This window comes from Platichthys flesus, chromosome 8 (genome assembly GCF_949316205.1).
Source record: "Platichthys flesus chromosome 8, fPlaFle2.1, whole genome shotgun sequence".
Classification (NCBI taxonomy): Eukaryota; Metazoa; Chordata; class Actinopteri; order Pleuronectiformes; family Pleuronectidae; genus Platichthys; species Platichthys flesus.
In genome coordinates, this window is record NC_084952.1 from 2317572 (window position 1) to 2389660 (window position 72089).

At 43.7% G+C, this 72089-nt stretch overlaps 1 protein-coding gene across 2 annotated transcripts; it reads left to right on the forward strand.

Annotated features, from left to right (window-relative positions):
* The first annotated feature begins 8978 nt into the window (after nt 1-8978).
* On the forward strand, nt 8979-52870 carry LOC133959365 (complexin-2-like). 2 transcript variants are annotated; one of them, XM_062394514.1, is made up of 4 exons: nt 8979-9198; nt 10063-10182; nt 44761-44939; nt 48976-52870. In XM_062394514.1, the coding sequence occupies exons 2-4, from the start codon at nt 10152-10154 to the stop codon at nt 49168-49170; spliced, it is 405 nt and encodes a 134-aa protein (XP_062250498.1). In that variant the 5' UTR covers nt 8979-9198; nt 10063-10151; the 3' UTR covers nt 49171-52870. The 2 variants fall into 2 exon arrangements, with proteins under 2 accessions (XP_062250498.1, XP_062250499.1); XM_062394515.1 differs by lacking the exon at nt 8979-9198 and adding an exon at nt 9596-9719.
* The last annotated feature ends 19219 nt before the right edge of the window (nt 52871-72089 follow it).

Here is a 72089-nt window from a genome sequence, read left to right on the forward strand (position 1 = left end):
CTTTAACAGAATGAGATATTTTATTCATGGGAAAAACGATTGATTTTATGCCGCTGCATTTTTCACATTTTCATTTCAGTCTTCGCAAGAAAGTCAAAGGTCAAATGAAGGGAGTGAAAATGATCCAGCGTGGAGATCTTGGTTTGGTCTTCAGGATCTTACTCAAGTGAAGAGCTGGTGAAGTTAGAAAAGATCTTCTATTTTAACAGTATTATTCCTTACGCAACTCTAAATGTAAGAAGACATTATTACAAAGTGTAAAGGTAAGAACAGAAGAGTCATGTGGTCAAAGGAAAACGTTTATTTAACAGGTTTTAATGTAGTTTAAAGACATGATACACATAATGTAGCTTTAACGCTGCTACCTGAGCTTTGCAGCTGTTATTCCATGTACCCACAATGAATTACAGACCATAATAACCTTCCAGACAACATACATGGGGGCTCAACACGTCGGTTTCTGCAGGCGTCAGCTCCTGGAGGCCGCTGCCTTTGCTGGATTGGCACCGCTGCAGGCGTGTGTGGCCTCGGGGGGGCTGGCCCACGTGGATTCAACCTGACGGGGATCGAACCGCTGCTGCAACCAGGCACGTCCGTCTGGACCTCGCGGTGAACACAACCAGCTTCATCCTGAAAGCACATCACTGGCTCTCATGCTCTTTCCCTGTTTCTCTCCTCTGGTGTGGTTTATAGTTTTTTTTTTTATCTGTGCAAAGTTAAAGAGGCAAGTTCACATTTACAGCATCATGACGAATTGAGAATCAACACAAAGAAAGACATGTGTTGAACAGACACTAAATTAATACATTTAGCTGACATGATTATTTGATTTATTAGACTAAATTTCTCTGTGTGCTCTGGGTCATAATATATTTGCACAGACGAGGACAAAGTGTCTCATCAGACAATTGTCTTCCCTGGTTGAGCTGAGCAGACGAACCTGAGCTCTCGTTCTGCTGCCGCGACAAAGTTTATCAGGTTGTTTGGATTAACAAGCTCCAGTTTATCTCCTCAGCCTCTAATTGCTCCTCCTGTGGAAGCTCCGGGGACGAATGAGGATTCATGTGCAGCCCACGATAACTGATGACTCGTCAGCTCTCCTGCAAAATGTGCTCACAGGCTCCCTCAAGAGAATCTGATTTGACCAAACTCTCTGTTTCACGAAGAGGCAAGGAGCCAAGTGCACCCCCCTGAACACTTTTAATAAACGACACCCCCGCACCACACCCCATGCTCAACACTCAGGGGTGAGGGACCGGTTGTTTATCAAATGCCTCTTGAGTGTGTGGAGGAGGAGGAGGAGGAGGAGGAGGAGGATGGTTGAGGAAAAGAGGAGCAGGAGGAGGAGGAGGAGTGGGAAGACGAGGAGGAGGAGGAGGAAGAGCAGGAGGAGGAGGGGGAGTGGGAGGAGGAGGAGGAGGAGGAAGAGGAAGAGCAGGAGGAGGAGGAGGAGGAGGAGGAAGAGCAGGACGAGGAGGGGGAGGAGGAGGAGGAAGAGCAGGAGGAGGAGGGGGAGTGGGAGGAGGAGGAGGAGGAGGAGGAGGAGGAGGAGGAAGAGGAAGAGCAGGAGGAGGAGGAGGTGAGTGCTGGCCTGCAGAGACAGATCCAAATAATCTTGCACTTGTTGTCTTGTTTCGAAATGTCAGTGAAGTAAAGGCCTTAAAATAAGATGCTTTTTGCAGAAGAAATACTTTGAGATATTGTCAAAAACCCAAATACCAAAAAGTGAACAAGATATTTCCATTGATACGATGATGAAGCCATAAATAAAACAAAGTATTTGAATCTCTAACTTACTGTAAACTTTATAAAAAGCTGAATCAAAGCAGTGAAACCTGCTGATGAGAAACATATTAAACAAGTTCAGAGATTTAACACACTGCAAAGTTTTGAATATTATTCTTCATGTGTTATTTCTAGTCTCTAGAAAATATCATAAAGCATTGGTTAAACCTTAATTTGGAATAATAATGATGATGCATATTATTCATCCATTCTACCTTTGTGCTACTTCACTGATATTTGAGGACTCAACATGTTTTTGGCGGCTGAATTAACTTCTGCTTTCCTTCCACCATTAAACTAAATGATGTTTGACTGGAACATGATTATAAATCTGTAAAAATGTCATTTACCAGAGTCGGTCCTGAACTATTAGTGTAAAAAGGAACCTGAATCTTCCCTGATCGCCAGCTGCACAGACTCCGGTTCGTATCATGATATTAAATTCATGTCGTCTTGACTCAACTCGTGTTTCTTGCACTGATACGATCATCGTCTCTGAAATAACGATGATTTTTCGGGGATCATCCACCGGCACACGTCAGTCACCGCATGTAAACCGTTGATGTTGTATCTTCTGATTCCAGCCGACTCCTTTGCTCAGTGTCACGATGCATCAGCACATCAGTCGTCCGTTCTCACGAGAGAATTAAACTGACAACCTCTCGACTCTGAACCCGTTCAACATCACGACCCAGATTCATCCCAGCAGCTCATTTCCTTCCACATGAACATCATCGCCCACGATTCATTTCCTCGTCATTAGAGCTGCGCTGCAGAACCGAATATTAGAAATGAGATAATAATGGGAAATATAAATCAGCTGATGCATGTGACTAAGATTAACTTCCACACGTCTGTTTATAGAATGTCTAATAGTGTAATAACCCATGTAGAAGAGGGAGAATAAATAATTTGACTGTCAAATTAATGATAATTTAGCCAACGTGATATAAGAAAAGAGGACGAATGGACGTATGAACCCTGGACAGGACGTAAAGGTGCCGTTAACAGGAGCCACTCAAGATTATAAAACTCACAGGAGCTCTGAGGAGGTGTATATAAGTTCTTAAAGTGTAAAAAACTATACACAAGCAATTTTGACCAGTCAGAGATGGTGAACTCATTATTGGTGAACCGAACTTCCCAGGCTACTTGGCAGCGTACTCTTGATGAGAGCTCTGACGGACAGAAAGTATCTAAAACGCTGAAAGTATGCTCAACCCTCAATAGAAAAGTTTGTTAAACAAGTTAGGAGTAAAGAGTTAAGTTGACAAAATGTGTTATGACCAGACAGCTGGAGCGTCTCCGAAAGGGCAGGACTGGTGTGGAGCTCCCAGTCGGCAGCGGTGGTCTCAAGCTGACTGGAGTCCCGGGAGGATCTCGACGTGGAGGCTGACAGGGTGTCGGAGGATGTGCTGGAGAAAGTTTGACCTGTGGCGGCTCCAGTTTACAGGACTGAAGAGGTCAGAGACCACAGCTGCAGGTTTGTTACTGAGAGAAGCTCTGAAAAGAAAACCAGCAGAAAAGAGATTTCTTGGATTACGTGTCCATCCACCCTGATGTGATACGTCTCTATGGATTCAACTTGGGTGTTTTGCTTTATTAGTTTAAAACATATATCAGTTGTAACAGTTAATGACAAAAGGCTCAGACTGAGATTTAGAGCTGCTCCCATCAGAAAGAACCTGTCTGAGCAGAGCCCCCTGGGAAATTAGGTAAAGCTGACAGGACCTGGCTCCAATCTAAATAAATAGGACCATGAAGGTCAAGGAAATCGTTCACTGCATCTATTGAATCATCAAATAAATTAGATTTGAAGGTTCGCTGTTGTTTCTTCTCTGAGTAGTAATCACATGATTTTGTTGCCAAGCACTTTAACCCCAAATCTATATGTTTGCTCCATTTCAACATTGATTCTGTGCAACATGTTCTTTTGAGATTCACTGGTGAGGAGACGTTAGTGTCGGGGGTTTGCTCCGTCACCAAGTCAGAGCGTCACACTCTGAGGTCGGATGAGAGAAGCAGTTTCAGAGTCATGGCCGTAATCATTGTGAACATGATTCTGCACTGGACCGATCGTCTGATTCCAGGGAAACAACGGAGCTTGTTCCAAAACAGCTGGAAACACATTCGTCTGGATCAGTCTGCAACTTTCCCTTCGCCTGTAGTGAGCTGTCAGACTTAAGAGGTGATGGAGTGCTACACCTCCAGTTCCAGGGCCCCACATCAACCCTGACTTCAATTTCTGGAGTAGGTAGGATTGATTTATTGACTCCTGCACACACAGCATCAATGGGTTAAGCTGCTGCAGCTCCATGTTGCAGCAGAGCAACACAAAAGGATCCAACTCAACCAAATCTGAATGAGGACGAGGAGCAACAGGCTTTTCAGGCTCCTTCTCATACATCACTGTTAAATCAAGAGGAGGCTGGATGCACATCACCACAACGCTTCAATCTCCATCGACTTCATCCTCCACGGTGAAGCTGCTGAGATGAGAAACACCCTTGATATCACAGATCTGGCTTGTGGGACCAACAAGGCCTCTGGGGGGGCAGGTCCAACGTAGACTCTTCATTGAGAGCGGTTTAATGGAGTAAGAATTCCTCTCTACAAAAGGTTCAATTCCTCAGTGATTATTTCTGCTCAACGTGTCAAGTTGTTTTGAATATTGACTCTTTACTGTGACTCTTCTTTGACTCGCAGCTCCACGGAGTTGATGAATTCGATTCAGAGCTGCCGATGTGTGAATAACTATCCATCGTTCAGACACATGTGATCCTCATGTGGTTACATTTAGGGATCAGACTGAGGCGAGTAGCAGAGAGGAAATTTGGCTGAAACGCACAAAACCACACACAGGCAGTAACAAGCATTCATCATCATCCTCCAGTGTCCAGGTCACACAGCCCGTCCTCTGGGGAAATCTGTGGGTTGAGCAAAGATCAGCGTCCACACGGGGGAATAAAGAACACGTCACAGCCGTGCCACCGGCTCCTCGGGCTGATTGACAGACCACCTCGCCACTGACATGCCCAGATCAGCTTCGGAGAGTCTGTGGTGATCCTGCGATGTCTGTGACTCAGAGCCAGAGCTCGTGTTCTGCCTGGAAAACAAAGATGTAACGCTCAACTGTCTGTACATGTGTTTCATGAGAGACGAGGCTGTGAGAGTGAGACGGGAGCATATAGAGCGTTAGAGTGGGTTTGAGTTGCATTAACAAGACGTCAGGGGAGTAAGTGTGAGACGGAGGGGAGAGGGTCAGAGGGTCTGTGCTTCCAGGAGGAGGTGGAGAGTTCCTGTTGTTGCTCCTTTGGCCGAGTGAATTCCCAGGGTTGTTGTGCGAGCATCACTTTGAGGTGAAGGTCGGCGTTAAGGTCGGGAATAAGAATTGGATTTGGAGAATCGGTGGAGCGTCAACTCGCCTGATCAAATACTTCACCTCTGTAGGTCTGTGTGAAGTTTAGACCAGAGACAGAGGTTTTATTAAACCATTAGAAAGATGGAACCAACTGTCTGATGGACATAATATCATCGTATTTTAATATATTTGATCATTTTACATATTTCAAATGTGTTATACAGATTTATCTTCTTTCATTTTCCTCTTCTAACTTCATTACCTCTTCCATTTGGCTTTTTTTAAATTAATTTGTGCATTCAATTTTGTCTGTATTGTTTTAAATGTCCTCAGACAACTTCTTGTACTGGACTCTGTTGAATCTTTTTCTAATGAACACAATGTGTTCTTAAGGAATGCACAGAAAACAAGTGTGTAAACTAAATTTTGTGTTAAAATACTTGTGTTGACCATAAAACAATATGAAGAGCAGAAATCTGAACTGAAAGACAAAGAAGCACTTAAAGATCTGCAGACGTCCTGATTACTTTCTGATCTATGACACCTTTAAGAACCACTGAAGGAAACACTGGTTAAGTAAAGCTCAGAATTGATTTGCTTCATGACTGGCAGATTGTTTGCTAAACTCTAATTTATATATAAATTGGGTAACGACTGATCTCAGCTGACAATTAATGCAGTAAGAAAATAATCAGCTTGTTTTTGTATCTGTGGTCGTTTCAGTGAATCAGACACCTGAGCAGCCTGAGGGACGTCTTCCTGAATCATTTAAGATTTTAAACAATAAACTCTTATTAATTTCTCACAGAAGAGAAGAAAATGGTAATTTTTATAATTATTTTCAAACTGCAGGATAAACAACTGCGTCCTAGTTCATTTATATAATTTCTTCATAATTTGTTAAATTCACAAACATCTGTCCAGTGTGAATCTGCTGAGTCACTGGTGCCTGTGTGTTTATCCCTCTGTGAAATGAATCTCAACACATTCTGCAAATCGACAAAACTCAAATTCCCACTGGACGTTCAATTCTGCCGTGACCGAATGGTTTGGAAAAAAGAAAATCACTTAATGTGAGTTACTATTGGTTTTGAATTCCTGATCAATACTCATCCCAGAGGCTGATGGAGTGGAAGCATGCAGAATGTGGGTGGATGCTAATGACCTCTGCCTCGACCAATGAGCATTACGGGAGGAAACAGCCTGAGGGAGCAATAACTGATCTGTGATCTGTGTAATTCTCTGATAGAATCAAATGAAGAGCAGCAACAGAATCAAACCATCATCCACCAGGTTTTTAGTTAGGTGCCAAATATTATATCTTTGTTCATTTCTATCAAACACATTAAATAGCTCAATGCGATCAAATAAACATGATATGCAAAATTCCGGATGCTCCAACAACGTCAGGGAATAAACATCGTAACTACATTTCCTGGACAGTAGCTAATGTTATTATTATAACTCTATTGTTTGAATGACAAATAACTTGCATATGTTTTCTTCTTTTACGATCTGGTTGCTAGAAGCAGGTGTGATGACGTGAATTCTACATCCACTTCATCTGAATATATAAATCTAATAAATCCATTGATACTAGATCACATGAATATCAAACAAACATGAAATAATCATAATATCAAACGTTTTTCTTTAAACCTCTTAAACCACTAACGTAAGATTGTGCACATGAGTTTTTGTATGAGCAGCGGCGATATGTGCTGGGTTTGAAGCATGATACAGTGAGGCTGAAAAGTCTGAGCTGAAAATACACTGTATATGGATATGGATATATAAATATATATATATATATAGTCAGTGCACTGGAGCAAGTATGTGACAGTGTCATACACAATGGATGAATGTGTCTCTTTCTGCTCCCAGATCTGCAGCTGGACTCACAAATGCAGAAAGACATCTGCAGGAGTTGGAGGTTCCTCACGGAGCTGATGAGGAACCAGGCCGGTTCAAAATCAACAGCAGAGAAGAAGACTTTCTGTTCTGGGCCTTCTCTGATTTCATAGATGCTCCAATAGTTTATCTCTGAAGTGGACCTTGGACAGAAAGAAGAAACATGAATGTTACATTGGTTTGACGAGTGATTCAAGCAATCAGACTCTGAACATAATGTTCCATGATTCAATGGAGGTTCATTGTTTCTCTATCAAGCCGCATGACAAGAGAAAAAACGAATTACTGCTCAATAGAAGGTTGAATGAAGGTTGCTAATAGACAAAGTGATGTGTAGTAAGTGTTGTTCCTCTTGATAATGCTGAGGTTACACATTCAAAGCAGCTGTAGTGATTCAAATCTGTGTCCCTCTCACTGTGCACGAGAAAGTGTGTTCCATATCTGAGACGAGTTTGACAAACACTACGATTAGCTTCAGAGAATGTGGAAGGCCCTTCTCCCAACCACTCAAATCCTCCATTCACTGATACTCATCTACACTTTACCACTCTTTACCACCACTATCGGCATTATGAAAGTAATACATGTTATTTACCTTAAAGTACATCATAAATAAAAGCCTTGACGGGAATAAATAAAGTAAAACCAAATGTTAAACTCAGATTGGGGGACAAAGACATCTATCAATACAACATATGAACCACAATATACGTTCAGAGGTAAAACCAAGGTTACAATCTGAATAAGAAGAATAGACCCCCGACAATATCTGTGAACACAAGAGTGACTGAAAGTAAAACCCAAGATTAACAGATAAAAAAAAACAAAAAACTTTTGGTTGAAGAAAAGTATTTCATCCATTAAATCTACAATTTGTAGGAATGCAATGACAATTCCCTTTAAATCAAATGATAATATAGAAACTGGACTGAGTACTGAGCCTCATAGCTATAGAACACATCGAAGGACAATCAAAGCAATCACATTACAGATCTATAGTAGATTAGCTCACTAAAGAATTACCACTGACCGCACATGCAGACTTGAGGTGAAAAGGAAACAACAGGTCAAAAGATCAAGATGGATTTTTGGAGCTTGATTGAACTTAAGAAGGCTGTTGGGCCTTGGTGTATAGAATGTGATATATATTCTAGTTTTTAATGCAACTGAAATGCTTTGCCTTGCTGTTAGTAATATGATAGCTTGCACAGATCTATAATCTGGGGCCTCATCTTCTTCTAGGTAATGTCGGGGCCCAGTAGCAGCACCTGCTTTGTTTATCCCCGTCAGTGCCTCTCTGATGTTCCACAGAGCAGATAAATAACCTGACCCTGCTGTGAGGATCCCTCTTTCCATTGCCGCCCCTGTCCCTGGCAGACCCTGTGCCCACCACTGATAGTGTGTGAATGTAATCATGTTGCAATGGAACACGAGCGATAACAATCACCAGACGCTATTCAGCTCCCACTCTACGATTCCCCGTAGCAACATGAAGGGAACCCCACTGGAACATTTTGTGATTCTGCACATCCCGCCACCTGCATGCAGACACAGACCAACCAGGGGAGATCAAGCGACATCTTCTTCCCTCCACATCAATCAAGTCCCCGGTACATTGTGCCAGCCGAGTCCCTTCGGAAAGACGGGGTGTGGTGGGGGGGCTGTCAGAGAAAGGACTGCAGGTTGGTCTCTCATCTATCGGTCAGAGGAGACGTTGGTGGGACGTCTGTCTCCTTGTCCCTCCGTGTGATTCAGTCCTTCCTTCCCATCACGGTGTGAACGGCAGCTGCTTCACAACCACCACCCCCCTACCCCCTCTTCTACTCCTCCTCTTTCTCTCTACGTGTGAGTGTGTGTATGTGTGAGCGTGGTTGTGTGTGAGCGTGGTTGTGTGTGCGTGTGTGTGCAGGAAGACGAGGCGGCAGTCAGCAGGAAGCACCAAGGACGTCCTTTTTCTAGCCCCGGGATTCCAGCTGGAGATGCGAGGGAAGAGCAGTTCGATTCTCCCCGTGCTGCCTGAGCCTGCTGCGGGATAACTTCTCTCCGGAGGCTGCTGCCGCTGAAGCTCCGCGCCCCCCATTCCTCGACCGCTGCGTGTCACATAGTGAAGCCGGATTTCGGAGCCTGTCGCCGGGACGGAGGTAAATCGACGCTCGGTGCGGGGGTTCGGGGAGCTGTCCAGTCGCGGCGGTGCTGAAAACCAGTCGACTCGGATCAAACGAGGAAGTGCACGCGTATCTCTGCGTTTCACAACCACGCACACGCACGGTCGGGTCGACGCTGAGCATATATTTACCGCAATTCCTCGCACGTGTAGGTGTAAACGTGCACGCACGAGTGTGCTCCGCTGTTGCTGCTTAATTAACGTTATTGGTGGGATTTCTGACTCCAATGTCTCTAATTGAGAAGTTTGACCACATGACGAGGACACGTCGGTGGTTCGGTCCAGCAGGTGAGACAGTGGACTGTCCTGCCGGGCCGAGCACGTGCACCGTGCACTTTCCCCCAAAGTGGCTCCGGGCACGTAGAGGTTACTGCTGACTGTCGTGACACTCAGTCCCGCCACCGCCTGACACCGCAACACACAAGTGTCCGGGTCCTCTCGCTCGATCGCAGGGACACGTTGAGCCGTCGCTGCCGATTCGCGCTGTATATTCGACAGGTTCGGTGTTTTCCTGTGTTTTCCGTTGGTCTCCGGTTGAGATTGAACCATTGACCTCGGTGTCCTTCAGTCGTGGCATTGAAGAAACGAGCCCGACACACGGACGCAGACTCATTGAGCTGATTTGTGACAGTTTAGCTCCGTGCAAACTAAACGCGTGGAGACGTTTAACAGATTATGCTTTGATTATTCTATTATTTGTATCATTTAGAAAAAATAAGTTTGTACTTAATGGTATATAGAATCACCTGTATCCCAATATGTGGGTTTTCTCCCTGTCCTTGTGTATTTAAAGCTTTTCACCATTTATCCTTTTCATGAGGCAAATGTCTTTTCTTCCCAGATCTGACAACAAAGGACTTCCACTTTTCCTGCAACTATTGAATGTAACATTGCTCGGATAAAGAAGGCAGGGAATTAAAAGCCATCATCATGAATTTCGTTATGAAACAAGCGTTGGGAGGTAAGTTTGACTTTATATTTTTTCTCATATTTTGCGTCACTGAGTCTGATGGTGCCTCTTCCTTGGGGCGGGGGTGTTGTTGTGTTGCTCCTCCTGAACTTCTGTCGCACTGTTTGATATCCAGTGTGTTTCCAATTTCATGTGTTGCTGCACAGATTCACACATCATCATTATTACCATTCGATCCCGGACAGATGCAGTGTTGGAAATCAGGTTGTTGTGTGTTTTTTCCACATCTGCTGCCGGCTCGCTGCACACATGGCGCAGTTGACCCCCGGGGCGCACCGAGTACAGTTTACTGTAACAGGCCGGTAATTTGTAATATAGACTGAACCGTTGTGGCAAAAGGACATTTCATGTTCCAGTGAGACCTGCTGAGCCGGAGGTGTTAAAACAGGTCTCAGTCTTATACCGTTAATCAGATGGTGCTGCCTCTTGACAGTGACTCTCATCTCCACGCTGCTGAGTACACATATTTCCACGTGAAGGGGGAACAAAGACAATCAAGGCACAATCTAATCCTCCATCATTCCATTCCTCTACGCAGGCACGTGAATGATTATTTAATTGCTTCTTCTGCGACAACTCCCTGGACGAGATTATCATAACAGAGTAATGGATTTTGAAGGAATACGGACTTGTTATCATGAATGAATATGCCGATGGTGCAGTGGAAGGTGAAAGGACCTGAGTGGTTTTCAGTGGCAGAGATGCTGGACTGAGATTTGTCTGTGTTTGGAGTTTGTGTTTGCACGGAGCAGAGTGGAATCACGACATCTGCCTTTCTTTGTATCTTTGTGAGATGATCAGACTCTGAAGAACCTGCACTGATGTTTCTTGGTACATCAACTTATTTAAGTTCCATTGGTAATATCTAAGGAAACTGTCATTGCTTATTATTCAAATGTGGCTAAACCCTGATTGGTGCATGTGACAACTACTTTGTTCATCGGAGCCACGCCCACCTCAAATCACTGTCAACAGCAGATTCAAAACCACCAAAGACATAAATCTCTCAGTTGGAATATTGAATAGGATTCTCACATTTGGTCCAAACTGAGAATGCGATCAACAACATGTTTTTTGACCTTTGAAATTTTCATTTTACTCGTCCGAGATTGTTTTTCAAAATGACTTCATAAAAATCCACAAGGCTGCAGCAACTGTTGCGTCATCGGAGCCGTGGGATGATGTAACTGTGACACTAGAGAGCGGCGCTCGGTTCACGTGTCATAATAAAACCTGATGTTCAGATAAAGAGAACGATATGAGCTCATGAGATGGTTCCTGCTTAATGTCATCACTAATAAGAACACAAACCATAACACCATTTCAATAACACTTACATTTCTGCCTGTTTTGTCAAATGGGATAAAATGAGTAAAGTTTTATCAGGTGTAGATTTCAGCACAAAAATAAGAACCTAAGAACTGTCTACCGCTGGGCTCCTGCAAAGCTCCACATCAATAAAGCCAACGAGTCAAATCCGCTGAACTTTGCATAAAAGAAATTTCACACATGAGGAAGAACCCGTCTGTTTTGGCCGAGGTCTTCACCTGAGGCTCAGTTTTTCTTTCCGTCTCGGGGAGCAGTTTTTTTTTTCGGTTCCTCTTTAAGGAGTAATGAGTTTTCAGTGTGCAGTGGATTAGCTGTGGGCCATTATCTCACGTCTCGCTTTCTCTCCACGCTCCGAGGAGAAACTCACACTCCATCTGCTCACACATCCAGGCGGTGATTCCTGATCTGTTTTCTGCAGCGAGCAGCGAGTCGTCCCTCGGCACCGAGGTGGCACTCGTCTCTGTCACCCACGACCTTCACAGTCTTTAAAATGCATGAGACGTTACCGACCCTAGAAGAGAAGAAGCCTCATCCACTCATACCCTTTACTCAGACTATGCAGGCTGCCTGGTCGTCCATTAGCCACCACCAAATGTGTATTTAATAGTAACTTCACATATGTAAACAACCTGGCAGGTGCTGCTAACTAGTGGTCACAACTTGGTCCTCCTCCATCTGACCACGGTGGTGATGAAGGTTGTGGTGACACCAGGATTTCTCTCATTTAAAGAGTGAAGTGAGTCTATCAAGGAAATTCAAGCCGCCAAGAATTTTAAGGGAACCTGAACTTTTCATGCTTTTGATTTGGACCCTCATGGAAACACTGAGAGGACGCCTGCCGTCCCCACACCTCCGATTTGGAAGCTCTGGCCGAAGCTTATCAGTGTAGAGAGGAAAGCAAATGAGGAATTGATTGAATCTGCCGGGTAGTTAGAGCATTTTGTGTGTGTGTGTGTGTGTGTTTGTGTGTTTGTGTGTGTGTGTGTGTGTGTGTGTGTGTGTGTTTGTGTGTAACTGGAAGCAGTGCCCAAGGGAGAGCAGAGGATTTATTGCAGATGACATCATCAAAAGTGCTCGTAAACAGAATTCAGCTCTCTCTCTCGACTCGATGCAGCTACAACACCCTCCTCCTCCTCCTCCTCTGGAATCTCTGCCCTCGGAGGAAGAGGAGGAGGAGAACGAGGGTGTAGGAGGAGATGAAAAGTGACAAATTGATCTTTAAAACTGGGTGTTATATCATCAGCGGCTGACGGCAGAGGTTGTGTAGATGCGATGCACTCTGGACCAGCAGAGGCTGTAATCTCAGTTTAATGGGAGATGTTTCCTCGTCAGCCACGGAGATCCCCTCTTACTCTTCCTCCCTCACCCTACTTCTCATCATTCCTTCCTTCTTCATCCTTTTCATTGACGCCTCTCTTCCTTGAACACTCCCTTCCTCACCTACTTCTTTTCTCAGTCACGTTTCCTCAAGCCTTTCAACACCTTTCTCACTTCCCCCTCTCATCTCCCCGTACAGCTCCCAAGACCCCCTCTCTCCTTTTGTGTCATTCTCTCTCTCCTGTCTTTACTCCTCCATCCTTCACTTTGACTTTTACTTGCTGTCTTTCCTCCCTCCATCCCTCCCTCCCTCCCTCCCTCCCTCCCTCCCTCCCTCTCTCCCTCCCTCCCTCCCTCCCTCCTTTCCTTCCCTCAGCGATTACAGTAAATCTAAAGGGCGAGGCAAGGAAACCTCAATTTGGCAGCCACAGGGGAAACAGGGATGTGTGTGTCTGTGTGTGAGTCTGTGTTTGCTCGTGTGTGGTAATAGCAAGTCAGAGAAGAAGGACTGGGGTGGGGCTGGTCGTAAGGTCGTAAATTGTTGAGCAACACACCAATGCAGCACAGGAACACAAACCGAGGACAAAAACATAAAAAAATTCATACCTACCAACAAACTGATAAACAATCCCACACACGCACACAATCACAGACACACACAGAGGGGGTCCTAATGAGTGGGATGCGACTAACCTCCCTCCCGGTTGAAACCCTCAGCAGGGGAACGCTGAGGGGAGCGTGTCGCAGTACAGATGGAGCAGCAGCAGCACCGAAGCCTTGGACACACATCGACTGCACAAACGTGTAAACACTCTGTAAGAAGACAAACTTCAGTGTGTACACAAAACACAACACTGGATAATAATAGTGGATGCGCCACAGAGCACTCGGGCAGAATGTATATACAGAGACGTACACACCAGGAGTCAGGGATTTGAAGTTTTTACATTTGAGTTTCTCTTTATGACTCATGGCTTCATTTCCTGTCCGGAGAAGCAATTCACGGAGGAATCTTTAGGAGCTGAGTGATGGAAGAACTTTTTTAATCCAAAATACACTTTGAGACAATGTGGAGCAGCTATAAGCCTCCCTCATCCTTACCCACCTCCCCAACCCTCAGTCCTTCTTCTCTCCTCCCTACACTACTCCCTCAGTATTCCTTCCCTCATCCCCTCCTCCCTACCCCTCGTCCCTCATCCTTACCCACCTCCTCAGCCCTCAGTCCTTCTTCTCTCCTCCCTACCCTCATCCCTCAGTATTCCTTCCCTCCTCCCTACCCTCATCCCTCAGTATTCCTTCCCTCCTCCCTACCCTCATCCCTCAGTATTCCTTCCCTCCTCCCTACCCTCATCCTTACCCACCTCCTCAGCCCTCAGTCCTTCTTCTCTCCTCCCTACCCTCATCCCTCAGTATTCCTTCCCTCATCCCCTCCTCCCTACCCCTCGTCCCTCATCCTTACCCACCTCCTCAGCCCTCAGTCCTTCTTCTCTCCTCCCTACCCTCATCCCTTAGTATTCCTTCCCTCATCCCCTCCTTCCTACCCCTCGTCTCTCATCCTTACCCACCTCCCCATCCCTCAGTCCTCTTCTCTCCTCCCTACCCTCATCCCTCAGTATTCCTTCCCTCCTCCCCTCCTCCCTACCCCTCGTCTCTCATCCTTACCCACCTCCCCATCCCTCAGTCCTCCTTCTCTCCTCCCTCCTTCCTACCCCTCGTCCCTCATCCTTACCCACCTCCTCACCCCTCATTATTCACCCCAGTATGGAGTCTCCCTCCGACACCAGTGCATCCTCATGGACCAGCCAATAAGATCTTCACCTCAACCGATTTCCACTTGGCGTCCATTCAATTTCAACAAACAAATGAATCAGATTTTGTTGGAACACTGTGTTTATTCAGGACATGTCTACTGAGCACAAATGCTTCTGTCAACCTGATCTGTTTCTCATTTGAACAACTTTACTTCATCTGTGGTAACGAAGGTCATGGAACCGAACCAAGGATTTACACTTACCATCAGAAACCACTTCTCGAACCTAAGGCCACCAGGGCCCTTTAAGAGATGTCAGTATATTAAAAAAAATAAGGTAAAACAGACTTTTGGATCAAATCTGTCTTGGTTTTGGTATTGATTTGTATTTCATTACACAATACACAGGGATAGAGATCAGAACGTTTTAACAAGATATGTGTCTCTTCAACCAAGTAGAATTAATGATCATGTCATAATGTTGTGTAATCACAGAATCATTGTGACACTAAACACTTTTCAACACTTCCATGCAAATGAGCTAATGTGGTCGTCATGGTTACATGTAAAACGTGCAGTAACTGTAAAGTGTCATCAGCAATATTAATATTGTGTAGCACAGTAATATAATGTGGGTCTTTACTGTTGGAGGTGATTCCACTGTGTTGTGGTCGTGCGGTCACACAGGAGGTTAAACATAATTATCCTTAAGGATTAATTAGAATAGGCTGACGAGCCCAGGAGAGTAGAAGTATATGAAGATGTAGAACTCCTGTGCGCTCACCCCCCCCCTGTATCTGTTTACACCTAGACAGAGTGAAATATGTGTTGTGTTAACGTGTGGGGACATGTTTTGTGTTTTTTAACGTTAACGTGCTTAAACAAACCAACATCTGTAAATCAGCAACCATTACAAGCCCTCTTCCTCTTGTCCTTCCTCTTATTATTCCTTTTCCATCCTCTTCTCCTGCTTCACATCTACCAATCCTGCTCTGTCCACTCTGGGCTAATGAGGGTTATATGTGCTGGGTCTTTATGAGACTCCGTCCTCCGTCTTTAAAAGAGCTGCGGGACAGATTCATAACCACACAGCAGTTAGAGCTGATTGTAAAAGCGTAATCATTTTTCTTTTTATATTAAACTATGGTTCAAACTATGGATACATGGCCATGTGTAGCTTTAATGGATTTTTTTTAATGCAGCTGCAGACTCAATGTGACTGTGATATTATGAGATGTTTTAAAGCCCCTCAGCTCTGCAGGGAGGACGTTTCCCAAATGTTTTCAAAAATGCAAATCGTGTCCACTCTTAGTTTGAACCAGTAACGTGGATCGTACCTTATTCAGGAGCAGACCTCTTACCCACAAGCTAAGATAACGTGACATGTAATTCCTATACAACACTCGCTTCCTGCTGGATTTCATTTGGAAAACCTTTGCGCATGGGTGGGCAGTGAGTCCGTGAGCAATTCAAATGAGTTCCTTCACACTTAACTGGCTTCTGGTTGACGTGGCATGTTAGAATAATGTTTTATGGGGGACATCAACCCATTTTAATGCAATTCAGAGGGGGAGGCTGTGTAATCTGATAAATTGAGGTGCGGTAATGATATCTGCCCTCGATAGACACCTCCACTGCACAGCTCACTGGCTTTTATGGCTCCTGCTGCAGAGCCACCGTTTGGAACAACAGCATTCAAATACAAATCTGCACTGAAATGTTCAGTGTTGAAGCAAAACTTTGGGCTTTTTTTGCTTTAATGTTAATAAGAATTCTAATTTCATATCATTTTCCCCAGCGAAATTTCAACCTGAATAACTCTGTCACTTTTTAAGTCAGCGAACAGCAGACGTCTTAAAGTTCACAGATCTCACCTGATAATAAGCCGCTCGATGGTGAAACACGTAGAAATGTGTTAATATTGTAATAAGATTTATGTGTTACAATTATGAGCAGGAGACATGGATCATTATTATCTAACAAGAACAACTCCTCCGGTGGATTGAGACATCGAAGATATGAAACATCTGCAGCTGAGGAGTTTTATTTTTTGATTTCCTGAACCTGAAGGAAACTTATAACTAATATAAATCACATCTGGATTTTAAAGAGAAAGGGGATGGCACTGAGTGGTTCATTGCAGGTTATGACATAATTTTTTTTATAACAAATAATCAACGTTATAAATAGAAATAATAAAGGATAAAACTTCAGTAAATCTCTGGTTTACCGTCTCTTTTGGAACGTGGCTCTTCTCAGTGTCGTTTCCAGTGAATTCTCAGTGACACTCACTCGATTTGGTGAAACGAATGCAGAGCAGCACTTTGTATCATTTCTCTCAGATGTTATTTATAACACACGCCTGCTTTGCCTTTTCCCTTCAGCCCACTCAGAGCTCACTGCAGGTTTGTGTGTGAATTATGTTTCTATATCACTGTGAAAAGCAGAAAAAGATCAGACTCCCTTTTCTTCCCGAACACCCCCCCCCCCCTCCCTCCTGAAGGGGACGGCTTTAAAAAACAATGTCAGACTGCAGATGATTGATGTATTGATATTTCACTTGTCCCCACGGTGCAGCTTCTCACCCTGAAGGTCCTCATGTCGCTCTCTGTGTTGCGTCTGTGTTACGATCACGCTGAAGTGACAGTGACCGACCGGAGGCTGTTTTCTGAACCGCGACACGCTGACCACTACAGCCGCGTCCAAAAGATCTGGTTCTGCAACTGGTGACGGCGCCTGTGGCTCAAACAGTCTGAGCTGTTGTCAGCAATTAAAACAGGAAAGCCTTCCCTTTAGCCTTATCTGGCTCCGGCTCTATTTGAGGAGCACATGCCCTTTTTGCAGAAGCTGAGTTTTTTCTTCTCAATCTGATCTGATTTGGTTTATTTTTAAATTTCTCCTCATGATATGATATTAGCTGTTAGTTTGTTTATTTGCTGTAAAAAAAACTACCCACACATCATTAATGCAGTTATCCAGGAAGGAAAGACGCTTCTCGATTCCAGCTATGTAGCCGACCAAGTTATATATTTTACCAAGTTAATGAAGTATTTTCTACTTCACAGTACTGGAGGATGTTTTTCAAGCCCAGAGGTGTGAAAAGGCCCAAACTGCAGAATGCTTAACACTCTGTCTACACCTGAGATGCACTTTCACAGCCCACGACGTCGACTTGATGAATCGAGGACACCAGAAGGTCTGAGGAACGAGACAGACCCCTCTCTCCCAGTTCTGTACAGATGTGTGAGGATGCTTAGAAACATCTCAACACTTAATGTCTCAGGTTTGTCTGGGTTCTCTTGGCTGCAGCCGTCCCCCACCACCCACATCCCCTCTGTGCACAGCAGGAGTAGATTTCTCCCTCATGTACTTATGACAATGGATCGACACTCTACAGTCTGTGGGGGTTTCTGCCCTGCAACAGCCTGCCGGGGGGGGGGGGGGGGGGGGCAGCCGGTACAAGAACTGCAGAGGGAAATCCCCATGGGGGCGACGTGGCTGTCAATCACAGCTTTTCATTTCCTCCTCTGTGGGGAAACATTAGCAGGGATATAAGTGGAATGGAAAATAGTCACCTGTGCAGCTGAATGCACAGGAAACACACACACGAGCTGCGTGAGTGACAGTTGTTCATTCGGTTCCTTTAAGGTTTCACCAACATGTCAGATCGGTCCACGCACAGCTGGAAGGTTTTCAGACCCACTCTCTTATAGCTAGAGCTCCAAAGTATGAACTGATAAACATATTGTGACTGAGACATGATCTCTTCTGGGATGTTCCCTCTATCAGTCTGTGTGATCACGGGGACTCGACGTCTAACTAGTAATAGGTTTGAACATCAAGAAAGTAAGAAGCATCACAGAGCATATTTGAACAATTGTTTTCCCAACACTTCTTTTTAGCTCTGTTTTGGTCTCCACCAGCTCCTGAGGGAAACATCCGGTGTTTATCAGCTAAAACAGGAGATTTGTCAGTGAGACTTGGTTCTAGGTTGTTAATGTAAAGTGGGTCAAATTCAAGCAGTGATTGTTTTGAACCTGTTTGTTTGGCCTGTGGTGAAGCTGGAGGCAGCTTTTCTTTCTCACACTGGACAAGTCACCTGCAGGAAGGTAAAGATCTGCTGCTGGACTCAATCTCCAGAAACCTGAAGATTCACCATTTCAAATGATGTACTGAAGCTCGTCTCAGAACACAGGACTGGAGAATCCCTTGTTGTGGTTTGTGTGAACACGCTGTTGTTGTGTCACACTAGATTCACACAACTCATGTCCATTTCGCCTCAAATTCAACACTGCACTTTCTCTGGTCCTATATTTTCAATACATACATTTCCCATACAGACAGAGAGAGAGATTTCTGGAATAAGTAAAAAGACGGTCAATAGAAAAGATGCACGTCTTATTAGTATTTGTTCTAGCTGACTGCATACATCAACAATATTTCCATAAAGCAGCTGTGCAATGCAGATTCCTGTTGTACCGTTCCGTGTCGAAATGCATAAATTGTTTGCTGTCACATGAATCAGTGACTCGTAGCAGCCGTGCAGCGTTGGCCACCAGACAGAAATGGCCGCCTCCCTCAGCCACCTGCTCCTGTCAGCGTGAGCAACAAGTGAAACCCCGACTGCTCCTCTAACACCTGTGGTGAATCACAAAGACTTCAGAGGAAAAAACGAAACTCGCTCCACCCTCCGTTAACCGCTCCATGAAATATTAATGGTGAAGAAACAGGACCCGGCTGCCTCGGTGCTTCTGAGTCTCTCTGCTGTTCGGTAAAACTGAAAGCATCAGATGTTTCATTATGATTCAGCTTTTACTTTACAGGTTTATTTTGCTTTTCATGATGCAAACAGCCTCTGACCCAGTGAGTGATTTCATGTTACCGACTAAATCCATATTTACTAAATAATACAAATGGCTTCACTACACACACACACACACTCTCAGTTACACACACATTAAAACCACAATCTCGCTCAGTCATCCGTGCAGACAAATGAGCCTCTCGGAGCCAAAACACACAAAAAACAACACATCGGTTCTTTAGCTTATCTGCGCTAATTACATCTCCAAATTGATTTTCCTCTCCTCCTCCTGATCTCGGTGAAGAGTCCGGGGAATCAGAAGCTTGTACCTGCGCCGCCGCGGAGCCGAGAGACACCGTGCTGCAGGAGAGATACGCCGATGCTCATTACCGATTCACGCTCTGACCTAGAAAGCGGTTGATAGCGTACGCCGAGGCTGACGCTCGACTCCACACCGCGGTGAGAGGGATGAGTGGGATGGCACACATTAGCGTTTACGGAGCAGCCTCTTGGGTGTGAGCGTGTGTGTTTGTGTGCATGTTGAGTGTAAACGGTGAACTGTACATCCATCGTTATTCTACAGGAGTGTCGCTGCTATTTTTTTACGTCAATATGCAGTTGACTCCGTGCTCTGGCTGCTGGTATCGTTTCATGATCCAGGTTTTTATGGCTTTCAGATGCGATGTAGTGTGTTGGCTGTATAAGTGTAAAGGCATTATGCAGAGCAGTGAGTGTAGTTGACTTGTAATCTTAAACCTGTTTGTATCGGACATGTTGTATCCCACAGGTTTTACGAGGCTGAACACTGACAGCCTGTATGTGATCGATGCCAAGAATCTATAAGAGCATCTGGCATCACTCCAGAGAGAAGGGGAAGTCCCAGCCACTTGTAAATAAAGAAAAGACGTCTATACCCCAACCCGATGAAAATCACTTAAGGGAATTGATTTTTTATTGGAAAATGCAGCTGTTTCTTTTTTACCCACAAATGCAATTGATTGATCAGATGTCTGTATCTGGGAGCTTTGACATGTCAGGACAATGAAGTAAAGCGGGTTGTCATAGTGAAAGTGGTAATAAGTCAAACCTAGGACTATGGTCTGTAAAATCTGATGGATACATATTTTACTTTAGTTTCTGCCCTTGGTTTGTGTACAAGATTTCAAGGAAACATGTTCTTTGCTCTGTTGCACTGGTTTTTATGGAAATGAGGCAAAAACTGGGCAAAAACATCCATCTTCTATTCTATCAACCCAAACCCTGATCATGTCGTGGAGTCGGCCAGCTGAGTGGGGGATCCCAAACGTCCCCTCTCCATAGCTGGGCTCTCCAGCTCGTTTCTGGAGAATCCCAACGTTTCCAGGCCTGATGGGAAATGGAATCCCTCCAGGGAATGAATCCTGACTAGACGCACAATACAACTCAATTGTTCCCTTTCAAAGTAAAGACCCAGTTCCCTCAGGAGGTCTGAGGTCCTCGCCCGATCTCTAGGCTTAAGCCAGTGAGAAAACTCTTTTCAACCAGGTGCATTCACAACCTCATTCACTCGCTCGATACCCAGAACACGTGACTCCAAAATATGGCTCCTTCACAGCCGAATGGCCAAGAAAACATTTCCCGACTCCCTGAAAGCAACACAAAGCCTTTAAAGTGTCATTGAAAACTTTTTGATTTTTAATGGAGAAGGAAATCTGGCTCCAGCGGCCTCCCATTGGCACTGAACAATAGTAAGTAGTGCAGAGGACACGCTAATGGATTCCAGACAGAGCTGCCGAGGTTTCTGTCATGCAGGTTCGACATGAGTCACCACCTCAGACTGATAATGGATGGAGCTGCTGCTTTCTCCTTTGGCATAATGTTGCTGCAGATCACTGGCACTTCACACACTAATGTCAGCACTTCTGTTTGAACATAGACACGGAGCTGTGCACGTGATCTGACCTTCACATGACCTCACAAGCAGCCAGGAATCAGACGCACACCCTGACTGTCATTTTGATCAAAGGTTGCAATAGTTTGTAGATTGAGGCGAAGCTTTGTCCCCCCCAACAGGATCCAGAACTTTGTGCACGGGTCAGCAGCTGTACACACACACACACACACACAGTGGCAGGTCTGTCAGAGCTGAGGGCAGAAGGCTTCCTCGATGTGCTGTGGCCTGCTGAGGACACTGATGCAAGGAGACGCCACCTGCTGCCGTGACACAACCCGAAGGGGCGTGGAGTTATCAGTCGACCGGCGCGGGAGCCGTTCATACCTCGGTTTGTTTCCTCCGTCACAAGTTGGCCTGTGAAGTGGAATTTCTCCAACACGAGGCCCAAGAGACGACTGAGTCACTGTTGCTGCTCATCAACCTTCATGATCCCTGCAGATGCACTGGAGAAGAAATCCTGCTTCTTACTCTGTTTGTGATGAAACACACACTCATACACATATGCTGGTGCACCAAGAAGGACATATGTGTATCTGCAAGTTCAGCCAACAAGAATCAGAAAGTTACTCCCCCCCCCCCCCCCATTTGCCCTGTCAGTACACATGCACACAATAACATGCATAAAGCTGCATAAAGATAAACTCCATGTTCACCTCTACAGTGACTGGGAGGAAAATATTTTCACCGTCATTACACAACATCCCTGTTCCTCTACGGTGATTTAACATCAAACCATCCCGGCCTCGTTCCGGGTCGGGGGGGGGGGGGGGGGGGGGGGCTGAGAAGATAAAATACAGAAGCAGTTTTTCAGGGTCAAGTGAAAATATAAAGACGTAGTTAATCAGCTCAGCCTCAGGAGGCTCCTTTTTTTTAAGAGACTCTTTCAATGAGCAAGATGGATTTTTTATTTAGTTATATAAAACCTTTTTAAGTGGAGCTTCACTGGAGACGTAACATATTCTGATTGGTAAAGTTAAACACCACAGACTGGTTTATAAAGAGCAAATTATCATTATTTTTAAACTTTAACAAAGTTAGCAGGTTGAAGGAGAAATATGTGATTCATTTACGACTTTCGGTTTTCTGTCAATACTCTTTTAAACTAACCTAAAAAAGAAATAACTAAATAGGACAATACCCATAACTCAAAGCTGTGATTGGATTTTTCCAGTTTAAGGGCTTCATCGTCTCTTCTCCTCTTCTTCACCTTCACCTCTGTAGCAAATACAGAACTCAACATACAAGTGTATTTACTAAGATGTTTTAATGTAGGATCAAAGCATTCATGTTCCTCAAAGCACCAGCCGGATAACTGCAGTGTATTTCCTTCTCAATATTGTTAACTTGTCAATATTGTTAACTTGTTTAATAGTTTGTTTGCGCTTCAAAAGATTCCCATGTTTATAAAGTCTATTTATTTCACTCTTAAGCTGATTATTTATTAAAGGAACCTCTGCTGACGTCTCGATATCATCTCCTCCTCCACGTGGCTCTGGTGAAACTCTGCCCAGTGACCACGATGCTATTTCTTTGGCGAATGGCAGAAAGCAACAGCTGACCTCCCCTGCGGCTTCTTGACCAGCTTCCAAAATGGCCGCCCTCTCCAATATGTCACCTTGGCATAAAGTGAGCGTCCACTCCTCTACTGAGGTTATGGCGTCATCGCAGGAGGATTAGAAGTGATTCCCTTAAATCTGCAGGAATAACCGATTTACTTTCACTGGCTGATCTCCTGCAGATCCATTAAACTTCACATTTCATCCTGCTGTGTTCAAATGTGGTTTTAACCAGCTGGAGACAAAACACATTAATGTTTGAGTCGGATCCTGTTTGATATCTCTCCTCCTGTCCTTCACGCTCAGATGAGACCACTGCTGGTTTCCCACTTTCCTCGTTAATTGGTGTTAGAGGAATTCAACCTGGCCTCACAGGAAATTGTAAATCAATTTCTGATTAGTGGGATGGAGTAAAAGCATAGACTGAGTAAAAGTCAGGAGGACTGTGGAGCCCGAGGACTGTCCTCAGGGACCTCTTCAGTCCACAGGGACAAACACAAGTGTTTTACATTGTTTTACAGAATCATAAAACTGTTATTTTCTATATGTTTCTCCAGAAGGTTAACAGCTTTGTCTCCCCTGGTCGTCATATGTTTGGTGTCCTGAAAAATCCTCGAATCCAAACACCGCCAAGGTTTCTGTGGTTTGAGTCCGACTGGGTCAAGCCAAGCTGAAAATATGACCACTCACGACATTGTATGGTTCCGTGGACTAACAGCTTCTCGTATTCATTGCGGTTGAGATGCAAGAGAGAGGGACATGTGGACGAGGGGGGGGGGGGGGGGGGGGGTGGTTCAGGTGGGGGGTCGAGAGAGAACACAACCCCACCCTGACTGATGAGATGGAGACCATCTGTCACAGGGAAACTCCTCCTATACGCTGCTCTGGAGCCACAGGAGCAGGAGATCGAGGTGTGGAAATTATGATTTGATTAATTTCATGGATGAAACAATGCCACATACAGTTGAGGCTGGGTTCAAACTTTGATTTATTTGTATTTAAACATTTCTACTTTTATAATGTATGTGTTTCACAGCAAGCAATTGAAAAGAACCGCATGGAAATCTGAATGCTGTGGTCTCATGGATTTCTTGCTGGGCTGGTTTGGGTTTGGTTGGATCCAGGAGTCGGGTCCATTTCGCCCGAGGCCTCAGAAAGTGCAGCCTCCGTAACTCTGTCCTGAAACCAGGCCAGCTCTCTGCTCTCACAGCTGAGGAACACATTTCCCAAGTTTGAATTCTTTCAGATGGAGATAAAATGCAGTTTAGGCTGGAATCCCTCACGGGGCATTTTCACTTTTTGGTTGTTTTGTAGCTGGAGGCTTTTCATGCACATCCCTTCAGTGCTGAGTCATACCACAGTGCTTCTGTCTCCCTGCTCAGGTGGACACTCCGGGGAATCAATTCACCAAACCTGGTGCTGCTTCTGAGCTTTCAAAGGCTGAATGTGCTGTCCACAGCAGGTCTGAGGTCTGCAGGCTTTAACACATCGCTGCAGTGTGGTGAAGCACACATGCACCGTGTGGACACCCACACAGACACACACAGCCTGCTGGGGGCATTCATCTCAGGAAAGTTAGCTGTTGTCAGTGATACAAAATGTGTTATTTCACTCTGGTGTTAGCACCAAAATCCTCCTTCCCTTCACTTGGGCTGCATCTTTAATAAGCGGAAGTGAGAGTTGTTTTGTTGAAGATTGTATCTCAAGATTCCAGAAATATCTATGTCTGTGGCGCATTGTTAGAGAAACATTCATGACATCATCGTCACAAGCAAGTGCAGTGTTGAATGTCTGTTTTGTAATGTTATACATTCAATATGAATATGATTTGAGCCACAGCTGATATTTCAGTCCGGGGATCTGCAGCAGATCTTTACTCACCACAGCTCAATTACTTTTACAGTTTCAGAGAGAAAGCTGGAACCAGCTTCACCACAGGCCAAACAAACAAACCCATTCCAAACAGTTTAGATGGAGCCCTGCACTGGGTCATTAAAAGCAGAGCCTCAAATCCTATAACAAATCTCAAAACAGACAAATCGGGAGTTGCTCCTCTCAACTGGTTTGAGATTTGATCTTTCAGGAAACCATGGAGACAGGAGAAAGGACTAATGATTCCATCGTTGAGATGCTGAAAAATGGATTCTGAATTGTGTGATGGCAGAAAAGTTTTTCTTTTTGCACAACAAGCAATTTAGAAAAGGAACTAAAATAGATCAGGTATCAGGTCTTTCTCTGCAGGGGCTGGAAACGAGGACGGCTTCTCTCTCCGTGTGGAACATGAGCGGAGCTGCGGGGTCTTGGAGCTGCTGCTCTGCACGTTGTATGAACCTTTTGTGAAGGTGCACAGAGTGAGCCGTGGGTGTTGAGATGCCGAGCTGCCCTGACGAGTGGGAGTGTGAACTTCTGCTGACTGCTAAAAAGCTTTATGGAGCTTCCAGGAGCATTCAACCTGAAGTGCAGCCGTGGGTTTCTGACAAACCAGGTCAAACCTTTCATGGTGAAACAAGGGTTCACGGACTCCCAGTGCATCTCTCTGCTGCGGCTTGTTCCTGCACCACTCTTACCCACATGGAAATATATGAATTGAAAAGAGACGGAGAGAACATAGTGTGAGGATTTGTGTCAAACCAAATCGTATTTTCTCAGTTTAACAGTGCGTATAGAGCTGAAAACAAAAAGGGAAGCTCAGTCTCTGAAAACCAGTTGTTTGGAACCGAGCGAGTATTCAAGAGGCTTGAAAGAGCCACGGAAATAAAACAAAAACTGACGTGGAACTGAAGCCAAGTGGCACAATGGTGCTCTAATTAGTTTGCAGATGTGAATTGGACGGCAAGCGTCTTGATTCCAGGGACGGTTAAATGTGTCACACGCGGATAAGGAGCGCTGCATGAAATTAGTCTATTTAACATGAATCCCACGTTGCTGCTCGGATGAGTCACAGACGACCATCTGCAGCAACATCAAGGTGCAGATCTAACACAACTCCCACGATTTCAAACTCCTCAACCGAAGCAGAAACTCTGACATCAAACAGAGGAAAGACAATATATATCCTCAGATCCAGATTGATAGAAATAAGAGGATGAAATCTGGTTGTTGTTGTTTACATGATGAATATTTAACTTCTTAATTGTTAAATCCTTGCAAAACTGAATATTAAATTAACAATTTGGCTGTTTCTTCGCCAGCTTTGAGCAAAATAACTAGATTACCTCCGATTCCAAGGTTAACATCCTATCTCATTGTCAAACGTGAGAACCCCATGGTAATGTATTTTTTTTATAATTCTGTTGACAGACAGACAGCAAGGAAACCATAACCTCCTTGATAGAGGTAAAAAAAAATGGGTTCCAGTAGAAAGCAATCCTCTGCCAACGTTCCCTTAAACCCAATCAAGTGGGTAAATCCTGAAGTCGTGTTTCTTACACTAAACAAACCAACGGGGGTGAAAACCTCCTGACTAGTGGTGAGTGGAGCAGATGCTGGTGAAACCCAGTTGACCTTCACGTGTCGCTCTCCATCGGAAATCAAGAGGTCACATTGATTTCAAGTGAACAAATTGAAAGGAAAATGAGTATTGATCGCCCTGACTGGCATGAGCACAGCTGGTGGTGCACGTGGGTCCGTGGGTTGAGCTTCTCCTGTGGAACATGGAACGTATCCTGGTGCAGATGGTGCAGGGCCGATGGGTTTTACAGCTTTTCAAGGGATCGGTAATGTATTCGTTAGTTGTCACAGGGTCGGGACTCGGGTCAAGGATGACGACCTTCTGTCAGACGTTTAATCCAACCTGCGAAGCCCTGACGTCAGCCAGGCTCACGACAGGAATACATTTCATCTCATTAAAAAAAAGGAGGTGGAGACCAATGTTTTCCTGTCCTCCCACTACCTCACACGCATTAACAGTTTGTGTGACATCGCTGAGGTCGCGTCACCTCCCGAGTTCCCCAGAGGTAAACGGTGATGGGATCGATAGCAGCCGGAGGGTCACGCTGGAGAGGGGCTCCACTCTCTCTCTCCTGCCACAGTGATTATGACAGTGAACTAGCAGCTTCGTTATGGTGGCGGCGCACGGTTTAGACATCAACGCCAGTTTTTGTCTCCCAACACAAAAGAGAGGAGATATCTGCTCAATCCATATCTACTGTACAGAGCGTCCACAAAGGGCCGCGTCCCGGTGGCCAGGCAGAGCAGCACAGCTCACTGCGCAGATTGAAAAGTATTGATGGAGGCGATGGAGAAAGCCGCGGCAGCTCGACGCTGGAGGACGCTTGAGTGCTCCAACACATTCAGGGGGAAAATGACTCTCACACACATTATACACTCTGAACAATGACACTTCTGACTACAATGGCTCTGTTTTATTCATAGTCTTCCAAAACCTATTAGCCTGAGAGTGTCACAGGGGCTGTTCACTGAGGACTGTTTGTCACTGGAGATCAGGGTTTGGACCAAAGTTCACACGATAATCTTCTGATCAAAAGAGACATTAAATTGTTAAGTGGGGGGGGACACAGAAGGAGAAAATCAAATACAATACAGAAGAAATTCTTAACATCATATTCTTTCTTATGACAGATTAGCAACAATTCCTTGCAACTTTAGCAAATAGGTCAGTTCATTCATCGACCAGCTAATGGGGATATTACAACAGTCTTGAGTTAAATGACCTTGTTCCTTCTTATATTAAAGATGGCTGCCTCGACAGTAAACTTTATATTGCAGATATATAATGTATGAATATGAATACACCGACAGTCGATATATCCGGAGGCTGCGTTCAACAGTTCAATCATTGAAGACCTGTGTTAAACATGAGGTGAACTTTAGGTTAAATTGAGATAAAGCTGTTGAGATATATTTAAGGCTGAAGGCTGCTGGATGTTTCCTCAGCTCGAGCAGGAATCCTAGATGAGTGTGAGCAGAGAGTGAGGAGACATGACGAGGAGATTACAAACGACACAGAAGCTCATTTACAATGCAGTGGTGGTGGTGGTAATGGTATGCTAATGGTAAAGCTGCTAATGACTAAAGATTCTGCTGGAGTGAAAAAAGCATCAAGTCATGTGACAGGAGAAGTGTTGATTAATGAGTTTCCTTTTCATCGTTCTTCGCCCTCGAGGGGAAGTGAAGCTTCGATGTGGCATCGAGTCGTTTTCTGTCTTTATATCAAATTTGTCTTAAAAACAAATCTTTGAGTTCTTATATTTGAATCTGTTTCTAACAAAGATTTCAAAGGGATTCTCTGAAAACGTCCAGCAAAGAGAAACCCTGCTGTACAATGTCCTGTCGTCAGAAAGCTGCTGAATCTTCCCGAGCGTGAGGATTCTTTAATGTGATGGTGTTAACATGGAGATCAGTCGCTCAGAGCAGAGTCATTGTTCCCTGCTGAGCAGAGCCAGTAGAAGAAGTTCCTCCACTTCTGTGTCCCTCACAACATATGAACTTAAACAGTCTCTAGTTAAATTTCATCCCTTTAACCTCAGAGGGTGTTACAGCTCCGGTCCAATCAGCTGCAGCAAAGAACAACTGTAAACTACTGTATAAACTATAAGATGCTTTTACAACTAGTGGTTTCCCGCCTCTTGACCGTGTCACACCGCGCACGAGCAGCCGTGCTCTCATATTTTGACAATCTGGTGTCCGGGCCAAAGTTCCTTTCCAGGCTATTATCATCCGCCAGCTGAGCGGTCTAAGCTGCTCTGACACCCGCTCGCTCCCCGTCTGATTCCTCCCAGGTCCAGTTATCCTCCCAAATCCTGACACACACAACTTCTCCTCTCGGGGTTTAAGCATCGTCCGCCACTGACCGGCATTCCCCGATCCAGCCCCGAGGAATAAAAGGTTAATTTTCCGAGTGAGCTGCTCCTGTCACATGCTTTAATGTTGTGATTCATACGGTGTGTGTTGGAATGCACACAGCGTCTGGGCGGCGGATGCTTCTTGCTCACGATGACTCTCTGAGCCTGTCAGGACGGATGCTGTGGATCAGCTCAGACCCAGAAAGCATCTGGAGAAGTACAGAGGTTTTCCAGGCAGCGACAAGTGAGATTATCAGTCGTGTTTTTCGGACAACACAAGATCTGTTCTGGGATTTAAATGGTAAATCTGGCTCTTTTAAATGAGGGTTGAATGTTAAACTTTGATAGTAAACACGGTCAACAGAGACTCTTTTTTTCCAATTGCTCACTTTTTGCCCAGTTGGTGGAATAAGCTGTAAAAATAATACTTTTGGCAATATTCTAGTAGACCGTTGCTTATTTAGACGTTTAACATGCATGACGTCCAATACGCTCTCTCTTTCTTTCTTTTTGCAATTTTCTGTTCTCCACCAGCTCCAATGGATCATCTGTGTCTCTATCATGGTTTGTATAGGTTTTGCAAACTGGCAGCTGGGTTCAGAGCACAAACAGGCAAACTTATCGGTTTTATCATTATTCTGTTTTTGTTGCCCGACCTTCAACAAGGTCCCTGACAAGTAAAAAACACACCTGACAAAACAACTCGACTGGAAATATGTTTCCATGACACAGTTTTCCTACCGAGGTCTCGATATTAAGGTAAACGCATGTCACAATGTGGTGAAGTAACAACACAACAACATGTTCCTCCATTGTGCACTCCATGCCTGGCTGGAGGCTTCATTTCTATTGGACTCACAACTGTTTGGCACGGCAAACAAAACCCATCCTTTGCACAACACAAGCCATTGAATTCAATGGGTTTCCAAGTGCAGTGGTGTTAAAAGAGCCGGTTGATAACCCTCCCTGGATTCGTCATCATCACACTCTCACTCAAAGTCCATTGTCAGTAGTGTCAATTAGCTGTTGGCATCAAGGTGAGGGATTCCTGTGAGTGTTTCATCTGGAGTCTGATCCAGAACCAGCACAAAGGCCCAGGAAGGTGTTTCATATGGTCTCCGGTGCTGCTGCAGTCAAACCCGTTGGCAGCCGGCGAGCAGCTAAGTGCTGACACGTCGTGGAAACACAGGCAGCGAACCAGAGGAGATTAAAAGAAAGTTTCCTACAAAGCAAATACAAGCAGTTTTTAATACAGACCAAACACACACAGAGGAGCTTAGTAGAAACAAATTAAACTGTGGTCAACAACGCTGACTCACACCATTTTGTTTTTTATGGAAAAGTTGCATTTATTATCAAAGGGTTTTTAGAAACGTGTTTTTATTCTGCAAGTTTCCTGGAAGAGGATTATTTGAGATTTATCTGAGGTACAAATGGATTGAGAAGAATCGGACAGTTTGTGTTCAATGGAAGGGTCGGTGAGTTAATTGTACTAACGACATTCAGCACGGAGACAACTTGGATTCTTCTCTTTGTCTTCCTGTTTATCATGCCAAAGGATTTACTCCTGCTTGCAGAACGTGGTGGCAGATTCACAGGAGCAAGACAAAGGTGTTTGGAATTAAGAGACGGCGATATAAACTTGTCATATTAATTGTTCGTCTATAAACAAACCAGCTTCCTGCTCCTGTGATAATCCTCCATACGAGTCAAACTGTCAGTTCAAATAAAAACACGTCTCAGAGCTGATTTCTCCTTCTGTGACTTTACTTCCCCTCATTACCTTTTTTGTGTTTGTTCATTTTTACTTTCTAAAGCACCCGAGCAGCAAGTTGTAGAACTGCAAACACAACCATACTGTTATAAATGTGAATGCCCTCCGTCTGCCCCCCCCCACTGGGAAGATGCAGGATTCCGTAAACACGCGTCAATAATCTCCAGCTTTACGTGATAATTTGATCAAGGCTGATGGTGAAGACAAAGCAAAGTAGTATTAATGATTCTCCCTGAGAGGAATAGAGCGTCCATCTTTGTTCTGTGTGTAATTAAACCCCACGGCGTCCTCGCTGACCTCACCTCCACAGTCTCCCGTGCTGGAGCAGAAATCCATTTCCATTGGAGGAGACTGTTGTTTTCAAGGGTCAGAGACAGAGAAACAAACTCTCTGACACTGAATCAATCGTAATGAAGCTGGAGCACATTTTATTTTCCCGCTCCCTTCATCCACACGGAGCTGAAGGACGCTGTTAACGACACAGATGCTCGGCAACACAACTGGCGTCACACATAATGGACCTGAAGTGCCGTCTCTTTAAAAAGTCACGTCCGCCCACTGCACAAATAGAACAACTAGATATATGCGTCGGACCAAATCGTCTCTGAGCTGGAAACACATGGACCGGTCATTAAACACAGGTTGTGTAATGAAGTTCCCTAAATAAAGACCCTATAATGTCATGAAGACAGGTTTAGTTTCTCATTAAGGCCTCAGGCACTGTCTGACTGAACTGGACACAAATACACACAAAGAAAAACACATTTAGTCGTCTGGAAGGTAAAAGTACTCAGGAGACACAAAAGGGAAATTAGAAACTGAACAGACGACCTGACCGAGACAAACACAACAACTATGAGGAGGCAGGAGAAGTGAACACAGGTGAAACACATCAGGACACGTGCACACAATCACAAGGGCAGGAAACTGCAAGAGACACAACAGGAACACACTTTCAAAATAAAACAGGAAATGGAAAAACTCAAAAATCTAAAACCCCAAACAGATAATAAATCAAAAGTCGAAACTCAAAGTCTCTTGTAAATCTTGTAAAAAGTAAATTGTGTTATTACTTGAAAACCCTTTAACGTACTAGAAAAACTCTGAAACACATCAGAGGAAAATGAAATAAAAGCCTCATGTTCTCTTTAAGAGTTGTTCTGAGGACATTGAGAGTGGACAGAGTTCACTGTGACCTTCACAAGGAAATAAATCGACCTCATTAGACATTTATACCATTTACAATATTAATGTCACTAACGTACCTCCGTGATAAGACTGAGCAGACGATGTGGGATCACAAAGAACTCTGATGTTTTTAAATCTTATGGAACCGACCCATTAGCACCATGTAGAGTGAGCTGCCTCGGCTCCACTTTGCAGGAGGAACATTGATATTCTGAGCTGCTTCTCTTCCTCTGGGCAAGGTCACTGACACGCATGAGTCAGCATCACAAACCCGTCACACTCTACTTCCTCCTTGTCCTTGGCGACAATCAGTTTTCAGCCCCTCTTTTTTTTCAATTCTCTTCCTTTCTTTCCGCCTGTCCCTCTGATTCTCACCTTCCTCCACCCTCCCTCCCGTCTCACTCCCTCTTCCATCACACGAGGGATTATATTTCTTGAAATTCAGAAGTAACCGGCGGCCTGGGCAGATCTGCCTCGCCGCCACGGAGAACTCTCAGAGAAGCCAACGCTGACCTCAATTCTCAGCTCGCTTCTCCAGTTTCTTTTGCTCTTTTCTTCGTCCGAGAGGAACTTCAGAGCGCTGAGAGAGAAGCGGGGGTCTGGTCGCCTGGTGAACATCAGAGGACGTCGAGAACCACTCCAGCTCCCACCCACACCACCGAAACTGAGCCAGAGCGGGTGCTGTGGAAAATAAATCTGTCAGGGGGAAAGGCACGATGGGATTTTTTTCTGCTGTAGTCAGTCACACTTCTCACAGCGAAGTGGCTGGATGTGCCGGAGCGGCGCTTGTTAAACCGGAGGTCGAGGGCAGTTTCAGGGCACATTTGAATAAAGTAAAGTTAATACATTGGCATAGCTTCAGTTTCTAAAACGATATGTGAGGCTTCCTCCGAGGATCCGTCGTGCAGCACAGCCTGAAGAGTGTAATAAAAAAACTGTGTTGTGTGGAATGTTCAAATTTAAATAATTGGACAGTTCATGTAAAATTCGTTGTATAACTTGCACCAGCGACAGACGAAATAACAACTATTTTCGAATTGCTCCTTTAACTGCTGGCAGCTGTGAGCAGCTCCTGAACCTTGACTGTGTTTGGACGGACATCACGGCTGCAGCCCCCTGACACGTGTGAGACGCCGGCGCTGGCACAGCCGCCACACGGCGCTCTGGCAAACAAGTGAAGGTCATCTGACGTAGAAATTGAACTTTAGTTCCAGTGCAACATCTGGCAGCATCAGATGAGAGACCCTCTCTTCCTGTGTGATAAAGTGGGTTTGTGCTGTTTGTGCTCATATTGTGGTTCTGAATATTCTCCATACTGACATCTTTATCGTGGTAGAACCTAAAGCTGGTGCACGGGATGATGGGTAAAATCTCCTTATTTGCAATAATCTGAAATTTAATTCAAATCAGGATTTTCAGGATGTTTTTTACACAATCAGACAAGATGTATAACAACAGATGAAAAGCTGAGGATAACGTAACGAGAAGACTAAATATAAAGATGGACGACACAACAGTTACCTGGGGTGAAGCAGAAACACGTGGATCCCCCTGGTGGCTGGTGGCAGTACAGGTCTTAAACCCCGCCTACTCCATGCTAGTAGAAAGTACACGGATGGTTTCTGTCATTCAAGACAGCTCTGTTCAGACGTATCAATGTTCAAGTTCATGTTTCCAGTTAGATTAGTAGTTATTTGATGCCAGGGTTCGTTCTGGGATGTCGTGATTGACAGCTCACACTGCTTCACGATTGGTAGAGAACATCCATCGGTTGGATCTCAATATAGTTTATAATGTAGCCATACATACCTTTACTCAACCCTCTCAAACAAAGCTCTCATATCACTGCCAGCATGTGGTTAGCGTGATTAGCCTGAGGATGAATGGTTCAGTCCTTTATGAAGGAAACTGAAATGTCTTATTATAAAGTATCACATCGTTTAAATGGAGGGTTTCACAGAGCTGAAGAAAGAGGCTGTAATTATCCATCAGGCTCTGATTCACAGAATCAGCCGAGCTGCGTTCGAGGACCAGTCGCCATTGTGCTTCCAGACGAGGGGACGGAGAATAAGTCACAAGTGGAACTTCACATCAGGGTTTATTGTCCCTTCAATGACGAGTCTTCAAAAGATGTTGAAGCTGTATCTTCATTCCCCCGCTCTCTGAGTCAGACTTGTGCCCTGAGGACAGTTTGGCTCTGAGGAGGAAATCTTTTTAACTTTCTTTTTAGTGTTCGCAACTGGACTCGCTGCATGTTTGAAAGATGAGGGACACCTGGTCCCCCTTTGAGAAACAGGAGAAAGAAACAGTGAGTTCAAGGAGACTGGGACAGAAAGTATCCTATTTAGATTTAAACATTTGTTGAATACATGTTTTGAACTTCACAGAACGATATTCCATGTTTCAGACCTTCTTCATTTTCCTGTCAGCTCCACTGATCAGTCTTTATTCATGGTGTTAGCATTGGCGGCATCATGATGCAACATGGAAGTGTAAACCGTTTTCAGAATCAAGCAGCTGATAATATAACACTTGTGGTCTGATGGAAACCCGGTGGCAGGTGTTGCTGCTCTATCTGGAAACTGAAACCTAATCCCAACCATGCCGAGCTCCACATGTACGCACTGTCTCTGCATGACCACACATGCTGTGAGGGGGATTGCCATGGTTTTTACATTTGCATATTTCACACGCCCGAGAAAAAGAAGCTGCAAAGCCACACAAATCCAAGCCACACAAATCCAAGCCACGGGCGACGGCGTGGAGGTCGGCACGATCTCATGTCTGAGTGATGGTGTTAGTTATCACCCAAATCAGATTTCCCCCACATGATAGATGAGGATACTGGGAGAGTGGCAGCAGAGGATGAGGCGAGGGTGATTATGCGAAGCGGGGCGCCGCGGCTCCGTCGAGCTAATTCACAGACGCAGGCTCTGAAAGCCATCAGGAGTCGGGAGGATTGAATCATAGGTCCCGATATTAGCATAGAGGCAGGACACAAAATGGGAGCTAAAAGCATAACTGTGGGGGTAAGAGGGAAGCGGAGCGTTGGGTCTCGGGGATCAATGTGTGTGCATAATGCTGAGAATACCCACCCGAGGAGGATCTCAGCCAGCTTAGCTCTACAGGGTTTTCATGTTGCTGCTTATTTCAGGAGGTGACGGTGGAATGGCAGCGCTCCCTGAGATGATGAGAGGCCCTCAAAGGTCAAACTGCAGTTTGGAGCTCGATTTAGATTCCCCGCTTTGCTTGGCTCCTACATTTCAATTCAGATTTTACATTATATATTTTAAAAATCGCATGCAGTCAGTTGTTGGTTCAATGTTTTTTCCTTTAAATCCACGTGTCAGAGAACCGGCTTTTTCTGCAGTGTTCCAATTCCTGGTTAATGAAGTGAACAACTCGGCTGATTTAAAAAGTTGAAGGACTTCAAAGTAAAAAACAGAGAAATGCTTCAGCCTTTAAGCTCAGACACCAAATCCCAAGCAAATACTTCTGGCTATGGGATAATTTGTGTTGTTTTAAAAACCCTTACTGGTTCTCCTCCGGACCAGAGGGGGAGGAGGGGGAGACTGGGTTTGAGGGAAAGCCGTAGAATCCAGGCCAGTTTGATGAGCTGCTTGCTCAGTGTCAGGATTTGTCTAGTTTCCTTCTCAACGCAAATTGTTACTTGAGTTCAAATATCTCAACTCGTGAGGACTGATGTGAATCACTCATCTATCGCATCGTGTCAAATTTCCATCTATCGGCTTCTCTGCTTTGACTTTTTACTGAATCTCCTTTCACTAAATATTCACTTTGCTTCTGGGTGATGTACATTCTTCTCCTGCCTCGTTCGGCGGCTCAGAAATATGGAATCGCTGAAGGCTCAAATTCTCTGCTCGCTTCATGACTTCATGTATTTTAAATGAACATCAAGAGATATTTTTCTCCGGTTTCAGCCTTTACATGCAGCACTGGATGTCATCATCATCATCATCATATCATCATCATCATCGGCGCTCGGCTCATTGATGGTTTTAGATGACAGATCTGGAAATGTTTGCAGAACAAAAGGCCTCGTCAGAAGCTGCTCTTGTTTCTTAACGTGAAAGTCTCTCAGCTTCACAGATGATTGAGAATTTTACTGTACAACTGGAGCGTGGGCCGCATTAGCATCTTTATACATGTGGGAAAAACCATCTCTGGAAAAGCAAATGATGGATTCACCTAAACATACTGTAGCTGCTGGTTGCCAGATTAAACTAAATCCTCTTCCTTTCATGCGAGTGGAGGAACTCAGCTTTTTAACTTCAGGGATCTCAGCTGAAAGAAACTTTGAACAGCTCTTTCTGAGGAGACTAAAACACAGTATCGTGTTTGAGGAACAAAAACTTGCACATAGTTCACATCTGTCTGTAGAACACGTGCAGAAGAGTTCATCCTAGTTTTCAACAACAGTTAAAAACTGCACATCCCTGTTAATGAGGAAGAATAAAAGTTTACTTTCTAATATTCTTAATCTTTATTTTTATAACCATCCGTCTGCGGAGGGATAACAGTGAGTTGAAGCTGTTAATTAGTCAAACTGTTAATTGAACTGAACTTGTTAAAAGTCACAGCCCAGGTTTGTTAGAAGTGTATAAATACGACATGAAAATAAGGTGAAGATTTGAAGGTAAAGGTGCGACACAGTAAATCACCAAGCACCAATAGAGATAACAAATGGTTCTTTTCTAATCATTCTTTAAATTGCTTTGCAGTGAAACATCACATTTTAAAAATATAACATTTAGAATCACGATCACTGCGTCATTGCTATTAAATCTTTAAACTTCCGACTACTTTTAAAAACAACATTTGAAGCAATCCAAAACATTCTGTAGATTTGCTGTCTCACTTGATTTGTCCATTCATCTGTTTTTAATCTCTGGCATTTTGATCGCCCCGGGCAAATACCAGCAGCAATTACCCATCTCCACAAAGAGATGAGCTCACCTGTCACATGTAACTGGGACTGAAACGATCTCAGGTCTTTTACCTGCAGATCAAATCAAACAGCAGGGGATCACACAAGGCCACTGTAGGTTGGCCTTGAATATGAAGTGTGAGAAAGAGCAGATATAACCTCAGAGACTGGATCTGATAACAACAGATCACCAAAATAAAGTTTTGATGTTCTACCACTTTTCTCTGATAACTTAGATCAACGGGAACATAGGAACACTGCCAGGTAATGTTCTTTATCGAAGAACTCTTTATTTTAATTTAATTCAATGTTAAGTTCTGTCATATGACAACATTTCACCAAAACCACGATCAGCAGCTGAAGCGTTTAATTGATACTGTGACCTCAGCCGTTAAGCTTCCTGTTGGGCTGATGGCTAATTCTCACCAACAGCAACCAACCAGGCCTGAAGGCTATTTACCTGTATTGATTACCCCCCCCGGCCTGGATCAATTTCTATTACTTGAACAACAAGTAAAGCTCATGCATTAGAACCACGTTTGAATTGTCTGAATCGATCAGTTATTGGTTATTACACAAACATATTGGATTAGTTTGAGTAAGTTAAATTCACTTAGGGGTGTCGGCTGCAGCTGCTTCGAATTCTAGTTGTTCACAATATTTTTAGCATTTGATCATGTGATAGTTTCCTTTTGATCAAATGTGTGAGGAAAACTGTGATTATGACTATTATTTATAGTAATAATACACACATACTAATCTGAAACCAATCACAGACATGATACACTTATCAAGGTATATATTTTACTCCCCCCCCCCCCCCCCCGAAAAGGGCCTCTGCCTAATTCATAATGTGAGCCTACAACTTTCCAAATATTTAAGTGTCTCAACAGTTCAACCAAACTTTTTTAACTAGAGCACAAATTAGGTCAAAATATGTAAAAATATATCATCTACTAGGTCAGATCCTCAAATGAGAACTGTGTAAAACAGATGTAGGTTAGTTAATGTGTCATCAACTCTGATCAATGATAAAACACAAAGTGGGTTTAATTGATACAAAGGATTTTAATGACGTTGATATATTTGTGATTTAATATATTTTAATTGTTTATTTAACTCAATGGTTCACAAAATTTCTAAATTCCTTAATTTCCTTAATATAATATAGTAAAGTTAGGTTTACAGAATGATTTACTAGGAGTTTGAGCAATAAGGTAGAAGAAGGACAGATAGCTGAACACAACATTAAGGAAAATATCCTTTAGATCCTTTGAAAGGCAGTTTTTGTCTGATTTGCAACTCAGGAAGTGAAACGTCCGTTACAAACTGGGAGGTTCCATGTGGATTCCCAGTGACTCAAGCAGCGGACTCTTCTGGTTCTGGTGTTTTACCTCCTCCTGTGACTCTGTGGTCGGTCGGTGGAGGGCGAGTCTGATGCTGTGTCACCTCCATGACTCATTACTGCAGCCACTCCGCAGTAATTGCTTATGAAGTTCTGCAATTACTCTCCATGATCTCCGGCACGCGACCCAACTTGTCCCCCCCCCCCCCACCGAGCTGCCGAGCGATGTCATAGCTCGATCTGACACAGGAAGTGCTCATCTAAAGAATCAGAAGCTGCTGTCAGACCTGAAGTCCTCATGAACACAGAGAGGAAGCTCATCATCACAGTGAAACTAAAGAGTTGTTTGTCTGTTTTTGTTTTTTTAGTTGAACCTTTGATAGATGTGATTCATGGCTCCAGATCATTTTTCTTGTATCTTTAAATTACATCAAATACACTCCTCATGTCCAGTGGTCTGATGTGGAGTTCTGTGATCCTGCTCTGTTGTACTTCTTTGATTTATTGTTTTTCATTTCCGTGATTCATGGTGGTATCCATCTCGCTTAATTTGCTTTTGACGGCACATTTAACAAAAAAAACAAAAACAAATCCTCCAGTGGCCTAATGTTTGGGTGACCTACCTTCTGCTTGAGTGTGTGTGTGTGTGTGTGTGTGTGTGTGTGTGTGTGTTAGTGTGTGTGTGTGTGTGTGTGTGTGTGTGTGTGGATGGATGGTGTGTCTCGTCCTCATTGAAAACCTCAGGGATGATAAATGTGGCCCGTTCCTGTTCGCTCATCACGAAGGCCGGACCCCGGGAGGCGGCCCTCAGATGATAATGGGAGTGACTGGGTGATAAAGCACAGGAGTGAAGCCCCTGGTTCCGGTGTAGCCACAGATTCACTGAGGTGGGGATCAGGGATGGGAACACAACAAGTGTCTTTCCTTCTTTTCCCCCAAGTCCTTCCACCACTTCCAATATTATTTCTATTTCCAGTATTTCTCTTCATTTTACATTAATTATTTTTTAATAACTGATTGAAACAGCACAAAAGAGGCTGTGATTCAATGGAGACACTAAGGGCACACTTGTGTCTCGCTGAAGGACATTTAGAGGAGATTGAATTTCACCATCCAGCCATGAAAGAATCATTCAACCCACCCAGATTCGCTTTTTACACTTAGAAAAATATAAAGCAACATTCATCCATCTCTTTCTGTGTTAGAGCTCTCCAAGGACAACTGTCTCCAAAAGAACAAGAGTGGACTCCGAATGAGGCCGATGAGGCGCGTCACCGGCAGCTCAGAGAGAGAAGTGACTCAGTGGCGCTTTGACAAAAAGAGTTTTCATCCTCCAGAGGTCTGACACCGGTGTGACGTTGTGTAGGAGTTGAAAAGCAGCCACAGATCTTTAAAAGTTCCACGATGCAACCACGACGTCTACGTGACCTTTACGAAGATGGGAAGATGTGGATGTGAACGAGTTTAAGACCTGATTGTTTCCTTACTACCTCAGAAACACGGTGCTTCCACCTGACAAATTCAAAAAGCAACAATCTGAGTTGATGACGTTTGTTCTGGAGAAAACATGATGACTTGTGTTGTGTGCATCGTCCCCTGCAGGTGTTTAATCGTGTGCTAGTTGTTGAAAAGAGCTCTCAACAAAAAACAAACAATTCATGCATGACAATGAAAGAAAACCCTTATATATTATGTTATTGTTAAGTTGTTACAAGGTAAAATTTGAGCAAAGAGTTGTCATCCATTGGAGTCGTGGTTCTTTCTAAACTTGAATAAACCTGTATCCAATATTCATGTTATGGTTAATTTTTACCAATCGGACGTTTGACGCTGGGTTGATTATGACACTGATTATTTCCTCTGGGTTTCCTGAGAACACCGTCCTTCACAGCCCGGGGCAGGAGGCTGATGATGATGGTCCGCATGGCTGGTGTGGACCGGGGGGGATTGAAGCAGAGACCCGTCGGTCTGCAGCCGGGGGGACTGCTGACAGATGGAAGAGCAGGAACACACAGTCCTTGAGCCGGCCCTGCTGTTTCCTCTCTCTTACGCTTCCACTCGTTCTTTCCCTGCAGTCTCCAACACCCTTGTTCTTTTATTCCATCTTCTCTTCTAAATCGTTCTTTCTTATGTCCCCTTGAGTGTCCTTTACTTTCAGGCCGTCCTTCCAAACGTGTTCTCTTCTACCCTCTAGTACTTGTTGTTCATTTTGATTCTCACTCTCAGCTCTTTAATCTGTCCACAACACATTTACTCTGTCGCTCTTATTAAATCTCTAATTTGCTGTGTAGTAGTGGAACCTTATCCCTCCGACCTTGCTCCTGTTTCTATCTTGTTGTCTTCCCTTTCTCCGTCTCTCTCTCTCTCTCTCTCTCTCCATCCTTCTTTCTGTGCCTCGGGCTCCACATGGTGAACCTTCACAGCACGAAACTAGCAAGCTAATCGTAAATCGTGCACACAGACACACAAACAAACAGAATCACACAATGTTAACGTTAAAATGCGCCTGGAGGACACACACTCTATCTTACTCTAACAGCCTGCTGTAACAAGTGCAGACACAAACACACACACACACAAACAATATGTGCACATTCATATTGTGCTGGAATTAAGGGCTGGACAATTTGTTCCCAATCTACACAAACACACACACACACACACACACACACACACACACACACACACACACACAGTAAGACGGATACTTTTTAAAAACTCTGTCCTCATGACTTCAAACAGCCGAAACTAATACCAGCCTTTATATAACTCTGCAAAGTCCAATCCAGTGTGTGGCACGACCATCTACAACTTCCAGCCTTTCACTGATCCCTTTTCAATTCCCCCTCCTCCTCCTCCTCTTCCTCCTCTTCCTCACGCTCAACAGACGAAGCCTCCTTCTACTTTAAAATTAGCCCTCAGGCCTCAGTTGACCTAAAAAGTCTCTATAGAGCTGTAATGAGTTTCTGAAGCATGGACAGCCAGCTCTGCACGCTACTGGCACGGATGTCACCATAGGGACCCGAGCAACTGGAAACGTGGGTTGAGGCTCAATGGCAGCATGGAACTGGGAATGTCAATGACAGTGTGTTTGGACTGGATGGACTGGAACTTGGTGATTAAGACGTGGTGCAGACGTGGTCTGAACTTTGCTGATTTGCTTTCCGCACAATCACAACTGGTCACGTGACCGTTGACTCTTATCTTAATTATCATACTAGCATGATCAGTAATGACCAAAATGTGTGTGCTAGTGTGTTTGTTGTGATGATGTGAAGAAATATGGACCAATCATATGTTTCTTTGCTTATCTCCTGTCACATCTTTTGACACAAGTCTTCATCTGGCTTAATTTGCAAGTGGTGTCAAATACTTATGTGTGTAATGAAAGTATTGTTTAATTATACAACCTGTATTTGTTGATCACATATTACAGTTTTTAATCGAAACAATCTTGAGACCTTAATATTAACACATGATAAAAAACATTACAAATCATATGAATGTTTCATGAGAGGAATTTCAGAGCTCCAGTTAAAATCATATTAGCATTTTACTGCCAATAAAAGCAAACAACCTTGTTCTGTGCAAAAAAATAAAAACTGGAATTGTGATGAGGAATGACTTATTCATTGTGTTTTCTAATTAGATGCGTCAGACTGTGTTTCAGTGTTTTTCTAAGCGTAGTCGAGTCTCTACACTCCTCCTCTGGAGCTTTGTTGTTTTGCTTGCCGCTCCCAGACGCCACAGCTGGCGGCGTTTGATGACACCGAGGGTTTTGGGGAAACGGCGACGGTCTCACGCCGCTGAGCAGCAACTTTGTCACAATCAAACAAGCTAATTAGCCGTAAGCATGGAGATTAGTCATGTGGAAGCTGAGGAGAGGCTCGGCAGCATGTGGAGGAGACGAAGGGGCTCAAGCTGCAAAGAGGTAGAAATCTACATTTCATAAGATGGACCGGGTCTGAAGACGTAGAAGTTTATAAACCTGAACATTGTGGTTTCTAGACAACAACCAGGGGACTGCAAACGACTTCACTACAACTACAAGTTAAATATAATATCTATAATGTAACCCAATTTTAAAGACTCTGCAGGTTTGAGTTAACATTGCAGTATCTGTGGCAGGGCTAATGAGAAGTTGGCAGTAGATCAAGATAGAACCGGAAAGTGTGAAAGTTTCATCTACTAAAGTCTGAGCTCAAACAAGGTATCAAGTTTTAACTTCAAAACGTTTCTCTCGGGCCGAAGAAGAAAACCTTCCCCCTGCAGTGATGGATAGGCACCGCAGGGGGAATGTGCTCCTCAGCTTCTGTGATGACTTCTACTCATGCAACACTTTGGAAATCTCCTCTCGCCGCTGGCAGCAAAGTTTGGAGGAAAGTTTACAATCCCACAGTTCCCACAGTTCTAATTAAGCCGGCAGCAAAGAACCGAAATAATATCTGAGACATTTTCTTGTAAGAGTTGCGGCAAGAAATAAACTTAACAAAGTTCTGCTCTACAAAAGAGTTATTAATAATAAAAGTAAATGGTTCTCGGCGCTTGTATGGAAAGTGTTTGCTGACTACTGACTACTTCGAATGTCAAGAATGAGCACAGACTTAATTTTTTATAAAAATCTATTCTGAAGATACAGAAAATAACACAAATCATTCAATAAAAATATTACTTTGATTGTTTATGGTCACTGGCTGCATTTCATGTATAGAGGTTTGACTCCTACCTCCACCCCCAATGGCTACTTCCTGCCCATCATGTTTCTTAACAAGCTACACACGTCACACTGACACGACAACACAGAGCCTGTCAACATGTCAACGGGTTCAAGTTAAAACATCAACATGTCTGTTTAGTAATTAGCAGCCACCCTAACCCTCCATGTGACCAGGGACTGGGGCTTGTCCTGGTCCATCAGCACAGCGAGTTCGGGCTGCAGCCAAGAACCCCAAGGTCACCTCTGTCTCTTCGGATTCACAGCGGCGGCAGATGGCTGTGCCTTTGAGTTCTTCCTCCACGCAGCCTGTGAGGTGAAGCCCAGATGAGGACGGGACAGGGGCGCTGATAGAGAGAGGAAGTGTTCTGACCTCTTGGGCAGGGAGAGACGGGCGGGTGTATTTCAAATCCGCCCCGGTGCGGTCCAGCAGGTCGGCTTCTCATTAAAATCAATTTCTTTCCTGCGAGTTGGAAGTGAGCGGAGAGCCACTGGTTCAGAAAGCATCGGGGCCACTGTTACAGCACTGGTTTGATTCCAGTCACTGAGCTGGAAAGAAAAGCTAATGCCTGTGGAGTGAGAACGCTCAGGCAGAGGCCCAGTGCAAACCAGGGAGCAGCTCATCATGCAGGCTGACACTCAATATTAGTCCGTGCAACATCCTGATCTGAACTATGCCCTTCCAGGTTTAATGCTCTAAAGAACTACACCAGCATTGGTTCAGGAGTTAAACCCATACCGATCTTACTTTAGAGAGAAGAGATGATGATAATATTTGTGATGGAAGTTCTCTGGATGCTGGTGAAAGGAGAACTCAGGCAGAAGCTGAGAGTTTAATGTGGACGTGATTCCTCAAGGAGAAGGTGGAACAATATGCAAACATCCACAGAGCAAAGCAAGTGTTCCTAAATCACGTTGTGTCCTTACGTCTTCATTTCATTTAGAAAAGAGCATCTGAATTAAGTATGAAAGTCCATGAGCCTAGACACTGTTTTGTTCTGTGGCTCTTTGTCTATCACCTGACCCTGGGTGTTGCTGGGAGAGAGAAGGGAGTGTGTGTGGACTGAGCTCTATCCTCCTGGTGGTGCTGTACAGATGTTTTGTGTGAGGATGATTCACAGTAATGTCACGTAACTCTCCATATAAAGCAGACTGCAAGCTGCAGGCTGACATTTCCCATTAGCAGAAGGCTTTTCATAAATGCCTCACATTTTCTAATAATCAAAGTAAAACATTAAGGCCTCAACTAGAAGAGCAGAGTGCACATCTCCACCAATGGATTCAAACCAGCTGCACCCAGTTTCTAGATTCATACATATCCCTCCTGTTGTTTATGTTTAGTCTCACTTACAATCAAACTAACCATCTAAGAAGTAAGAGACACTGTGTTTTGAAGTACTGTGTTGAGAGGAGACAATCAAATGTCCCTGGAACAGGAGGTGTCAAAACAAAACGTTCACTGTGCAGCGTCCTGTACATTCTACCTGCGTCTGTGGAAGTTGTTTACAGGTTGAACACGAGTCTGTCTGAGTCTGAGTCCTGACAGACGAAGCACTGTTGACTCTGCTCATACTCCAGCATGCGTTTTACACGAAACTCAAAACTCAGAGCATGTCCAACAGGCGGGAGATGAGAGATCAGTGACAGTGTCTGTTTCCTCCTTTCCACAGCACTGCAAACCTTTTGTCCTCCGGTGTTGACCCGAGGTCCAAGTGGACACTTTGCATGAGGATGTAAATTCCTGCTCGGGTCGGCAGAGGCCACAGCGAGCAACACAACGGCAATCAAGAGAATAGCTAATAATTTATCGCAGTGTGTTTTATCTCCGGCTCTTGTTCCCTCTGTTGTCAGACACTTTTGTCTCTGGTTCAGTCGAGGACACATGAAGCTGCTCTTTCTCTGGCCTGAAAGAGGATTTAAAATACAAAGCAACGTCTGCTGAATTATCCAAATCTTAGATCCACTGCGCTCACCCAATGCTTAGAAACAGCCCAGTGGCTGAGATCTGTCACAAGCGATATTACTGTGAAATGCTGTGAGTTGCTGGTTTGAAGATGTCTGCCTCAACCTTGTTTCACTCATCACTTTTGTTTCTCTGTCACCACAGGAGCCACCAAAGACATGGGCAAGATGCTCGGTGGGGAGGAGAAGGCGGAGGACCCGGACGCCCAGAAGAAGGAGGACGAAAGACAGGAGGCACTGAGGCAACAGGAGGAGGAGAGGAAGGCCAAATATGCAAAAATGGAGTCAGAGAGAGAAAACATCCGACAGGGCATCAGAGACAAGGTGAGAACACCTCCATTAAATACTTGGTACAGTGAATAAAAGTGTTGTTTTCGTTTAGTCACCCTCTGTTTTCATTTTGAGGTTCAGACTTCCGGGTAATGATAATTCATTTCTGTTTGCTGCGTGACATGAATCAACTTTAACTCATGACCTCATCTGTGTAAGAGTTGACTTCAAATGGAATTTGGGTCTGACTGACTCGGCTTGGTCTCATCTCTGATTCACGCTTGATCATTAATTAATCTGCACTAAAATGTTAAGCGATCAAAGCATCCGCAGCCTGAAGGGAGAAGTCGCTCTTGACATTTCTAAAAATCCCATTGAATATGTGGCTGTGCTCTGTGAAGGGCCTCCGGGCGGAGCTGCATGTGAGGCTCCTGTGAAACTCTCCTCACTCGATTCTTTAGTTTAGTTCTGCAGCCGCTCTGACAGAAGAGAGCGGCAGCGAGCGGGAGCGATATGACAGCATATCTTTGGAAAGTGTTTGATTACAGCGAGTGGAGAGGGGCTGACTAAGCGTGACTGTCTTCGCTTCAACTGACGCTAGCTTTTGTTGCCGCGGAGCGAGTCTGACAGTGAAGGGGAGACTGAATAAAGCAGATTGCAGAGAGAACAAGACGGAGCAGCATGGGAGGAGAGCACAGAACAAACAAGCGAGCAGGAGGAGATACTCATCGGCCGAGCACTCCGATGTTTTCCATCGTCTGAGGTCAGGGAGGAACATTTCTCCGGTTGTGAACTCAGACTTCTGATTCTCGAGTCTTGTGCAGAAAAAGCTTCCAATTAATAATCCAGGCAGGTTTGATGTGGTTTAGTGGACAATCATCAGCCGTGTCTCCTGTGCTCAGAAGAAACCGGTTAATAATGAAATGTGACGTCCAGACAGATTCAAACGTAGATGTTGAAGTATAGATATTAATGACTCGGTTATTATCGTCAGCATTTCTAGAATCGCTCTCCAGAGCATGAACCTCAGCCAAGGCCCCAACAGTCAAATTAAAACAAGCCTTATAACTCATTATGTATAACAGATACACATTAATGGTAAAGTTACATGTTTCAAATATCAATTTCAGTCCGGAAACCACAATGAAATTACACTGTTTGATACCAGCCTCTAAATATGTCCTCATATTTTCATCAAGATCATGATGTAATGCAAACAAATTCCTGGATCTGCTCCAAAACCTGTCATTTCTGCCAAATCCTGGTAACAACCATACAAATGTAGAAGAAAACACAACAGAGCTTGTTCTTTGAGACGGACTAAAACTCCTAAATTTGAAATGAGTTCTCTTATGTTTTTTGGATAGCGTCGGATCATTGTGTTCTCCTCAAGGAAATATGCAGACACACACATGGATTTTAAGGAATGAAACATCATGTGATAAGTCTGAGGAGAAGAATAAAGCTTCTTTTAAACTGACGGGGGAAGTTAGAAGAGAAGATGGATCCCAAAAGGTTTCATTGGCTGCAGAATGGATTCTTCAAATCAGGAGCAAACCGTTAGAATAAAACCAACAGGAGCAAATCTTTACCAGTCGCACCTCAAACAGCCTCAGTGACTGTCCTCTGGGTTTTAGAAATATCAAAGCTCGACAAAAAAAGGAGGGTTTTGTCGTTGCTGCTGATATTATAAAGCTATATACAGACTTTAATGAATGTATATTTATATTGTATTAATATAAAGAATGACAAATAAAGGTTAAAACACACATGTTTGGTGCCACTGCCCCTCACACACGTCCTCACAGCAGAATTGGACTCTACTCGTCCTCCTTTAAGATATTTATTGCTCCAGAATCACATTAGCTCGAGCCTGGTAGAGCAAACAAAGAGGTCACAGAGGAGTCCGGCTCATTTTCCACATCTCTGCCTCAAGATCAGCCATCACTCAGCCCGTTGACCTTCCTGTGCTCCGCAGACTTATTGATTTTACTCGAACAAGGACCTCACATGCACAAAATACACTTTAAGGAAAACTGAGGACAAACTGGGCAGAAGCTGCAAGAGCCTGGAGTTCAAATCGGAGTTAATATCGTTCCACTCTTCATTTGTTGAGATTCATAAAAGCTTCAGCTTCAATTACGGCTGCATTAGTGGTGAAGCTGGGACAATTGTCTCAAGAGTCCAGACCCAATGATGAAACCAGTGGCTGTAGTGTGTTTTCTAGTTCTCCGTCCATTCGCCTTTTGTTGTGAAGACGATATCTCAACAAAACCTCAAAGGGATTCCTTCAAGCGTGGAGCAAAGGTTCACTCAGACCCACAGATAAACTGATTAGATGATGGTGCTCAAAGGTCAAAGTGATCTCATCTTCTTGTCTCCGTTATCTCACAAAACCCTTTGTTGCCTCTTAAATGGATTATCTGAAGATCTCTGTTCCTTTCTAATGCATCAGGAAACATTCACATGGATTAACTGAACCGATTCAGGAGGTCAAGGGGGGGGGAAGGTGACGCAGCCTCACAAAACATTTATTTGGCCTCTTGAAGAGGATATTTCTTCAAATTCTAATCCATAGTCACTTGGAATCAAAGATGAACTAATCAGAAAATAGTGGTCAAAGGTCGTAGAAACCTTTTAAAGAAGATGTCTGTAGATTGAAACACAGTTGATTGAGTTAACAATTAAACAAATCCAGATGTTTTATACTGGTTCCATTTCACACCAGCAGAGTGAAATCATCAACAAATGAAGTATTGGCTTTTTTACCCGATCCGGCAGTTCTACATTTATTTATTTAATCTCCTTTCGTTCTCATTTACTGAACGAGTGAGGAGAAAATAAGGGAGAATCACCATCAAGGTGCCAGGGAAACAGACCCCCCCCCCAGCAGTTCTCATTCCCTTTAATGTTTTAAATTGCAATTTCGTGCTCTTTCTCCTCTAAACACGCTCTTGATTTAATAAAAGTCTGCTGGGGCCCAGGGAATTGTAAGGTAATCTTCAGCATTGTCCAGCACGCCTGCCGAGTGCCTCTGCCGGTAATTGGTACATAAAATATCCAGCGAGGTGAAATTCGAGGCAGCAGCAGTTAGAGCCCCGGTGTTCACACTCACAAACAAACTCGTTCTGGAAATCTGTAATTGCTGTTCATGCAGGACCCAAAGTTTTTGCACCGTCTTCAGCCCGAGGATAATCTGTGTGAAAGGAAAAGATCTGATTAACTTTGTAAATCATTTCCACCCGATTTGCATGAAACGATCATATCACGACTTAAAGCTGTCACTCAGGTCCCTGCTTTCACAGGAAGTTTCTTCAGGGGAACACTCAGCTTCCTGTTTGCTTGTGAAGTGAGAGATGCTGTTTTCTAAGCTTCTTGTCAAATTGGGAAATTGGAAGTGGTTGAAAAAGGGCACTGCTCTGAAAGGCCAGAGTCACTTTCAGGGTTTGTTCAGCAGAGACATGTAACTGTGGCTTTAAAGCAATAACGAAGCATAAAAGCAACGAGCTTCAGCACAGACATGAATTAAATGTATGTAATAAAGATAAAACTCTTATTTCCACAGTAAAAGAAAGAGCTGAGGTGATCATGTGCTTATTTGCTTTATTGCAGAGAGATGGACGATTAAATACCACTCACATGTAAATGCACTGATTGTGCATCAGGAGGTGATTAAGGGTATAAGTGGGAGAAATAGCCCGGGTGGTTCTATCTCTGGCTCTTCAGGTCGTGGGCATAAACAAGTGGTTCTAATCGTTTTATCTAAACCTCAGCAAGAAATTTAATGAGTGTATTTTCCCCAAATGTAAAATGTTGCTGCCAGCAAACCTGACTCCTGAAATGCACCAGTCAACATAACTGAGATAAAAGATGGTTTTAATAAAACAGGGGTTTCTAACAATAAATCCCACAGAGTGTAACTTCATCCCTAAGTTTTGCCTTTCGAACGCAGTGATGTTAAAGTTATCACGGTTGTGGGTGGTGCTGTGAATCATGTTTAACCCACATATGTAGATTCAAGGTAACACATTAGATTCTGAGCTGTAACATCTCTGTAATAACGTGGTTCCCTGTTGTGTCCCGTGTGCAGTATGGCATCAAGAAGAAGGAGGAGAAGGAGGCCGAGGCGGCGGCTGCGATGGAGCAGGCCTCCGAGGGCAGCCTCACCCGCCCCAAGAAGGCGGTGCCCACCGGCTGCGGCGACGAGGAGGAGGAGGAGAGCATCGTGGACACGGTCATGAAGTTCATCCCGGCCCCGCTCATGGATATGTTCAATAAAAAGTAACAGTGTTTTGCTTGAAATATGAATAACTTCTTACGACGATTCATTTAACCAACTCTGTACCCCCCCCCCCCCCCGCCCCCCCACGACCGAACCTGCAGTCACACTTTTCTTCAGCCCCCCCCCCCACACACACACACACCTCCTTCCCCATTCAGCCAGACTTCTAAGTGTCCTGGGATATTACAACACGTCGTGACTTTGCCTTTGAGTTGAAGTATCTAATCTCGGAGGGTGGAACCTACTTTTGAATCTCTCATACAAAAAATCTTTTATTGATAATCGCAGATTTTAAAAAGTACGTAACAGCCGAGCAGATCCAGCGTCTTCACCTCGAGGCAAACTCAGTGTTCTCTAAATGTCCAGCACTTAGAAGAAAACCAGATATCACCCGTCACCCTCCATCAGTTTAGTTTGTAAATAGACTCGGGTTATAAAAAAAGAGAACTATATATGAGTGAAATATGACGTATAACAAGATGACTAAGAGTATAAGCCATATTTTTAACTTTTAAGAAATTATCCAAATCATATCAAAATTTGATTGAATTTTCCTGTTTTGTGTTTGCTAATATTTGATACATACGATGTATATAAATACATTTCTATTGGTTCTCCATTGTGAGGATTCACCCCATAAGCTGTCAGTCATGTTCTCATTGGTTTACTGTGAACGTGTGCGATGAGCACTGCTGAACAAACATCTGGAAACATCTGCAAAACCAGAAAGTGAAGGAATTCCTATTCATTTATTGATTAAACTTATTTTGAGCACACAGTAAACTGGTGAAGTGAAGTACACACATGGATACCATTTGATTTATTATGAAGAAGCTAAACACATTGATATTTGAGGCAATAACTGGTTTTCCATTTGTAATTGAACGACTTCTTGTCCAGCACGTCCAGTTGGTGAAAACTGACTCCGTGTCTGAAATGTTCTTCCATGGGGAAAACTATAAATATGTTCTCCATCGTTCTCCAGAGATCGTCTCAAACCCGTCAGATGAAAATCTTTCTACAAATTCACTCTTTCTAAATGTTTGTGGTTTAAAAGTTCAGTTTTGTCCTCTGGCAGGTGTCGCTCACTCTGCTTCTGCAACAGGACGTTTGTGTTGACGTTTTCATGATTATTTTGTAAAAGAAAAAAGAAACTTCACAAACACAACTACGTTGTGAACACACTATGTGAACAGACAGTGACAATAGTGCAATATATTGTTCAGTAAATGAGGTTGTCCTGTGTCCGTTGGTTTAACTGATGGGAGTGAAGTCCTGAATCAGCAATAACAGACAATCTTCATTGTTGTGTGTTTTAACTTACCCCTTGATGTGTTAGTGGATGTGAAGGACACACACGCGTGTGTGCATAGTGACGGTGACGTGTTTGTGGCTCCCACATGTTGGATCATAACAGAGAAAAGGGAGAAGGCGGGACCGTTTGTTTCATGTTGTCAAAGTTCAGTCACGTCACAGAACAGCGAGCGCAAAGCAGATTTGTGTTTCAGACTCACAAACCCAGAGGGGATCAAACTGCAGGTTTCCAGAGGCAGACATTAACACAAACGTGCTCCATGACCGTGAGACACAAACCGTCCACCTGTGGGCCGGCGTCCAGCTTGTCCCGCAGGTGGACACGTGTAATGGCACAAATCTAAAGGAGGGTCATCGGAGGATAAAGTCTACTTTCTCTCCACAGGCCTTGTTTCTCTCTCTCCTTCATTCCACAGTGTCTTGTTGAAACATTCCAGATATTTCAGACATTCCACCAGACTTGAGCTGGAAACACACAAACTCGGAAATCCTGTCGATGTTAGCGTCCGAGTAGAAAAACAATGAAGGATGTAACATTTGATGTTGTGAAAAATAGAAACTAGAGTGAATCAAATATATACACAGAGATTCATCACATGATTCAAAAGAGAAGAAATCCCCCCCACTGAGTCAAAGCTAAATGTGCTACACTAGCCGTGATCAGTTTGCCTTGTGATGAGTTTTGTTATGAAACGTCTTTGTGATTCGCACAGTACCTGTAAGTGTATTTAAGGTTTTTCTAAACTCTTTTGCCACATTCTGACTGTTTTTACTGATATAGACAAAAACAAAGTTACACTTATCCAGACGAGGGAGGTTTAGCTTTTTGTTTCGGCCGCTTTGTGACCTCGGTAATCACGATGAGAATATATTTAAAAAGACTTCCGGTGACTGTGTGTGGTAGGGTCGCCTGTAGAGCACGTTTACTGACCGTCCTGTGCTTTTAATGAGCTGCCTTCGCTAGTTTAAACAGCGTGTTAGCACATAGTTTGCATTCGAGGATTACGGACCGTTCATCACCACCGTGCATCAGAGCATTATCCAATCAAACCAAAGAATAGTGCTGGTAGACGTAGGCAAGTACCGTCGTTCTCATTTCATCTCTGCATCGTGTGTTTATTCTCAGGTAATCGAGCTTTAAGTTGAAATAGACGTTTGAACCGTATTTAGGCAGTTTTTCCTTGAACCGTTGTGATTCATGAATGTCGTATCTTTATCGTTTTGGTCCGAGAATTCTCCAGAAAGCTACAATTACTGCCCCTGTACAGGACTTTCATCAGCGTGTGTGTTCAAGCGAGTCTTTTTTCCAAACCGGTGTGCGCTGAAAACCCCCCCCCGATCATCCTCCGCATCCCGTTCAGCCACCGTCAACACAAACCCCCCCCCCCCCTTCATCATCACCTCGTAAACGCCAGTTGACCGCGTTCCAAACGGCTTCAGACACCACTGCCCCGTGACCGATAGCGTGTCGTCTCATAGAAGTCGCCCACTTCGGTTCGGAGTCACACGTTTGATGTGATTTAAAAAAAAAAATTACAAATAATGATACTGCCTGAAAAAATACACCACTCTCGATGTGACTTGAATGTACCTGTCCGATGTTTCTCTCTCTCTCTCTCTCTCTCTCTCTCTCTCCTTGCGTCCCTCTGTTCTCCGTTCTGTGCGTGTTGAGAAGATTCTTTCGCGGGTGCAGTGATTTTCTCCTTCTCGTCTGTAGCCGGTCTCGTTTCCGTCTGGTTTGGTATTTTGAAAAAAATAAAAATAAACAAAAAAAAACACACACACACAAAAAAAAATAAACAATGTTGATTTGGTGCATTTTTTTCTACTGCGAAATCTTCTCCTTCCCCCCCCCCCCCCCCCCCCTTGTCTCCCCTTCTCTGCCCCTCTCTCTATCTTCCTATTTGTTGACAAAAATGTATGCATGCTTATGGTGTGCGATGTAGGCCAGGTTGTTGATATACTCGTTGCGTGTCCTCTGTGTGTTTTCCACCTGTTAGCCTCACTGCATGCCATTAGACAGAGATTTCAGTCTGTAACTTTCCTGCAAAAAATGGAATCACCGAACACACTCTGAGAATAAAGTGATTTCATATAATTTTTTCCATCGTCCTCGTGTTTCCTGCATTCAAAGACACTTCCTGGCTGCTGCTGCTGCCTCTGTGTGGAACATAGAAGTTCTGGTAAAAACATCTGGAAGCAGACGTGCAGTGTGTTTCTGGTTCGAGGAGGCCACTGGTGAGGCTGACCCTCGACCTGCAGTCGTGTCAAAACCTTGCATGGCGCTCGTTACGGGAGTTATGTGCAAAGACCTTGGATGTATATATATCACATGTGACTGTTTCTTTCAACATCTCTTCAATAAAAGCAAAAAGGGCTGTAAACAGAATGCACTGTGTGGTTCAAGTCGTGATTGGAGGGGTTGGATCAGGTGATCGAGTGGCAGCGAACCTTTCACATCACACCGATCCTCAACGCCAGGATTAGAGACTCGGTTTTAATTCCAGCCGGAGAAGGAGGGCGACATTCAAACTGAATTAATCGATCACGACCCTTTGACATGTTTTTAATAGCTTGTCAGAGATTTGGATTATAAATGAGGTTGTTCAACACACACAGTGCAAAAGCATTCGCTGTATTTCAGCTAGAAAATGTCACTTTTAAAGGTTGGCAGCTTTGACATTGTTACCTGCAGTGCAGCTTGTGATTTTTTGGGTAAAAAAGATAATTGAACACGTTTCTTTATTAACTGTCTGGTACATATATCAGTGTTTTCACTTCCCCGACACACATCACACGTCTTGGTTTCTACGTCGTCTTGCTTCAAAAGCCACGTGTGGATTTCAGAGCACCGGAGAAAACAGAATCTCTCTGTCGCTGCAGCAGATGTTGAGTGACGCTCCACCGGTTCGTCAACACCATCATCCTGGACACGCTGTCAGGAGGGAGCCTGCTGTAGATAGTAGTGCCATGTGTGTGGAATGAGACTATTAGGTTTCACTGCTATAATAAAAAATCACAATCTCCACCCCTAATGTTTATAGGGTTTATCTGAGCGTTAAACCTACAGAGCTACAACAGGAGGGAGATTTCTATGTAATTATGCCTTCAATTGACTTGCATTTTAAAAAAAACTGTGGGGGGGGGGGGGGTTCTGTAACTGAAGAGATAAAGCTGATGATTCACTAACTCAAAGGTTGATGGTGCGTGTTGCCAAAGTGCCCCTGGGCAAGATCATCAACCTTAAATTACCCCCGACAGCAGAATAACTGATAAAGATCTTTTAATGGACGGTTCCACCACCTCAGGATGGTGCAGCAAGTTTGTTACTGGAGATTTCATTTCGGGTTTAGTCAGAACTCGGTGTCCATCGGGTATTATCTGACGACACATTAGTCTCTGGGGGCAACAAACGTTATTTTGGGGCAACTAGGTTTGAGCTCAAAATATGTGAGTGATACACGAGTCATATAAAACTTCACCTCATCCAGCTGCTTTAGATAATCTATAATTTACTAACTGAACTGTTATCAAGCTACAAATGAGACCGAAACTAGAGAACCTTCAGTTTAGTGACGCCTTCTGGAATCTTCTCTGTCTTCTGCCTTCTCGTGTGTCATTATATTCACGCTGTCATTTCTCCACTGGACTCCTTAATGGCTCCTAGCTGCTCACTTTGTGATCGAGCCTCTGAAGGTTTCGCTGTGCAGCCGCCTGTTCTCCACTTCAGGCTGTCGAGCACACTCCAGGGTCCCGGCTGCTCTTTTGCAATAGAAGTCCACAAGTTTCCCCCGAAGCAAATGGAGGTATTAATCAATGCCATTAGCATTCATGCTCTGAGGCAGCCTTTCAGACGGAGCTGCCTTTGTGCTGCCGGAGCAGCGCCCAGGCTGCAGGGGAGACACAGCTTTATTGGTGTCCTGTAGACACGCTGCAGTCGGTGTCAATAAACTCTCCACTGGGCTCCGACCCCATGGAGGAAGCAGGGTGAGCAGAGTGGGAGATGAAATCTGGGAAAGGTTTTTATTTAACTCATTTTGATGGTGGAAGATGTGGAGATGTTTGAATGTATGAGAACATTTTAGTGTAAATATTAATCAGGACTCCAAAGGAATCGTGAAATATCTTCCTCTTCTTGTTGTATTTCTGAACACACCAACTATTAAAACACGCTTTGTAATATGGTGCCTTGCATCACATGGATCAAAAGAAAGAAGTCGATTCTGTGTGCAAATATAAACATGATACAAAACAGGAGAGGAAGAAGAAAATCATCTGACTTCACACTGGGTAAGTGCAGCTTTGAGAAAGGACAGTTTTTATTTTTCCATCTCTTAGAAATATGCATATGACAAAAAACTGGAGTCTTTGGGCAACAAACTGCTCAAGAATCTACCAAACCAGTATCCATACAGTGTGTTTCCACATCTCCCAGTATAGCTGTGCATGGGTGCAGGGTGAAACACGACAGGTTCTCAGCTGTAGATGGAAATGTGCAGCGTGACCAGCAGTGCACGACCCGGAGCGCTGGATTTCCATATAACAAGTCTAATGCACACAGAAAATCAACCACCCGGAAAAAGATTTGTTTATTTCCCCCCCATCACACATCATCCAGTGGACGCACACAAACGCTCCAGTCTCATGTGTGCGTTCAGATTCTGCTCTGCTCTGCATATTCTGATTGTATGCAAATGAGCGTGGCTTTAAATCCGTCAGAACCACAATCTGACTCCCATTACACCGGGGAAGGTCTCACCCGTCACCATTCAGCTCTGAGTCAAGCGGACCTTGATAAGTATCACACCATCCTGGAGCGGCTCTGATTGACAGGTCCAGTGACACCGGATCACAGCGGCGGCGGCTCAGATGAGGCTCTAATAGGTCGGTTTAATGAATAAAGTGGCCCGGAGACCTCGGCCAACCGTATTAGCAGCGGACGCGCCGGCTGCTTTTTCCATCCGCCCCAGTGGCAAGAGGTCCGACGTATTATGAGGCATTTCATTTCAGCACAGGACTCCGAGGGGACATTCCTCCATTTCATTGTGTTAAAGGGACAAATGGGCGGAAGAGGATTTATTTTTTCTTAAAGTTCGGTTATAGAGCAACTCCTGACCTCAATTAGTGAGCAGCTCTCCTCTGAGTCTGAGGTGCTAGCTGGCATATGATGATGCCAAGTCTCTAACACACAACCTCTAAACCATCTAATCCGCTGCAGAGGCCTGCATTATATATATAAAACCATGAGTAGAAGACGCAGACTGGGAGAATGAATACTGCATGTTCCTCCGTGAGGGTTTTAAAGGAGTAAACAGGATGTTTACTCCGTCTATAAATACAGCTCCGCTTCAATAGCGTTTCCTTCGGGGAAGATGTCACTCGCACGCTGTTCTGATGGGCTGCTCCTCCTGTCTGTGAAGAAGACATCGCCTCACGTTCCACCAGCCAGTGCGCTCACTGGGAAAGTGTCTGAGCTGCACATTTAAATAACGTGGAGCAGAAATGTCTTTGTTCGTTTGTGGTGATTCGTGAGTTTTATCATGGTGACTGCTTCAGGCGTCTCAGGCTTGGGTTGGATCCTCACCATCGTCTCGTGAAGCTCTGAATATCGCAGCCCACTGGACTAAATCTGGAGCTTTACTTCTTTACATTAAGCTCTGCTGAGCTGCAGAATTCAACCGCAAGGCATCTATGGATATATGATGACATAGACTGTGAAGCACTGAGCCTGACGTCTGAAGCAGAGACAGAGAGTGGTGGGAAGAAAATAATTCTCCCTGTCACAAGTCAATTCAAACAAGGTGAACTGAAATCTGATTGGCCCCGTAAGGACCTGTCAGTGATATTTAAAAAAAGATGAACCTAATAAAAATAGTAACAACAAACACAAAGACTTGTAAAGAGATTTTATTGTACCAGCATTTTGCTGGAAGCTATAGAACGAACACTAAACAAGGGATGACTTAAGTGTGGACTTTACTGAATCAGGAACTGTGCACAGATGTTGGACACTTGGGGCCCTTGGTGTAAATTGTGGCACCTAAAGACTTTTGTCCAGTTTCAAAATTTCTTGGCGAGTGCAAGAATTGTGAAGTGTGATGGAGGCATTAGTCTTTAGGCGTGAGCAACAGTCAACCTGCTGCCAATCCAAATCAACAGTGTATGTCCAGATGAACCGTCCACTGGTTTCTTCAGTGTCCCCAGTTCGGTTCGGCAGCACTGTGCAGCGTCTTTAACTCTTTTATTTGAGCCGTAATCAAAGTCGTTAAATTAGATTGAGTCTGACTGCTTGTAGATCTGAACCTGTGTCGTCACCACCTGTGTCGTCCTCGCTTTTGCATGATTGTCTTCTCTCACACGAGGTGGTGAGGAGTGTCTGTGAACCCGAGGGACAGACCAGTCTTCCCCTTCACACTTTGAAAACTTAATTTTTTTTTTTTTCCTGCTTCTATCTCAGTTTGACAAATGACTTGTGACGGATTCCCTCTGTTTGAATAACTAACATGAGAGAGTGAGAGAGAGAGAGAGAGAGAGAGAGAGAGAGAGGTAGCAAAGAGGACAATTAGCTTTGATAGTTCACTTGTTCATTGAAGTAAAAGGACAGGAAATTATTGAAAAGTTCAAAGAAGCGTTAACTCCTTTGTTCTTTGGAATTATTTCTTTGGAGTCCACTCTCCTTTAATCATTGATTGAAAAGTTCAAAGTGTTAACTCCTATGTTCTTTGGAATTATTTCTTTGGAGTCCACTCTCCTTTAATCATGAAGACATCATTTTATCTACCTGTGGGGGCACATTACTTACTTGCCAAACAATCAAGAAGCATAATATTTTTAAGCAAGATGGCAACAGGAAACAGTCAACCAAGAATCCCCAAGGAACATCTGCTCCAAAATGAACAGCAGTATCCAGGCAAACGTGAGACGTTGACCAGTTCCGTTTACGCAGAGATAACCACTCTTATTACACAGCTTCAGCAGGACTTTCACTGTATGAATGGAAAATACAAAGAAGAAAAAGCACAGAAGGAGATGCTGAAAACATTACTTCATAAGCTTGTCAACAGCTCCCAAAATGTGCCCTGCATTCAAGAGATCATAGAGGGATTACTCTTTAAAAAGAAGGCCGAGTTTTTAAAGATTGAAGTATCTCAAAAGACGGCCATTATTAAAGAAAAGAACAGAACTCTTCTGTCTCTCAACACAAAGATCGCAGAGTTAGAGCAATGCAACAACCAGCTGAAGCAATCCGCCTTCTTTCCTTCTCCGCCTGCCGAGAGCCACCCAGTTGACTTTGACCAGGAAAACCTCCTCGACAAACAAATCCAGGACCTCAAAGAGCAGCTCACAATGGAGAGATCTGATAATGAACAAAATATCTCTGAGTATAAACAGAAGATCTCTAAGGACAAACAAAAGATCTCAGAGTATGAAAAGAAGATCCAGGACCTCAAAGAGCAGCTTCAAATGGAGCGGAGCAAGTCTGCAGCTTCTGCGGATGAAATCAAACTCTTGAAAAGATTTTCGGACCATAAGCCAAAGGTCTCAAATCATGAGATAAAGGACTCAGAGAGCACTGAATCGTGGGATGATGACCCTGTATCAATGGACCTTGAATCTGAGGTCTCAGACTATGACTCAGAGGTTTCAGGAGATGAAACCGAGGTCTCAGAAGATGAATCAGAGGTCTCAGGAGATGAATCCGAGGTCTCAGGAGATGAATCCGAGGTCTCAGGAGATGAATCAGAGGTCTCAGATGAGGATTCAGAAGTCTCAGGACATGAAGCAGATGTCTCAGGAGATGATTCAGATATCTCAGGAGATGATTCAGATGTCTCAGATGAGGAATCAGATGTCTCAGGAGATGAAGCAGATGTCTCAGGTGATGAATCAGATGTCTCAGGACATGAAGCAGATGTCTCAGGAGATGAATCAGAGGTCTCAGATGAGGAATCAGATGTCTCAGGAGATGAATCCGAGGTCTCAGAAGATGATTCAGAGGTCTCAGGAGATGAATCCGAGGTCTCGGGAGATGAATCAGAGGTCTCAGAAGATGAATCAGAGGTCTCATATGAGGAATCAGAGGTCTCAGAAGATGAATCAGATTTCTCAGGAGATGAATCAGAAGTCTCAGGAGATAAATCAGATATCTCAGGAGATGAAACAGAGGTCTCAGGAGATGAGTCAGATGTCTCAGAACATGAAGCAGATGAATCAGAGGCCTCAGATGAGGAATCAGAGGTCTCAGGAGATGAATCAGAGGTCTCAGATGAGGATTCAGAAGTCTCAGGACATGAAGCAGATGTCTCAGGAGATGATTCAGATGTCTCAGGAGATGATTCAGATGTCTCAGAAGATGAATCGGAAGTCTTAGAAGATGATTCAGAGGTCTCAGGAGATGAATCCGAGGTCTCAGGAGATGGTTCAGATGTCTCAGAAGATGAATCAGAAGTCTCAGGAGATGATTCAGAGGTCTCAAGAGATGAATCCGAGGTCTCAGGAGATGAATCACAGGTCTCAGAAGATGAATCAGATGTCTCAGATGAATCAGAGGTCTCAGAAGATGATTCAGAGGTCTCAGGAGATGATTCAGATGTCTCAGGAGATGATTCAGATGTCTCAGGAGATGAATCCGAGGTCTCAGGAGATGATTCAGAGGTCTCAGAAGATGAATCAGAGGTCTCAGGAGATGAATCTGAGGTCTCAGAAGATGAATCTGAGGTCTCAGAAGATGAATCAGAGGTCTCAGATGAGGAATCAGAGGTCTCAGAAGATGAATCAGAGGTCTCAGATGAGGAATCAGAGGTCTCAGGAGATGATTCAGATGTCTCAGGAGATGAATCAGAGGTCTCAGACGAGGATTCAGAAGTCTCAGGACATGAAGCAGATGTCTCAGGAGATGATTCAGATGTCTCAGGAGATGATTCAGATGTCTCAGAAGATGAATCAGAAGTCTCAGGAGATGATTCAGAGGTCTCAGGAGATGAATCCGAGGTCTCAGGAGATGAATCAGAGGTCTCAGAAGATGAATCAGATGTCTCAGGAGATGAATCAGAGGTCTCAGAAGATGATTCAGAGGTCTCAGGAGATGAATCAGATGTCTCAGGAGATGAATCCGAGGTCTCAGGAGATGATTCAGAGGTCTCAGAAGATGAATCAGAGGTCTCAGGAGATGAATCTGAGGTCTCAGAAGATGAATCTGAGGTCTCAGAAGATGAATCAGAGGTCTCAGATGAGGAATCAGAGGTCTCAGAAGATGAATCAGAGGTCTCAGATGAGGAATCAGAGGTCTCAGGAGATGATTCAGAGGTCTCAGGAGATGAATCAGAGGTCTCAGATGAGGATTCAGAAGTCTCAGGACATGAAGCAGATGTCTCAGGAGATGATTCAGACGTCTCAGGAGATGATTCAGATGTCTCAGAAGATGAATCAGAAGTCTTAGAAGATGATTCAGAGGTCTCAGGAGATGAATCCGAGGTCTCAGAAGATGAATCAGAGGGCTCAGAAGAGGAATCAGAGGTCTCATATGAGGAATCAGAGGGCTCAGAAGATGAATCAGACATCTCATATGAGGAATCAGAGGTCTCAGAAGATGAATCAGATTTCTCAGGAGATGAATCAGAGGTCTCAGGAGATAAATCAGATATCTCAGGAGATGAAACAGAGGTCTCAGGAGATGAGTCAGATGTCTCAGGACATGAAGCAGATGTCTCAGGAGATGAATCAGATGAATCAGAGGCCTCCGATGAGGAATCAGAGGTCTCAGGAGATGATTCAGATGTCTCAGGAGATGAATCAGAGGTCTCAGATGAGGATTCAGAAGTCTCAGGACATGAAGCAGATGTCTCAGGAGATGATTCAGATGTCTCAGGAGATGATTCAGATGTCTCAGAAGATGAATCAGAAGTCTCAGAAGATGAATCTGAGGTCTCAGATGAGGAATCAGATGTCTCAGGAGATGATTCAGATGTCTCAGAAGATGAATCAGAAGTCTCAGAAGATGAATCTGAGGTCTCAGATGAGGAATCAGAAGTCTCAGGAGATGAATCAGAGGTCTCAGATGAGGAATCAGATGTCTCAGGACATGAAGCAGATGTCTCAGAAGATGAATCAGAGGTCTCAGATGAGGAATCAGAGGTCTCAGAAGATGAATCAGAGGTCTCAGATGAGGAATCAGAGGTCTCAGGAGATGATTCAGACATCTCAGTAGATGAATCAGAGGTCTCAGATGAGGATTCAGAAGTCTCAGGACATGAAGCAGATGTCTCAGGAGATGATTCAGACGTCTCAGGAGATGATTCAGATGTCTCAGAAGATGAATCAGAAGTCTTAGAAGATGATTCAGAGGTCTCAGGAGATGAATCCGAGGTCTCAGAAGATGAATCAGAGGGCTCAGAAGATGAATCAGACGTCTCATATGAGGAATCAGAGGTCTCAGAAGATGAATCAGATTTCTCAGGAGATGAATCAGAGGTCTCAGGAGATAAATCAGATATCTCAGGAGATGAAACAGAGGTCTCAGGAGATGAGTCAGATGTCTCAGGACATGAAGCAGATGTCTCAGGAGATGAATCAGATGAACCAGAGGCCTCAGATGAGGAATCAGAGGTCTCAGGAGATGATTCAGATGTCTCAGGAGATGAATCAGAGGTCTCAGATGAGGATTCAGAAGTCTCAGGACATGAAGCAGATGTCTCAGGAGATGATTCAGATGTCTCAGGAGATGATTCAGATGTCTCAGAAGATGAATCAGAAGTCTCAGAAGATGAATCTGAGGTCTCAGATGAGGAATCAGAAGTCTCAGGAGATGAATCAGAGGTCTCAGATGAGGAATCAGATGTCTCAGGACATGAAGCAGATGTCTCAGGAGATGAATCAGATGTCTCGGTTGATGAAACGGAGGTCTCAGATGAGGAATCAGAGGTCTCAGGAGATAAATCAGATGTCTCAGGAGATGAATCAGATGTCTCAGGACATGAAGCAGATGTCTCAGGAGATGAATCAGACGTCTCAGGGCATGAAGCAGATGTCTCAGGAGATGAATCAGAGGTCTCAGGACATGAATCAGATGTCTCAAGAGATGAATCAGATGTCTCAGAAGATGAATCAGATGTCTCAGATGAGGAATCAGAAGTCTCAGGAGCTGAATCAGACGTTTCAGGAGATGAATCAAATATCTCAGGAGATGAATCAGAGGTCTGAGGAGATGAATCAGATATCTCAGGAGCTGAATCAGATGTTTCAGGAGATGAATCAAATATCTCAGGAGATGAATCAGATGTCTCAGGAGATGAATCAGATATCTCAGGAGATGAATCAGATGTCTCAGGAGATGAATCAGATATCTCAGGAGATGAATCAGAGGTCATCTGAATTGTCACTAGACGCTCTAACTGTACTTTTGTGGATGTTCTCTGTGTGCTCTTACAAATTATTCTATATTTTGCAATCAATAAAAAACAAAAAATATATTATGTACATTCCTGTATTGACACTTCTTTTCCACTGTTCATGCAAATATCCATTGACATTGACGTGGAGGGCACAATTAAAGGCTGCACTAGGTGTTGAAACTTCCCTGTGATAAAAAGTTAAGTTTATTAATTTAAGAAACTCTATGTGAAAGATCAGACATTTATTCACAAAATGATCGACAGAACCTTTTAAAATAAGTAAACTAAATGTTGAAAAAGAGACCATATGAAAATCCATTGCATGATGCCGCCTCTCTGGCAGGCTCACAAAGGAACCCAGAATAAAAGTCTCAGATTGCTCTCAATCTTTAAACTGAGACAAGTTCTACTTCTTCTTCCTTGTTTGGTTTATTGGAAGATGGCAACCATGTGAAGGTGAACTAGTGCCATCCACTGGATCTGCCTCTTCTTCCTCCGCTTCACTCATGTTATGCAATAATAGGTAGACTTGATGTTGCCTTATTAATAATAATCATAAAATATGATTGCTAAAATAATGAAGATATTTATAAAAATAATAAATTATTAATTAATACGATAAATTTATCAATTAAGAATAAAGAAATTATTAATGAAAAAACAGTAAAGTCATCGATTAAGAATAATACAATTTGTAATGAAAATGTGGCGCTGTTGAGCCATTTGGCCACGCCCATTTCCGAATACTCAAGAATACGTACATTTTCACCACTTTCTAATTTACTGCAAACTTTAGATAACTTTAATAACCTTTTTATTTCAATCTTGTTGTGATGACAATGATCTCAATTTTAAGTTAATCTGATGGAAGCCCTGGTTCAAGTACCTCGCAGTAAAAATGTGGAATATGGCCAAAATGGCCATTAAATGCAAAATAGCAGGCTTCCTGTTGCTTTGATCCAATTGCACCATGGGACGTTTTGGTTTGTTGGTCATGATACACCTGTGGATTGATTTTGATTGAACCTGTTCCGGGGGTCTCGGGGGGGGGGGGGGGGGGCACCATTGAGACATTTTGCGACGCCCATTGAAAATTCTTCTAGAATACGTACATTTTTACCACTTTCTAACTTTCTGCAAATTTTGGTAAGAATTTCAGCATGTTAAAGCCCTCAAAAAGACAATTAATTTGCCTGAATAATAATAATAATAATAATAATAATAATAATAATAATAATAATAATCATAATAATCATTACAATTTCAATAGGGCCTTCCACTGTCAGTGCTCGGGCCCTAATTATATGTATGTAGCCCATCATAACTCCACCATGAAGACCAGTAAAGACTTGAAATCAAGCTCAGGAATCTTCAGCTGTGAGATGCAGGTCAAAAAGGCCTCGGCCGTGATGTAAAGAGGAGGAAAGAGCGAAGGAAGGAAAACCAGTCTGATAAATCGACTGTACTGGTCCCCAGTGAAACTCTGTGATATCTTATAACCGAAGCGTTTGATGAAACAAACAGTCCCGACTTCCCCTGTTGTGTCTTCTGTTCGCCCTCATCTCCTCTCATCCAGCCGGAGCTGTGATCGTTTGATCCGTCCGTTAAAAACAATTACACAAAGCAAGGGGCCTAATTGTCGCAAATTGAATCTGACCCTCATTCGTTCCACATTCAAGAGATGGGCCAGGATTTATGCAGAGGGGGTCGGGCAGCTCCAAGCGAACGGGGCGGCTTTGATATTGAAATGCTGGCTTGTGTGTGAGAAAAGGCGCCGAGCATCTTGAGATGTTCGATCTGAAGTCAGTGGCTTAAAGAGAAGGTCATTGAATTCAAGATCCTCGTCAGTGCACAACACCGTCAGAGATCTGTGAGCTTCAAATGCAGATTTTACAATTCGTTTAATGTGTCGGTAACCTCGCTGAAGTTTAGTGATCACACAGCGTTTCATCTGTACGCTCTGATGGTGCTCGGTCCTAATGGTCGTTTCAAAGTCCATCGACGAGGAGCAAAGAAGAAAATACCTTTTGATGCAGAGCACATCTCCAGAGAGCTCAACCTCCGCTGGAGGGAATCATTATCTGCATCATTAACCCTTGTGTGGTGTTCATGTTTTGGTCACCCAGCCAATGTTCGTGGGTCTGGTGGACCCACCACATTATTCGGTCTTTCAATCAATACAGGTACAACAATTTACGTAAAAGTACTTAACAGATGTTAACTTTATCCCAATAACAAGCAATATAAACAGCATATATGGTTATTATTTGTCACTGACCCCTGTTAAATCACAATCATGAATAAAAGTGCAGTTTTTTGTGATAAAATGCAATTAAACAACGAAACATCAATTACAATCAAGATATGATTGGAAAAAACGAATATGAAACATGTTTTTTTCGAGGTTTATTTAACTTAATTAGAAATTGAACAAACTCATGTCAGTCTACACATGAGCACCAATGAACAGATACAGTATCTAGAAAAATTTTTGAAGACAGAAAATCTTTGGAAGTCAATGAAGGGAAGAGTTTAGAGAATATGAAGATTATGTTTCTGTCAATTCAGAGTCTGACAGTGAGTTTGAAGAAGAGGATGAGATTGACCATCAGCCAGCTACGTAAAAAGTTCATCTGCAGCCAGTCCCAAATCCAGGCCAGGCCATCAGCAGCCAACATATGTATGACAAAAAATGATGACAATGGTCTTTTTGCACTTTAGCCACCCCGCATGGCTACCAATGTAATGAGGTGCAATCAGGGCCGACACGGTGGCAGTGACTCATGTGCAGGACATCAAGCCTTCTTACGAACTTTTCATTACGAAATCATTCTGGATTGCACTAATTTGGAGGGACTGCATGTTTTCGTAGAAAGCTAGAATGAGATGGACCAAACCCATTTATTTGCATACTTTGGGGTTATTATCCGTGATGGAGTTTTCAAATCCAAAGGGGAATCAACAGAATCCTTGTGGGATGCAGTGACTGGCAGAGAACTTTTACTTAAATGTGCAGGAATGTGGGAGCAGAGGTGATTCAAATATACAATTTAACACTCTATGTAGTCCTGGGTCCAGTGGACCCGAACATCACATATGTAATATAAATGTGTAGGGGGGGTGTAAAGTGTAATATATGAATATATGTTCCTTTATATGTTCATCACAGAAAATGAGCCAAGGCCACTGAGTCTCAGGTTGAAAAAAAACATTTGAGTACTTTTAGTAAACATTGAAAACGGGTCCCACAGACCCGAACACCATATAAGGGTTAAAGAAAGTTAAAATGCAGGAGTTTGGTGAAGTTACCTGAATCCCCTCGTGCTCTTCCTTTTGAAGTATGAAGAGACGCGTCTCGTTAGAGGAGGCACGTAGGAGATGAATATGGGACAAAGGGATGGTTTCAATTATTCGTCACTCTGGATATTGATCAGGGGGGATTTTACATCACGACTCAAAGGTCGATAAAAACAATGTTTTATTTTAATAAAGAACGGCTAAGAGGGACACTGCAGAGCAACTTGGGGTTTTATGAAAGTTTGAATTCACTCCTACATTTTGTCTGAAGTGTCTCTCCCTGGAATTTCTGGTCCTGAGCCTTTGGAAGTTTAGTTTAATATAGATTTGAAAAGGAGCTCTGCTTTCTAGAGTCTCACTCACGAGTGTCGGCTGTTGGCGAGGGGCCGCCCGCCTGTAATCAGGTGGTGTTAGCTTTATTATACATCTCAATATATATCATGACGCTGTAACATCTGGAACACTTGTCGTTTAATGCATAAATGTAGATTGTTATAGTTTCACTTGGTTTGCTAGCTTAGCCTGTTAGCTAAACACTGAATATGTTAAGCGCCTGAGAGCATTTTGTTTTCTGTAACCTCTCTGTTGAGCTGTTGTTCTGTCGCACTTTCAAACACTTTGTGTCTCCGGCCTCAGTCCTGTTCATTTCTGCTCCTGTCACACGTCGGTGATTTCCCTCCGGTTGATGCATTTCTCTTGTTGTTTACAACCTGTCCACCAGACGCCCTCGGACCTTCCCACCTTCGTCTGTCGCCTGTCGTCCGTCTCAAGCCGTGACGTGTGCTCGTTGCCTGGGGACGACTGGACCCTGCATGTTGCTGTGACAGCCCCCCCGTAAAGTACTCATTCATTCCAGAGAAAATAACTATTTTATCATTTATGGCACATTTCAGAAAAAATATTGTACATACAGTATTTTCTCATTATGGAGGAATAAAGGAATATTTACAATATCTGCTCTGTAAAAAACGTAGTCTCTAATATGTGAACAACTGAAAGAACTTGGCTTTATCAATTGTTGGATTTATGTCCTGGTGAACCAACAAATTACTGCATATTTAACCAGACAAAGTTTGTCTAAATTTATGATAACTGATCTGGGGACGTTTAACAGGGAAGACTTTAACTGTCACATGTAGTGTTTTGCTTCAATATCCAAAAGTTGCAGAGATAAAAACCACAGCAGGTCCATGAAGGAAAAGTTCACACTCTCAGATTTCACCGATTTATAAGACTGCTCTTGTTTTCTTGTGGACACTGCAGGGATCGTATCTGTTTATATCTGGTGCTAAGGTGACCCCCCCCCCTCAACAACCCCCACTGAAAGTCGTTGTGTTCGTGCAGACGCCAGCGACTGAGCTTCATTTCTCCAGGTGTCACGGTGAGAAGATGCCGTATTGTCCCTGGTACACATGCAGTGTTAGACGCCCCGCCGGTGTTTGTCTCTTTCCTGCCGGCGTGGTTAATTGGATTTCTTTGAAAGTTCAGATTAAGCTCGAGGGAGCTCGTGTCTCCGGTCGCGGCCCGACACCCACTTTCCACCTGCCGCTGTGTGAGGCTGATTGAATCGCTCCGTGCTTCTTCGGGCTGCTGTTCATCACGGCCACACTCGGATTGATTCTCCTTTTCCCAAACAGGAAGTGGTGCAGGGGTGACGCAGGGGACCATGTTGTAAATGTAAAAGTTTCTTCTCCTGTAGAATGAAATATGCTTCATTAGACCCCAACATCTTATTTCTAAGCTCCATCTTTTCTCTCAGTTTTTAAAGCACCTTGTTTTTATCACACTGCTCGTTTGAATCTCATCTGGTTCTTGCTTTTGCATCTTGCATTTCACTTTTTACTTCACTTTTTATATCTTTTATCTATTATATATATTGTATTTATATATGTTTATGTCTAAATAAATTTTACTTTGTATAAATATTAGAGAAAGGGAGTAGATAAGTAAGTAGTAAATAGTGAGTAAATATTTATTGTTTCTTTTTATTGCTTTTCGCTCTTATGTGTTGTATTTATTGTTTTTATGTTTCTATGTTCATTGTATGCACCAATAACCAGAGCAAATTCCTTGTAGGTGTAAACCTACTTGGCAATAAATACTTTCTGATTCTGATTCTGATCTGATTTTGAGTCTTTACACCAGTATCTTTCCATAATGGCTTATTCTTAGGCCCTATACATGTTCAGTTAATCCAAAATTATCTTGAATATAATCACCTGTTTAACAATCGTCTGTAATTAAACGCTGCTGGGATCATGAAATAAATCCTTCTTTATATTGTATTTACAGTTTTCAAGCAGATTCAACTGATTGGCCACTTTATCACCATAGTGCATTTGAACATTCAAGAGTCAAGAGCATTATTGTCCGTGTGGAAGCACCACAGAGCTACAGAAGTCACTCTCATATCAAATTCTGCCTGTTATAAACATTTATGAAGGAAAGGGTTAGACAAATTAACGACTATATAATGCAATATGAGCAAAAGATAAAATAAAGTTCTATATATTTAAGTAAAAATAAATCAAGGTAGCAACTGTGTATTTATATGTTATAAGATCAGATATATTGAGCAATTACTCAGATATATGTTCTGTAAACTGTTTTCATTAAAAACACAGGAAAAATGTCCAGCATCTGATATAAATGGAAGGAAATCAATGTTCATAGATATATTAGCTCTTTACTTCACTACACATGTCTGATGAAGTCATTGATAAAACTCTGTCCCCACAAGCTTCTTTAAATGGTTCAAATGGATTTCTAGAGGTTGAATTTAACATTTAACAAGAATATTCTTCTGAACTGAGAAAACAATCCAGGCTTTGCTTTGCTTGTGTTTAAAAACACGACGGTTCAGGCGGGAAAGGAAGAGATAATGAGAACCTGGTGAATGAGCTGACGCTAAAGGAATCACCATTGTTTGAGCAGATTGTCCCTTTGTTATTACCATGCAGGTTCTCTATTATAGATAATAAAGAAGTCGCTGATTGCGTTTCCTTTTCCTTTGTGCAGAACGTGCAGTAGGAAGCACGGCGTGTCCTTCACAGCAGCTGTGGATCTACACTGTGTCTGCTGGTGGCCTGCAGCTGAACGGCCTCTGCAGGGACCAGTGGAGTGAAAAGATCCTGGAACATGGATGTGGAAGGCTCACGTGTGGTTGTCCCCGCTGCTGCACGGTCCCTCAGTCTCCTCCAGCAGACACTCGTGCACAGGGACAAGCCCCAGTGAGACCCCGTCCTGCTGAAGAAGTCACGCTCCTGTATTTGCTATTTATCGTGTTATAATAAGGAGGCGAGGTGGATGTTCTGGCCTGGAATGAAAGCAGCAGCTCGTCTGGCCGAACCGCGTCACACCGTGATTCTGCCTGAACTCCCTGCAGCTAACCGGAGCATGTGGCTAACTGTTAGCCACAAATGCACAAATAACAAGATTTACAGTGAAGCCTCCGCAGCCGGGGCACTGAACCACTCAGAGTCCAGCTGTGACAGAACCACGACGGCGTACCGAGAAGATCTCATTCAATTTCTATCACGGACCCTTAAGACGTCTGGTCCCCCCCCCCCCCCCCCGACCAGAGGATGTGTGACAGCTGCCAAGTATTTTTATTTTTTAATCTTGTCACACGCTGATTGAAGAATTATAAGCGTTCCAAAGAAGGAGGAAGCTGACACACAGATCCGAGTGGAGACTGCTCGCTTCTAAATATGGACAAAATGTCAGGCGGGGATTCAGTTTGACGAGAGCTGCCTCAGCGCTGATATTTCATAAATATAGAAATGTCAAAGACGTGGGTGCAAGGCAGCTGTACCTGCAGAGAACTTATCAGGTTTTGCCACAACAACTAAACCTGGAAAAACCTGTATTATCTCTTTATTATTGCTTAAAAGTTGGGGACGTTTTTTAATATAAAACTATATCTTTTGCAGATCTATAAGAGGCTTGGTTCCATTTTTGTAAATGTGTTTGGTAAAGTCATGTCTGCCTCATAATAGATTACATTTTAACATCCCAGAGGTTGTTCCACCTGCAGAAAGCAGAATAAATCAAATTATTCATCTTTTTCCAATTTGCTTCACACAGAGACTGTGAAATCAAACATTCTGCAAACACTTTCCCTCATCAGGTCCATTTTGTTTGACTTTTTCTAGTGTGTACTAATTTGTTGAGATGTAATAACTCTGAGAAAAGTAAATTAATGCTGTAATTACTCTGAAATATCATTTTACAGGTTTCAGGTTGGGTTTGGTTGAAAACCAGAATAACAGAAAAATTCATCTTTTAGCAGCCTGTTTGAAATCTATAGTCTCGCAGATAAATATATAAAACCCCAGTAGATAATATGACACTGGCAGAACGATCATAATGGCATTAGTGGGCGCTGAATCCTTTTAAAGCCATTAAGATAATACCCATAAGACAATTATAATTATTATTTTGATTCTTAGAAGGTTTAATTTACCACTTTGAGCATTTTCACAGACGGACTTCCTGTTGTCATCACCTGCGATGGCGTCCCCTGACCAGACGGGCGTGTGTCTGGCGTCTGTGTGTTTTCAGTTTTGAGGGTTAGTAGAGTTTCTGTTTGAATGGAGAAAATTAATGAACCTCTTGATCTGGTTGACACTGAAATAACGTCAGGGCGTCATTACCGTTATTTTTTAAATGAGCCAAATGTCCTCGTCCATCAAACAATATATCATCAGAGTGGATATTGTTTTTATCAATAAAGTTTTAATCCCGTCTACACTTCCTGCTAAATGTCTGAAAACCCCAACTGTCCAAAATATGTGAAAAGTCGAAACCTACCAAGGCACTTAAAGATAATCAACAGTATAAATAAGAACGACTATATAAAATTGGACTTGACGTGAAAGCCCCAGTAACTGTAACAGGAGACAGACGGGGGGGGGGGGGGGGGGGGGGGTTCCCTGACAGGCCTCAGCTTGTGATCAGTGTTCGTTTATCTGGGTCTTCACATGACGGATGATTTATGTTTTCCCCTGATCCACCATCTGAACCGAGCACCGCTGCCAAACCAGACAGTTTTTTTATTTGTTGTCGTTGTTGCCAGCTTCTGTGCTCTGGGATCAAACCGCCGAGCAGACCCGGCATCAAAGCCACGACTGCCGGGCTGAAAGAGGAGCCGGTTAATATCTGACGGCACAAAGCTTAATGCACAGAATCAGCCCCGGCTGGCGGAGGGAGGTCTTCCACCGCGCTGTCAGACATGTTGGCCTACTTACGCTCGCGCTGGAGAGAGACGATAAATAATTTATTTACCAGACCACTGGAGTGGTGGAAAGAGCCCGTGAGCTGCTGTCGATGAGGGAGAAAATCCATACGCTGTGCTCTGAAATCAAACATGCATGGTATCACCCGGTGTGTGTCGGCTTGTAGAGCTGTGGGAAAGATTGGGAAGAACCAAGATGAGGGATGGCTCGCTGGCCGACGCCCACTGCCCACCCTCCCCCCCCCCATCGATCTGTCTCCTCCTGCAGCCGACGTGTTGCCTGAGAAACGTTTCAGTGTCTCTGGATCAGCTGATTGTTAATGTGGGTTTAATCAGTTTGGTGTTTTTAAGTCTAATTATAAGATATTTGTGTGAAAGCGTCTTTACAACTGGATAAATCCGGATTCCTCTCAAAACCTAATCCAAACACATGATCTACATGTATTAGTTTTTGGAGAAAAAGCTGTAATAAAGATTCCAAGGTCTTGTTCAGATGGGAGTTTTAGACGGAGTGAGAAATGAGTCGGTGGAAGACGCGTTGTACTGAGCTGTCGAGGTGAAAAAGAATCTCAGTCTGAAGGTGAAGCTCTGGATGAATCTGTCAATCTTCTCTCCAGCCGTCACCTGAATGGATTCACAGGCTGAGACTCACTTTTTCAAATCCACATGGTGTCGTCAGCTGTCGGCTGGAAACGCTCGACCCAGAGGATTCAGGCAGCTGAACAATGACTTCACTCTGGTCCAGGTGTCAATAGATCCTGATTGTTCCTCCATGTGACTGTGATGTAACGTCTTAAACTATTTAAAACACATGACCGAGCCACACAGTCGAGTGTAGCAGGGCATAAAAGTCGAAGATGAATCTACATTTTTAAGAAGTTGCTGAAAACCTTTACTTGGCAAACATGCAAAGCAAAAGACTTGAAGACATCGGCCTGAATTCTTTTAATCACGATTCTATCATTTGATCAGCGACTCCACTACAAAGGCGACGGTCGAGCCAACGAAAATATGAAACATAAGATTTGAAAGAATCAGTAATGAGACAAGATTAAAGCACAAGTGGATCCACCCTGTTAAAGCCCATTCTTTACCCATGATGCCTAGAAGATGTGGGGCTGACACGGGGCCCAGTCAGGGTGACAGTGACGATATTACATTTTAAATTATTCATTTGAATCATAACAGGATAATGAAGAAGAGAGAAATTAATGATAGAGGCCACCTTTAGCTCAGAGTATCAATTTGCTCCCATGCATAATTCAGTCGGTTCCCTGTGAAGCAGTCAGTCCAAACACAGGCAGGGGGACGTGATCGAGGGGGAAACGGGAAATTAATGTCGCGAGGTTCTCAAAATACATGTGGTCTCTTTGTGGAAGGATCCCTGAGGTGGCTGCGTAATATTTTGTCTTCCTCTTCTTTGTAATAGAGTACCCTCGGCCGACTGAACACAGGATGAAGACGTTGATTCAAACCCGACTGGTTGGGTCCGAACCTGCAGCCTTTTCAGTTGAATGTGAAATATGAGAACTGGGAGTGGACACGCATCGACTATGATCAAACGATAGGAGAAGAAAGGGAAGAGGAAGCAGCTAACCCTCTGACGATAGGATGAACGATGAGATGTTCATCTGGTGCTTTGAACTAGAGTCGAGTTGTTCCCCTGAAGTCGGTGATGACGACAG

Excerpts from the sequence above, each read along its gene's own strand:
- LOC133959365 (XM_062394514.1), top strand. The coding sequence starts at position 10,152 with ATGAATTTCGTTATGAAACAAGCGTTGGGAG. Across the intron at positions 10,183-44,760 it reads TATGAAACAAGCGTTGGGAG|GAGCCACCAAAGACATGGGC; the intron begins GTAAGTTTGACT and ends CTGTCACCACAG. Across the intron at positions 44,940-48,975 it reads GACAGGGCATCAGAGACAAG|TATGGCATCAAGAAGAAGGA; the intron begins GTGAGAACACCT and ends TCCCGTGTGCAG.